This window comes from Hevea brasiliensis, chromosome 6 (genome assembly GCF_030052815.1).
Source record: "Hevea brasiliensis isolate MT/VB/25A 57/8 chromosome 6, ASM3005281v1, whole genome shotgun sequence".
Taxonomy (NCBI): domain Eukaryota; kingdom Viridiplantae; phylum Streptophyta; class Magnoliopsida; order Malpighiales; family Euphorbiaceae; genus Hevea; species Hevea brasiliensis.
In genome coordinates this window covers 65,141,803-65,213,891 of record NC_079498.1, presented here as the reverse complement: position 1 = coordinate 65,213,891, position 72,089 = coordinate 65,141,803, and the positions used below count along the sequence as shown (strand labels likewise).

Sequence of the window (72,089 nt, the reverse complement as noted above, 5' to 3'; positions counted from 1 at the left end):
GCACTTAGGGAAGAAAGAGAGCTTTTTTTTTTCTTTTCTTTTCTTTTATCTATTTTAGCTTATGGAAGACCCCAAAAAATCAATTTAATTAATTTATTAATTATAACATTTATGGCATCATGCATGATGTCATCTCCCTACACCTTTTTCATTTTCTTTCTTTTTTTTTCTATTTGTTCTTTAATTTAATTTCCGACTCTGAAATTTTCTTTTCTCAAATTTTATTTTACAGTTAGGTCAGGAGTCAGCTCTCGGGGTCAATTGACCAAATTGTCCCTCGCCGGTTCATCCCGGTTTGTAAATAATTTAATATTTCTTCCGGCTCCTTGACATAATTATTTGACTGGCTTATAAGTTCTTTTTCATGATTTTCTCTTTTCCACTGTGTTTATAAGGGTCCTAAGGACCGCAGCATCACATTTTACAGTTCGAAATTTGAGTTTAAAATGACTTCGCAGTCCTTCCCGAAAAGGTCACCCATCGCTGTAACTCTCGGCTCGTTGAACTTCTTATATTCTGTTTTTCTTATTTATACTTAACTAATTGGCAATTACTAATTATTTGTATTTATGGCTTCTCTAGTTGTCTTAAGTGTGGTTCTAATCCCCTTAATTGTCCGGACCAACACCGGTCACCAGAATAGTGAAATATACCAGGCTATACAAATAGGGGTGTTACAGTTCCAAAGTTCAATTCGTCCCAAAAGCCGATGGCTAGTGAGGAATAACATAGCTAGCTAGCAATAATATGAGTACTCATTCTATTCGTCCTCAACAGGCACACACCTCAACACTTCATGTAACACCCCTAAGTTCGACAGTGCGTTCTACTGTTCCAGTAACCAGTGTTATCCGGACAGCTAGGATGCCTAGAACTACACTTTGATATGAGTGAGGAGACATAAAATAATGAAATACAAGAAAAGAAAATACAAGAACAACAAAGGAAAAATAATAGCAAAGAAATGTAACCAAGTTAAGCGAGCCGAGAACCCTAGCGATGGGTGACCGCACCGGAAAGTCGCGGCGTGGACTGTTGACTAGCCCTGGACCGCAGGGAACCCTGAAAAATATTTTTAGGACTTAGATAAATGTCTATTGAAGTATAAATGCCATTAGAAATATCAAAGAAAAATTAATTAATTAGTACAAAGAAAAGTGAGAAATCGAAAAACGGACAAAATCCGGTGTTACCGAAAAATCGGGAATGCAACCCGAACATGGGCATTGTGGTCATTTGACACCCCGAGTTGTCTTTTGACCTAAATTTCCATTAAAAATACATGATATTATACTTGAAAAATATAATGAAAAATTAAATTAGTGGTACATAATGTAAATAGCAAAAATGGAGAGTTAAATGTGGGAAAATGAAAGTTAAGATTAAACTAATATTAGATTAAGCTTAATGCTCCACTCACCCATCAAAGTGGACCACTAACTCACCATTTGGACAGCAGATTCAACCTCATCTTCAAGCTCCCAAACTTAGCCGAAAATGGTGAAAAGAAGTCCACCATTGCCGTCTACCTTGAATGCTCCATGCATGTGAGATTCAAGCTTCTTTCCTTCCACTTTCCTTCATTAAAAGTTGTCCATACACCTTGGGCAGTAGATAGGCAACAAGAAGATCAAGTTTTGGTGAGATTTTGAAGAGTTTCCAAAGTGGTAAGTTTGTGTTTTTGATTATTGCTTCATTAAAGTTTGTAAGGATGTTATGGGTACTTGAATTATGGAGAGATTTTTGAGGTTTGATGTTTAAAGGGAGATGTGTACTTTTGGCAGCCATGGAAACTCCTTGAGGACAGTTTATTCTTGCTTGTAAATGGTAGATTAAAGGGTTGATTAAATTTTATGTGTGTAGAAATTAATTTGGGTGATGTATACTTAGTATATGTGAATGTGTACTTAAATTTGGAAGCTTGGAAATTAATGGACTTTAATGTATGAATCGGCAGCTTGGTTTGGTGAACCATAAAGATGTTATTTCATGTTTGGTTTATGGAATATTAATGTTGAATTGTGATAGTTGTTATGGCAGCTTGGGTATATGTATGATGGTGTGAGGTTGGACATGTAAATGAGCTAGGTTAGGTGATTGAATTATTGTAATTTGAGCTTGAAAAATTCTGTACTATATGGTGCATATTGAGTGTGATTGAAAGCTGCCAAAATGACCAACAATATGTTGTGAATTGTGTTTAGGTTATGGTACAAACCAGAATGGGCATGAATGTGTAATTTGGTAGGTGTTAAATGTATCCTTGATGAGTGATGGATAATCTGCAATAGGGCAGTGTGCATTTTGGTCTAGAACTTTAAGTGTGTGGCTCCAATTGGTATGAAACCAATTGGAGGTGAAACTAGGCACAAAAAGTGCCAACTTTCATGAAGGAAGCTTATCAAAATTCTGCTTGTAAGGTAACTTGAAAAGTGACCAAATCCGGATTAGTGCAATTAAGGCCTGAAAATTTACCATTTAGGCAGCAGTTAGTGTTTAGGCCATAACTCACTCAAAACAGGTCCAATTGACCTGAAATTTTGACCAAGAATAGTTAAGACCTATATCTACAAGTCTTCATACCAAAGCCCAGAAATGACCATAAGCAAGTCAAAAAGCTTGCACAAGTTCGGGTTCAAAAACTGGCCGAACCAAAATTGACCTAAAATAACTTAAAGTGACCAATTTTGGTACATTCTGACCAGCAATAGTAAAATGACCATAACTTGGTCTAGTAAACTCAGAATGACCTGAAATTTTGCCCCACATGCAATAAGACATAGATCTACAAGTTTGTAGTTTTGACCGAAACCCGAAAGCCGAGGAAACTAGGTCATCCGGCTAGGTCAAATTAGTATACTGAGATCCGATAAATTGCAATAAAACGCAATATACATGGAAATAAATTCGGTAACATGTACCAATACTAAAAGGCTACAAATGTGACATATTGGTAACTTTAAAACCTAATTCACCTAGACTGCATCGAGGGTTGACATCTTAGGTTGACCAAGGAAATAACATAATTCAATAAGTTAATTATTAAGTTTTATTCTTAGAGACAGTTTAAATGAGTACTAAAACACTTCAAATTGTGTGTTTCAATCAGCAAAGACTCAAGGAAGGGGAAGGAAACACTAAGTCAGAGCCAAGAGACAGTTATCAGAGGTTTGTGCGCAACTAGTTTTTAACTGATTTTGTTTTGATTATTTCATATGATTAAATGACATATTTTTCTTATGTATTATGTTTAACAAGCATTGAATTTAATTCAATAATTATTGAAATTATTATAGTATGTATGAATTTAGCTTTGTGAAATGGTATTTTCACAAGTATTAAGCATTGTTCTGGATTGAATAAATTATGTTTTGAAAAATTGTGATAGAACATGTTTTGAATTGTGATGGTAATTTTCATGGAAAAATGCAAATTTATGATTTGAATTGTGATAAGCATAAAAATTATTGGATATTGGAATTGAATTTGAATCGAATTATATTGTAATTTATGCTCACTAAAAGGATTGTGATATTGTTTCATATCTCACTATAGATGCTTGACTAGGTTATTAGCCGTCTCTCTCATTTGTTGAGAAGACAATGGAGTTAGTTGTGTTTTGATTACCATGGTACGTGCACAGTCTTAGATTTTCCTCTGATTTGAGGTTAGATCTAAGTTTTTTATCGTTATGGCCCTTGCAGAAGATTCATTATTGTGATGTGTACTGTGCACGATGATTCGACCTCCCCGACCATAGGCAGTTAGATATCATAGGTATACCCATGTACATAAGTTTTGATGTATGCATGTAATAATATGTATGTAAATTATTTGAGCAGTTGTATAAAAACTCTTGTAAAATATTTTGGTATGTAATTAAATGTAAATTATTGTAAATGTAAATTTGGGATTTCATTTATCTGAAGAGTTTTGTAATATTAATTTTGAGTCTTGTAACCAATGAAATGTTTCTTTTATGAGGAGATTGATTTGATTATTGAGATTTGAATTATGGGTTCAATTGAAGTTATTGAAGTTGTATTTGAGAAAACATATTGGGAGTGTGTTCTTCGCAGGCTTTGAAGAACTGTTTTCTCAAAATACAACTGGCACTTTGCCGAAATTTTGAAAAAAAAAAAATTTATAACACCAGATTTTAATCGATGATTTAAATTTCATGAAAATTGTTTTAAAATCCCTTGTAGTATATTTAATGGATTATCGGTAGGTGAAGTACGGTAATTCATTAGGTGTACTATGGGATCATGTTACATCTTACAGGGGAGTAGGGTGTGACACTTCAACCAGAGAGGGAATTCAAAGTCAATTCATCCCACTAGACAAGCTAGCGAGAAATTCAATCAATATACATGATAGTTGTGGTTTCAAACCATTTACAATATTTTTCAATCAATAAGTATCCATCAAATATCATTCAAACAATTTTTCACAATTTAAACAATAATAGACAAATTGTCATAATTCATTTCAATTGAAAATTCAAAAGAAATAACTGTTGTGCACAAACCTCTGAAGTGTAACCTCTTGGCCCTGACTCAGTGTTTCCTTCCCTTTTCCTGAGTCTTTGCTAACTAAAACACACAATTTGAATTGTTTCAGTACTCATTTAAACTGTCTCTAACAATAAGGTTCAATAATTAATTTATTGAATTCTATTATTTTCCTTAGTCAACCTAAAATGTTGACCCTCGTTGCACTCTAGGTGAATTAGGTTTAATGTTACCAATATGTCACATTTTATAGCCCTTTAGTGTTGGTACATGTTACCAAATTCATTTTCAAGTATATTGCATTTTATTGCAATTTGTCGGATTTCGGTATACTAATTTGACCTAGCTGGATGACCTAGTTTCCTCAGTTTTCGAGTTTTGGTCCAAACTAAAAACTTGTAGGTCTATGTCTTATTGCACGCAGGGCAAAATTTCAGATCATTCTGAGTTGTGTAGACCAAGTTATGGTCAATTTACCAATGCTGGACAGAATGCACCAAAATGGTAACTTTAGGTCATTTTTAGGTTACTTTTGGTTCGGCCAATTTTGGTACTTGAACTTTTACAAGCTATTTGGCTTAGTTCTGGCCATTTTTGGGCTTTGGTGTCTTCATAAGAATTGTAGATATATGTCTAAACTATCCATGGTAAAAATTTCAAGTTAATTGGATCTGTTTGGAGTAAGTTATGGTCAAAACACTAACTACTGCCCAAATGGTCAATTTTCAGGCTTTTAAGTCACTAATCCAGATTTGGTCATTTTTCAAGTCACCTTCTAGGTAGAATTTAGGTAAGCTTCCTTCATGAAAGTTGGCACATTTTGTGCCTAGTTTCACCTCCAATTGGTCTCATACCAATTGGAGTCACACACTTAAGGTTCTAAGCCAAAACATACACTGCCCTACTACACACTCCTCATCACTTACCAATTACATATACAATACTTACCAAATTTCTTCCTTCATGTCAATTCTTGTTTGTACCTTACCATTAACACATTTAACAACACATTTTGGTCATTTTGGATAGCTTGTAACCATTCTCAATATGTACACTATAATACAAAATTTTCCAAGTCCATTTACACCATTTAACCACATGAACATACCCCATTTACATACCCAATTCCAAACCATTATACACATATACATGCTGCCATCAATAACAACATAATTCAATAACCCAAACAATGAAACAACACATTTTAAACTACACTTTAAAGTTGCCGATTTGCACATCTCCCTCAAATAGCTTCCGAACTCACACATACACTTAGTATACATTATCCAAATTATTTCTATAAACATAAACACTTATACCAACATCTTAAACAACTATAAACAAGTAAAAACAAGCTACAAATAGTGAGTTTCCATGGCTACCAAAATGGTGTATCACCATTCAGTCATCAAACATCAAAAATTCTTCCATAAATCAACTACCCAAAACAGCCACTCAAAGTTTAATGAAGCAATATTGAAAAATACACACTTACCACTTTTGAACTTCTTCAAAACTCCACTAAAACTTATTTTTCTTGCTCCTAGTATGCTGCCCAAGGTATGATGGTCAAGTTTAATGAAGGGAGCTAGTGTAAAGGATGTCTAAATCATGGTGAACTTGAGCTTGGAGTGTGGACGGCCATGGAGGTTTTCTCCCAAGGTGTTTCGGCTGGATTTCCCAAGGTTGAAGAAGATAGAATCTTCTGCGCATATGCTGATTAAAGGTACACTTTGAAGATGTTAGTGGAGCACTAAAATCAATTATAAGGTTTGTTTAATCAAATTTTCCAATTTTTCACATTTTCCTCCTATCTTTTGCTATTTAGATTATGTACCACCATTTTAATTTTTTATGACATTTCTTAAGTGTAATATCATTTAATTTTTAATGGAAATTTAGGTCAAAAGGCAACTCGGGATGTCAATTGACCATAATGCTCCTATTCGGGTTGCATTCCCGATTTTTCGGTAACACCGAGTTTTGTCATTTTCTCGATTTCTGGTTTTTCTTTGTACTAGTTAATTAATTTTTCTTTGATATTTCTAATGAAATTTATACTTCAATAGATGTTTATTTAAGTCTTAAAAATATTTTCCAGGGTTTCCCGCAGTCCAGGGCTAGTCAACGGTCCACGCCGTAACTTCCCGGTGCGGTCACCCATCGCTATAATTTTTGGCTCGTTTAACTTTGTTATATTTCATTGCTATTATTTTTTTTCCTTTGTTTTTCTTGTATTTTATTTTTTTGTATTTCATTATTTTATGTCTCCTCACTAATATTTAAGTGTAGTTTTAGGCATCCTAGCTATCTGGACAGACACTGTCACCAGAACAGTAGAACGCACTACCAAACATAGGGGTGTTACAATTATCTCCCCCTTAAAATAATTTCGTCTCAATTTTTACCTGGCATCAGTGTCTGAACAGTTGTGGGTGCTGTCTCCTGATGTCCTCTTCACGTTCCTAAGTAGCTTCCTGGCCTGAATGATGATTCCACAACACTTTAACCAGATGTATATGTTTGTTCCTCAGCTGCTTCACCTCATATGCCAGAATTTCTATGGGTTCTTCATCATATGAGAGGTCTGGACTTACCTCAATCTCTTTAACTGATAGAATATGAGATGGGTCAGATTTGTACCTCCTTAACATGGACACATGGAAAACACTGTGTGTCCTTTCTAGCTCTAGAGGTAATGCTAACCGATATGCTAAAGGACACACTCTTTCCAGAATCTCATATGGTCCAATGAAACGAGGACTCAGTTTCCCCTTTCTGCCAAATCTCATAATCCTCTTCCAAGGAAAAACTTTAAGGAATAACTTATCACCCACTGTATATTCAATGTCTCTTCTCTTCAGATCAACATAGGACTTCTGACGGTCTGATGCAGCTTTGAGTCTATCTCTGATCAATCTGATCTTTTCCTCTGTCTGCTGAACAATTTCTGGCCCAATCATCTTCCTTTCACCTACTTCATCCCAACATAGGGGAGTTTTGCACTTCCTGCCATACAAAGCTTCATATGGAGGCATCCCAATGCTTGATTGGTAGCTGTTGTTATAAGCAAACTCAATCAAAGTCAAGTGTATATCCCAACTACCTTCAAACTCAATCACACAAGCCCGTAGCATATCCTCCAATATCTAAATTACCCTCTCAGACTAGCCATCTGTCTGTGGATGGAATGCCGTGCTAAAGTTCAATCTAGTTCCTAGGGCTCTCTGAAGACTACCCTAGAATTTAGAAGTGAACCTAGGATTTCTGTCAGATAAAATCAATACTGGCACTCCATGCAGTCTTACAATCTCATTTATGTACAATCTGGCCAATCTCTCCAGGCTATAGTCCATCCGGACTGGCAAAAAGTGAGCAGACTTGGTTAGTCTATCAACTATAACCCATACTGCATCATGACTATTCTGTGTCCTCGGAAGTTCCATCACAAAATCTATAGTTATCCGTTCCCATTTCCACTCTGGTACTAGCAATGGATGTAACAAACCTGCTGGTACTTGGTGTTCTGCCTTCACTTGTTGACAAGTTAGGCATTTGGAGACAAAATTAGCTCATCCCTCTTCATACCCATCCACCAGTAATGGTCTTTCAGCCCTCTGTACATTTTAGTTCCATCAGGATGCATAGCAAAAGGAGACTCATGTACTTCCTTCATAATGATCTGTCTCAATTCTGCATCATTAGGAACACATATTCTACCCTGATGTAGTAGTAAACCATCATCCCTCACAGAAAATTTAGGTTTCTTGCCCTGCTGGACTTCTTTCAGCAGCTTCTGATATTTATCATCACTCTGAGCAGCCATTCTGATCTGATCAATCAACACTGGCTGTACATGCCATGCAACTACTATCTGTCCCTCATCATCAATCTTTAAACTGGCATGTTGTGCTTTCAACTCATGTACCATGGACAAAGGAGAAACTCTGAGACTTGCCATAGTCTTGTGACTTAAGGCATTAGCCACCACATTTGCTTTCCCTGACTGATAGTCTATTAAGCAATCATAGTCTTTAATCAGTTCTAACCATCTCCTCTGCCTCAAATTCAATTCCTTCTGGGTGCCTAAATACTTCAAGCTCTTGTGATCTATGTAAATGTAGCATTTCTCCCCATATAAATAGTGTCTCTAGATCTTCAGAGCAAAAATAATAGCTGCAAGCTCCAAATCATGTGTTGGTTAGTTCCTCTCATGCGGTTTCAGCTGGCATGATGCATAAGCAATGACATTCCGATCTTGCATCAGTACACAGCCTAACCCATTGTGAGAAGCATCACTATAAACTGTGTATTCTTTACCTGGGGTAGGTAAAGTAAGGACTAGAGCTTCAGTCAAACACCTCTTCAACTCATCAAAACTCTGCTGACATTTATCTATCCACTGAAATTTTACATCTTTCCGAAGCAGCTTGGTCAGTGGAGAAGCTAATATAGAAAACCCTTTCACAAACCGGCAGTAATATCCAGCTAAACCCAGAAAACTGTGAATTTCAGTGATATTCTTGGGTGGCTTCCAATTAAGGATAGCTTCTACCTCGCTGGAATCTACCTTGATCCCTTCAGCTGACACAACATGTCCCAAGAAGGAGATTTCTTTCAGTCAAAATTCACATTTTGACAATTTGGCATTTAGCTGTTTCTCCCTTAAAGTCTGTAGTACAATCTGCAGATGTCTGTCATGCTCCTCTGCATTCCTTGAATATATCAAAATATTATCATCAATAAACACCACCATAAACTGGTCGAGATATGGTCTGAAGATAGTGTTCATCAGATCCATAAAAGCAGCTGGAGCATTTGTTAACCCGAATGGCATTCTAGAAACTCATAGTGGCCATGTCGAGTTCTGAAAGCAGTCTTTGGAATACTCTGCTCTTGCACTTTCAATTGATAATAACCAGATCGCAAATCAATTTTGGAGAATACAGCTGCACCCTTCAAGTGATCAAACAGATCATCAATTTGAGGCAATGGATATCTGTTCTTTATTGTCACCTTATTCAACTGCCGGTAGTCAATACATAAGCAGCTGCCATCTTTCTTCTTAACAAACAATACTGGTGCTCCCCAAGGTGACACACTAGGGTGAATGAAGCCCTTTTCAAGTAGTTCTTGCAACTGTACCTTCAACTCCTTCAACTCTGTTGGTGCCATTCTGTATGGTGTTATAGAGATTGGATCCACTCCAGGCATAACATTAATTTCAAACTGCACTTCTCTTTCCAGAGGTAATCCTAGCAATTTATCAAGAAACACATCTGGAAAGTCATATACTGTAGGGATGTCCCTCAATGCTGGACTCCCCACTTGGGTGTCTACCACATGTGCCAAGTATGCTTCACACCCCTTTTTGATCATTTTACTGGCTAGTGCAGCCGAAATGATGTTTGATGGCAATAGCTGTCTCTCCCCATGTATTACCACATCACTGTACTGAGGGAGACCAAAAGTGACTGTTTTCAGTCTATAGTCAATCATGGCGTGATGCCTGGCTAACCAATCCATGCCCAAGATGATATCATAATCTCTGAAGTGCATTTCAATGAGATCAGATAAAAAAGTATGTCCTTGGATCACCAAAGGACAATCCGTATACATTCTATTAACCCTGACCTCCTGTCCTAGCAGACTTGTTACTAGCACCTCAAAGTCCATTTTCACACTTGGAACAGCAATGCAATCAATAATGCTAGTACTCACATAGGAATGGGTAGAACCCGGATCAAATAACACAAACACATCTTGATTAAAAGTTGAGAAGGTACCAGCCACAATATCAGATGTCTCAGCCTCTTCTCTCTGTCTCATTGCGTAGACTCTGACTGATGCACTTCCTTGCTCTGACTGATTCACTGTGCCTTGGCTGCCTGCTGGACTACCTCTACCCCTGCCTCTACCTCTGCTAGGTGGTTGTGAACCTCTGGTGGCAGGATTCTGAACTAACCCTTCAGTAGTAGCAGGAGGTGGTCCAACTCTACGAGTACTGGTGTAGTCTTTGGCAAGGTGCGCTGTGCCTCCACAGTTATAACAGGCTCCTATGGCCTTGTAGCATACCCCCACCATGATTTCTTCCACAAGTTTTAAATTGGAGAGGAGGGTAGGAACTTCTGGTACTCTGCTGACCAGATAGAGGAGGTTTCTGTTCCGAAAACCTTCCCCTACTGGACTTCTTGCCACCCCTGCTGTGTCCCCCATGGTTCTTTCTCTTTCCAGTAGGACCACTGGAACTGTGATCTACCGACTTCCCCTCTTTCTCTTTCTCTGTCTTCTCTGATTTCTTTTTCTCTGGGGCCGCTTCTGATTCAATTCTCTCTAATTCCAGTGCTTGAGAAATAAGCTCAGAGAAGTTGTTATGTTTGAATCCGACCATTTGTAATCTGATACTAGGCTTCAAGCTAGTTTCAAACCTCTTACATCTTTCCCTGCTGGTAGCAAGTAGACTTACTGCAAAATGGCTCAGGCAGGAAAATTCCCTTTCATATTCAGCCACCGATCTACTCCCTTGTTTTAGACTTAGGAACTCTTGCAGCTTCTGGTCCACATAAGCATCAGGGATATATTTTTGTCTGAACTCCCATAGAAAATCATTCCATGTTAGCGCTGAAGGTTCTACCAGACTATAGGGAATGGTTTTCCACCAGTCATATGCATCCTCTTATAGCAGAGACACTGAATATTCAAATCTGAGCTCCTCTGTACAATGTAGCCTCTTGAGCACCCTATCCATTCTCTCTAACCACTGTTCTGCCTCTAGAGGATCTACTGTCCCCTTGAACTCAGTAGCCCCATATTTCATCAATTTGTCATACTACCTAGCAGAAGACTGTGGTTGTATCACTGGTGTCTGTAGTGGGACTTGAGTAGGCATGTTACCAGCCATCTGTTGGAACATTGCAGCTATCTGCTGAGCGAACTGAGTAGGAAATCGCAGATCGAGGGGTCAGTGCCGATCCACTGACATTGTGTAGGGCTGGGGCATCCCCTTGTACCTCAGCCTCTATTGATTGATCGACTGAATGATCCCCCTCTTCCATAGTCAATTTGAGGATCTTAGACATCCTGAACAAATAACACAAGGAGATTTCCTCCTGTTAGTGCATATTTATAATGTAATGTACTGTATGTATCAAACAATGACATTGAGCAGTTGTACTATGAACAAAAAAAAATTCAAATTACAGGTGAAAACAGAATTTAAAAACTAGCTCTGATACCACTTAAACATGTCACACCCTACCCCTCCGTAAGGCATAATATGATCCCGTAGTATACCTAATGAATTACCAACTTCGTCTACTGATAACCCATTAAATACACTACAAGGGATTTTAAACCTTTTCTTACTTCTTTTTACAGTGGTGAGCACTATTTACAAGTGTTAAAAAAAATTTAACTGAAGTGAAATCAGATAACACATTTGAAGTATTAATAATTTCTGTAAAAATTGTGGCAGAGTGCCATCTTTATTTTGAATAAAAAAGTTCTTCAAAAACCTGTAAAAAGCACTTTCAATATTTTGTTCAATCCCCAAACTCCAATATCCAATCAACACAATAAGTTTCTCAACATTTGCTAACTCAAATCCACAATAATTTTCCAGTGTTTTCAAAAGCTGAAATAAAAGAAATATATCACAATATTTGCAAGCCAAAATAATTTACAAATTTAGTTTACAACTTTAATGTACAATTTTAATTTACAACTGCTCAAAACCAAGAACAATATATACATACAGTGAACATACATTACAATACAAAATACAAAATATGGTATACTCAATATACCCGATGAACTCTCAATGTAGCACTAGCAGCCTAGTCTGCTGCCCTGTCAGTCTGTCTACCTGCAACAGCAATGAAAAGCTATCGCTGAGCCAATGTCTCAGTGGTGCACAACATTAACAATATGCAACTTTAAATCATAAATCACAAGTTGTATAAATAGTGGATACTTAAAACCATAGTTAAATTCAAAGAAAGTGAATGTCATAAAGAATTTAAACTCTATTTCACAATATCACAATAAATATCAATAAATCACACACACAGCTTAATCATGTTCTAAAGTTCAATTCGTCCCAAAAGCCGATGGCTAGTGAGGAAAAACATAGCTAGCTAGTAATAATATGAGTACTCATTCTATTTGTCCTTAACAGGCACACACCTCAACACTTCAGCCAGAGAGGGAATTCAAGGTCAATTCGTCCCACTAGACAAGCTAGCGAGGAATTCAATCAATATACATGATAGCTGTGGTTTCAAACCATTTACATTGTTTTTCAAGCAATAAGTATCCATCAAATATCATTCAAATAATTTTTCATAATTTAAACAATAACAGACAAATTGTCATAATTCATTTCAATTGAAAATTCAAAAGAAATAACTGTTGTGCACAAACCTCTGAAGTGTAGCCTCTTGGCCCTGATTCAGTGTTTCCTTCCCTTTTCCTGAGTCTTTGCTAACTGAAATACACAATTTAAATTGTTTCAGTACTCATTTAAACTGTCTCTAATAATAAGGTTCAATAATTAATTTATTGAATTCTATTATTTTCCTTAGTCAACCTAAAATGTTGACCCTCGATGCACTCTAGGTGAATTAGGTTTAATGTTATCAATATGTCACATTTTATAGCCCTTTAGTGTTGGTACATGTTACCAAATTCATTTTCAAGTATATTACATTTTATTGCAATTTGTCGGATTTCGGTATACTAATTTGACCTAGCCGGATGACCTAGTTTCCTCAGTTTTCGGGTTTCGATCCAAACTAAAAACTTGTAGGTCTATGTCTTATTGCACGCGGGGCAAAATTTCATGCCATTCTGAGTTGTGTAGACCAAGTTATGGTCAATTTACCAATGCTGGACAGAATACACCAAAATGGTAACTTTAGGTCATTTTTAGGTCACTTTTAGTTCGGGTAATTTTGGTACCTGAACTTATACAAGCTATTTGGCTTGGTTCTGGCCATTTCTAGGCTTTGGTGTCTTCATAAAAATTGTAGATATATGTCTAAACTATTCATGGTAAAAATTTCAGGTCAATTGGACCTGTTTTGAGTAAGTTATGGTCAAAACACTAACTACTGCCCAAATTGTCAATTTTCAGGCTTTCAAGTCACTAATCCGGATTTGGTCATTTTTTAAGTCACCTTCTAGGCAGAATTTAGGTAAGCTTCCTTCATGAAAGTTGGCACATTTTGTGCCTAGTTTCACCTCCAATTGGTCTCATACCAATTGGAGTCACACACTTAAGGTTCTAAGCCAAAACATACACTGCCCTACTACACACTCCTCATCACTTACCAATTACATATTCAACACTTACCAAATTACTTCCTTCATGCCAATTCTGGTTTGTACCTTACCATTAACACATTTAACAATACATTTTGGTCATTTTGGATAGCTTGTAACCATTCTCAATATGTACACTATAACACAAAATTTTTCAAAGTCCATTTACACCATTTAACCACATGAACATACCCCATTTACATACCCAATTCCAAACCATTATACACATATACATGCTGCCATCAATAACAACATAATTCAATAATCCAAACCATGAAACAACACATTTTAAACTACACTTTAAAGTTGCCGATTTGCACATCTCCCTCAAATAGCTTCCAAACTTCCAAAACCAAGTGCACTATCACACATATACTTAGTATACATTATCACACATACACTTAATATACATTATCCAAATTATTTCTATATACATAAACACTTATACCAACATCTTAAACAACCATAAACAAGTAAAAACAAGCTACAAATAGTGAGTTTCCATGGCTGCCAAAATGGTGTATCACCATTCAATCATCAAACATAAAAAATTCTTCCATAAATCAACTACCCACAACATCCACTCAAAGTTTAATGAAGCAAGATTGAAAAATACACACTTACCACTTTTGAACTTCTACAAAACTCCACCAAAACTTATCTTTCTTGCTTCTAGTATGCTGCCCAAGGTATGGTGGTCAAGTTTAATGAAGGGAGCTAGTGTAAAGGATGGCTAAATCATGGTGAACTTGAGCTTGGAGTGTGGACGGCCATGGAGGTTTTCTCCCAAGGTGTTTCGGCTGGATTTCCCAAGGTTGAAGAAGATAGAATCTTATGCCCATATGCTGATTAAAGGTCCACTTTGAAGATGTTAGTGGAGCACTAAAATCAATTATAAGATTTGTTTAATCAAATTTTCCAATTTCTCACATTTTCCTCCTATCTTTTGCTATTTAGATTATGTACCACCATTTTAATTTTTCATGACATTTCTAAACTGTAATATCATTTATTTTTAATGGACATTTAGGTCAAAAGGCAACTCGGGATGTCAATTGACCACAATGCCCCTATTCGGGTTGCATTCCCAATTTTTCGGTAACACCGAATTTTGTCATTTTCTCGATTTCTCGTTTTTCTTTGTTCTAATTAATTATTATTTTTTTTTTTGATATTTCTAATTACATTTATACTTCAATAGATGTTTATTTAAGTCTTAAAAATATTTTCCAGGGTTCCCCTGGGTCCAGGGTTAGTCAACGGTCCACACCGTAACTTCCCGATGCGGTCACCCATAGCTATGGTTTTCGGCTCGTTTAACTTGGTTACATTTCATTGCTATTATTTTTTTCCTTTATTTTTCTTGTATTTTATTTTCTTGTATTTCATTATTTTATGTCTTTTCACTAATATTTAAGTGTAGTTCTAGGCATCCTAGCTGTCCGGACAGACACTATCACCAGAACAGTAGAACACACTACCGAACATAGGGGTGTTACAGTGAGCCTAGAGAGTGGTTCGGCCACTTTATGAAGAGGAAGAAGGTGAATGAAATTTTTATCTCTTTTAATCTTTTTTATATCCATTAATTGTGTTTGTCAAATTTTGATTGGTTGGGAAATTTTAATTACATCATCATTACACAAAGCATATGTCATAATTAGATTTTTAAATTTCATTTTGTTTTATCTTCTTTCCCTCTCTTCCCTACTCATTTCTAATTAAATTTTCATCAATATTTCTTCATATTTTATCACATAATTCTCACTTAATTAAATGGACATGTTGGTCAAAATTCAACTCTGAGGGTGAAATGACCAAAATGCCCTTCGTTGTGTTCACTGAGTTATAATTATCTGTATCGATTGACATAAATTTTCTTATAATTTCTTGGCATTTTATTGTCATCTAAACCTCAGTAATCCTTCACTTAAGTCCCAAATAATTATTTCATAGGTTTTTCCATGGGTCTACGGTTGGCAACTGTTTTCACAGTCACTTCCCGTTAGGGTTACCCATCACTGGAGCTTCGGCTCATTTAACCTCTTTGCATTTCATTTCTTTAATTTCTCCGTAATTTTTCTTAGTCATTATTTAGGTTATTTATGACTCCTCACTCTAGTTTAAATATAGTTTCAGACATTCTGGCTATCCAGACAGACATTGGTCACCAGAACAGTAGAATGTACGGACTACCTGAAGTGATAGCATTACATACAACAAAGCATGTGCTGCGATCTTGCGACTCCAATTAGATCAACAATGACCACATCAGGTGATACAAATATTTCATTATCTATAGCTTTGGTAATTAATTTTTCTACTCACTCATTATAAACTTTAATTACTATTATGTTATTTATAGATGTGTTGGGAACCATATGAAGAGGTTGAGAACATTTTGCCACCATTTTGTTTAAATGGGAGGTGTGTATGGAGGTCCATAGTGCCACTGATATGCTTCCATATAGTTGAATGACATCAGCCAGATCACTACCTTAGCTAGTTTGATATGGACCAACCAATTCTGTTGCCCCCATATCAGGATGATAAATTGCATTCCATTAATTTAAGGGGGCAATCATATTATAATTAGCCAATTAGACATGCAACTTACATCGATGCTTGGAATATCCGGATTAATCATGTTGTTTCTTATGGCACCGGTTGCAACGACCATTGAAACCGCGCCAAGAATATACACAATGATTTGTGTAATGAACAAGACGCTGGATTTCCCTTGAGGGTGCTCAAATTGGAATCACGGTAAACATTGGCCTTTTTTTTTATAAATTTTATCTAAGTATATGATATTAAATAAATAATTTTTTTCTCATATAGGCGAATAGACTCCACCATTTATATAATTTACCAAAATCATCTTCTCGACCTTGTAAATTCATCAGTCAAGGGTTTTAGTCTATTAGGGGCAATAAATGAAGAACACCACAAGACTACAACTTATTCATTTCAACCCTCCCCTCTACCAATGGAAATACCTCGTGTAACGCCCACATCGTAGGTAGTCCATACATTTTTCTGTTTCGACAACTAATGTCTGTTCGAACAGTTAAAATTTCTGGAACTATACTTAAACTATAGTGATGAGGCATAAATTAATGAAATAAATATTAAAAAAATATAGGAAAAATTTTGAGAAATAAAATAAAATTTAGAGAATTTATTAATTGGTATAAAAAAAAAAATAAAAATAATCCGATGGGCACCATGAAAGGCATTTTGATCATTTCACCCCTAGATGTGAATTTTGACTTAAATGTCAAATTAAAATTTGGAAATAGAATAATTAACATAAATTAATTATATGAATTTGAATTTGGAAAATGGGAAGAGAAAGAAAAGAAAAGGAAAGAAAAGAAAAGAAAGGAAAATAAAAAGACTTATGGCATTTAAAGAAAAGAAAAATAAGCTTATGAAAATTTAAAACAAAATTAAGTACAATAAAAATATAAATATATAAAGCACAAGAGACAAAACCCACCTATTTTTCTTTCCATCTTCTTCCCCACTCTCCCTCTCTCTTGCCGTCTCCCTTGCTCTCTCCCTCCCCGCCATTGTTATCAAGCTTAAAGCTTGATTTCCCAAGCTTTCACTCACCAAAACCCATAGCCCCCTTCACAAAAAATTTAGCCCACACCATAAGGAAGCTTTAGATACCCATAAGAAGAAGAAAGATTAAAGTTTGAAGTGGGTCACAAGAGGTTAGTGCACTAATCCCTATTCTTCTCTTTATTAAACATGAAAAGCATGTTTAGCTAAGCATAAATACCATTAAAATAAAAAGAAAATCTAGAGGAAAGAACCCTTGAATTTTTGGCAGCCATGGAACTTGAAGTTTATTGCTTTTAAGTGATGAAAAATGGTTCCATGAGAATGTGTAATTAGTTGAAATGTTTGGGTGTTTGATTGTGTAGTGTTTGTGTAAATTTGAAACTTTTGAAAATTAGGGTTTGTGTAAATGTTGAGGACTTTGTGTAAAATGTTGAAATTGACCTATTGGGATGAGATTGTTGCTTATAGAAGTGTATTGCATGCAAATTGAAGTAAGGAAGTTGGAGGAGATTGAGTTTTGAAAGTGTTAATTTTCTGCAGGTTGTGTTTTTTGAGGGCAGTGTACATTTTAGGCCATAAATAAAATTGTGTGACCCCAATTGGTATGAGGCCAATTTGAGGTGAAACTAGACTCAAAATAGCCCATTTTCCATGAAGAAACCATGCCCAAATTCTGTCCAAAACTTGAGCTAAATACTGCCCAAATTCAGATTTCCCTGCACTCAACCCAGAAAATGACTAAATGAACAGTACGTGTTCATTTGGTCATAACTCTCTCTATAATGGTCCAAATGACCTAAAATTTTACCTATGGAAATTTTAGACATAGGGCTACACTTTTCATGAAGACCACTTAACCCAGTTTTGCCTTTAACAAATTCAAATTGTTAGCACAAGTTGGGTCACTGAAACTGCCAACCCAGAAAATGATCAAATGAACAGTACGTGTTCATTTGGTCATAACTCTCTCTATAATGGTCCAAATGACCTAAAATTTTACCCATGGAAAGTTTAGACATAGGGCTACACTTTTCATGAAGACCACTTAACCCAGTTTTGCCTTTAACAAATTCAAATTGTTAGCACAAGTTGGGTCACTGAAACTGCCAACCCAGAAAATGACCAAATGAACAGTACGTGTTCATTTGGTCATAACTCTCTCTATAATGGTTCAAATGACCTAAAATTTTACCCATAGAAAGTTTAGACATAGGACTACACTTTTCATGAAGACCACTTAACCGAGTTTTGCCTTTAACAAATTCAAATTGTTAGCACAAATTGGGTCACTGAAACTGCCAACCCAGAAAATGACCAAATTAACAGTACGTGTTCATTTGGTCATAACTCTCTCTATACTGGTCCAAATGACCTAAACTTTTACCCATGGAAAGTTTAGACATAGGGCTACACTTTTAATGAAGACCACTTAACCCAGTTTTGCCTTTAACTAATTCAAATGGTTAGCACAAGTTGGGTCACTGAAACTGCCAACCCAGAAAATGTCCCAAAATACTATTCCTTTGGTATTTTGACCATAACTTGAGTTCTATAACCCCAAACTCAGTGATTCAAAAACTGAAATTCAAGTTTAAACATAGAGGAGCAATTGTTATGAAGGAATTGTGACTAAATAGACATCCCAACCTAGTCAAATTCCTAGATAAAGATAATACATCAACATGAACCTAATGAAAGGTTCATGGGAAAAATGCTATATAGGATAATTAAAATACTCATAAGGAAAATTTAATATTAAAAATGATATGAATATGTAAATTAGGACTAATGTCCTATTAATATGAAATTTATGGTACCAATGAACAGTACAAAAAAATAGTAATAGTGAATAGTGCTAAATTAATTAAAAATATTTAATTGCCCATAGTATACCTAGACTTATTTATTTAGTTGGATAAATTGGTATACCAATTAGGGACTACAGATAGCAGTACTGCCTACCGAGAAAATCATGAACTGACAATATATGTCTGGTATGATTGTTCTACAGGCTATATGCCTACTTTATTTCTGGCTTTACAAGCCTGACAGCGGGTCTCGTGCCCGACAGCTGGCCTCGTGCCTGACAGACGTATACTGGATAGACATATGGCTGTCTAACCAGTATACACCCGTACATCCAGCTTTTATAATTTGTTATTGTGACGCCCCTTACCCGTCTATTGTATAGCCGAGCAAGAAGTGCCACATTCGGTGCCGGAGCACCCTATCTTGTCTTGTCATGTCTATTGTAAATTTTAATGTCATTTAAATCAGGTAATTTATGTGTAGAATTTTTTTTTTATATATATATATCTTATTTCTGTGGAGACCCGAACAGATCCTCCTCTGTTTTATTAGCATCTGGCGGGTTCCACTATCACGTGTTAACATATTCATAGTCATCTCACATATTGCCCACTAGTGATATTGTCCGCTCTAAGCCGAAGCTCTCACGGTTTTAAAACGCGTCACTAGGAGTTACGAACCACCAACTTATAAACCCAGCATCTCTCCCGTGTTTTGTCGATGTGGGATTTGCCTAGGGTGTTACAGTTATAGGTTTTCTTGGGCACTGAAAAAAAAAATTTATTAAGACTTAAAATACAATAAGTAATCATAAAAGATCCCAATAATGTTAATTATTTCCAAAGAGCAATAAAAATGTAAAAGACCCAGAAATTATGAGTTGCATATATTGTTTCAAATTATTAAATTATTGTTATTATAAATTATGCACCACTAAGCGTTATGCTTAACGCGTTGGTTTTCCATCACGTAGGTACTGGATATCAGTCTCAGCAGCCGCACCAGCAGCACCAGTAGTGCACTGACAGAGCTTTGATCAGATCTGCCATTGTCCAGAGTCACCTCCCCGGTCTGTTGTATTTTGGTAGGGCCCATGTATAGACTAGTATTTTGGTTCATTATGTTTAGTCATGATGTAATTACTAGTTTATGATGTATTTCATTTTGGACTTGTAACTAAACTTTGAGATTGAAATGAAAACTTGTAATTTATTATCTATGAATTTCTATATGAATGCAATAGATAATACTTCATTTTTAGATCTCATAAATAATTGTAAATGATATGATACATAATAATATGATATGGAAATGTGTGAAATGAATATGGACATATTAACAGGTGATTAGTGGAACCCGCCAGATGCTAATAAAATAAGGGAGGCTCTGTCCGGGTCTCCACAGAAATAAGATATAAAAAAAAAAAAAAAATTCTACACATAGAATACATGTTTTAGATGACATCAAAAGTTTACAATAGATATAATAAAACAAGATAGGGTGCTCCGGCACCGAATGTGGCACTTCTTGCTCGGCTATACGGTAGACGGGTAAGGGGCGTCACATTTAGTGGTATCAGAGCAGAGGTTTAGGCGGTCCTAGACCTAGATAGATTGAAAGAAATAGTTGCATCACATGCATGGGCCTTTAAATAGAGTCGAGGTGACACTAATGCAGATCTGTTCTTTGTCTGTTTTATAGGATCAATGGCATCTGATCCTTCAGAGCAGGGACCTCCAAGACCGATAGAGGAGGAAGTAGAGAGTCACGCACCTGCTCCTAGTCGGGGGAGAAGTGGTAGTAGAGCAGAGTCATCTCGAGGTACTGTGAGTAGGGCACAGCAAGCCTTCTATGAAGAGATGACACAGAGGAAGCATGATACTATATGGGTGATTGTGGATAGATTGACCAAGTTAGCTCATTTCCTACCAGTTAGAACCAGCTACTCATTAGAGAGATTAGCAGAAATTTACATAGATGAGATAGTCCGGCTACATGGAGTGCCAACATCGATCATATCTGACCGAGACTCGAGATTTACTTCGAGGTTTTGGAAGAGGCTATAGGAGTCTTTAGGCACTCGAGTACACTTCAGTACGGCTTTTCATCCACAGACGGATGGACAGTCAAAACGGGTTATTCAGGTATTGGAGGATATGTTGAGAAGCTGCATCATTGATTTTGAAGGAAGTTGGGAGAAGTATCTTCCTTTGGTAGAGTTTGCTTACAACAACAGCTACCAAGCCAGTATAAAAATGGCTCCATATGAAGCGTTGTATGAGAGGAGATGTAGAACTCCCTTATGCTGGACAGAAATGGGTGAGGAGAAAATAGTGGGCCAGATTTAGTGAGACAGACGGAGGAAAAAGTGAAACTCATCAGAGACAATTTGAAAGTCGCCTCGAACAGACAGAAGTCATATGCCGACCTGAGGAGAAAGGATATAGAGTATGAGGTTGGCGAGAAGGTGTTTGTTAAGGTATCACCTTGGAAGAAAGTGCTAAGATTTGGTAAAAAGGGTAAGTTGAGCCCTAGGTTTATTGGTCCATATGATGTCATTGAGCGTGTGGGTCCAGTAGCCTACAGGCTAGCTTTACCACCTGAGCTGGACAAGATCCACAGTGTATTCCATGTGTCGATGCTCAGGAGATATAGATCAGATCCTTCACATGTCATTTCAGCAGAGGAGATAATTGTGCAACCTGATTTGACATAAGAAGAAGAACCAGTCAGAATCTTGGCACGGGAAGTGAAAGAACTCAGAAACAAGAGGATCCCACTAGTGAAAGTCTTATGGAGACACCACAACACGGAAGAAGCGACATGGGAGAGCGAGGAGACGATGAGGTAGCAGTTCCCTCAGCTCTTCACATTAGGTAAATTTCGAGGACGAAATTTCTATTAGAGGGGAAGAATTGTAACGCCCACATCATAGGTAGTCCATACATTTTTCTATTTCGACAACTAATGTCTGTTCGAACAGTTAAAATTTCTGGAACTATACTTAAACTATAGTGATGAGGCATAAATTAATGAAATAAATATTAAAAAAATATAGGAAAAATTTTGAGAAATAAAATAAAATTTAGAGAATTTATTAATTGGTATAAAAAAAATAAAAATAATCCGATGGGCACCATGAAAGGCATTTTGATCATTTCACCCCTAGATGTGAATTTTGACTTAAATGTCAAATTAAAATTTGGAAATAGAATAATTAACATAAATTAATTATATGAATTTGAATTTGGAAAATGGGAAGAGAAAGAAAAGAAAAGGAAAGAAAAGAAAAGAAAGGAAAATAAAAAGACTTATGGCATTTAAAGAAAAGAAAAATAAGCTTATAAAAATTTAAAACAAAATTAAGTACAATAAAAATATAAATATATAAAGCACAAGAGACAAAACCCACCTATTTTTCTTTCCATCTTCCCCACTCTCCCTCTCTCTTGCCGTCTCCCTTGCTCTCTCCCTCCCCGCCATTGTTATCAAGCTTAAAGCTTGATTTCCCAAGCTTTCACTCACCAAAACCCATAGCCCCCTTCACAAAAAATTTAGCCCACACCATAAGGAAGCTTTAGATACCCATAAGAAGAAGAAAGATTAAAGTTTGAAGTGGGTCACAAGAGGTTAGTGCACTAATCCCTATTCTTCTCTTTATTAAACATGAAAAGCATGTTTAGCTAAGCATAAATACCATTAAAATAAAAAGAAAATCTAGAAGAAAGAACCCTTGAATTTTTGGCAGCCATGGAACTTGAAGTTTATTGCTTTTAAGTGATGAAAAATGGTTCCATGAGAATGTGTAATTAGTTGAAATGTTTGGGTGTTTGATTGTGTAGTGTTTGTGTAAATTTGAAACTTTTGAAAATTAGGGTTTGTGTAAATGTTGAGGACTTTGTGTAAAATGTTGAAATTGACCTATTGGGATGAGATTGTTGCTTATAGAAGTGTATTGCATGCAAATTGAAGTAAGGAAGTTGGAGGAGATTGAGTTTTGAAAGTGTTAATTTTCTGCAGGTTGTGTTTGTTGAGGGCAGTGTACATTTTAGGCCATAAATAAAATTATGTGACCCCAATTGGTATGAGGCCAATTTGAGGTGAAACTAGACCCAAAATAGCCCATTTTCCATGAAGAAACCATGCCCAAATTCTGTCCAAAACTTGAGCTAAATACTGCCCAAATTCAGATTTCCCTGCACTCAACCCAGAAAATGACTAAATGAACAGTACGTGTTCATTTGGTCATAACTCTCTCTATAATGGTCCAAATGACCTAAAATTTTACCTATGGAAATTTTAGACATAGGGCTACACTTTTCATGAAGACCACTTAACCCAGTTTTGCCTTTAACAAATTCAAATTGTTAGCACAAGTTGGGTCACTGAAACTGCCAACCCAGAAAATGACCAAATGAACACTACGTGTTCATTTGGTCATAACTCTCTCTATAATGGTTCAAATGACCTAAAATTTTACCCATAGAAAGTTTAGACATAGGACTACACTTTTCATGAAGACCACTTAACCCAGTTTTGCCTTTAACAAATTCAAATTGTTAGCACAAATTGGGTCACTGAAACTGCCAACCTAGAAAATGACCAAATTAACAGTACGTGTTCATTTGGTCATAACTCTCTCTATACTGGTCCAAATGACCTAAAATTTTACCCATGGAAAGTTTAGACATAGGGCTACACTTTTCATGAAGACCACTTAACCCAGTTTTGCCTTTAACTAATTCAAATGGTTAGCACAAGTTGGGTCACTGAAACTGCCAACCCAGAAAATGTCCCAAAATACTATTCCTTTGGTATTTTGACCATAACTTGAGTTCTATAACCCCAAACTCAGTGATTCAAAAACTGAAATTCAAGTTTAAACATAGAGGAGCAATTGTTATGAAAGAATTGTGACTAAATAGACATCCCAACCTAGTCAAATTCCTAGATAAAGATAACACATCAACATGAACCTAATGAAAGGTTCACGGGAAAAATGCTATATAGGATAATTAAAATACTCATAAGGAAAATTTAATATTAAAAATGATATGAATATGTAAATTAGGACTAATGTCCTATTAATATGAAATTTATGGTACCAATGAACAGTACAAAAAAATAGTAATAGTGAATAGTGCTAAATTAATTAAAAATATTTAATTGCCCATAGTATACCTAGACTTATTTATTTAGTTGGATAAATTGGTATACCAATTAGGGACTACAGATAGCAAGATCGCCACCGAGAAAATCATGAACCGACAATATATGTTTGGTATGATTGTTCTACAGGCTATATGCCTACTTTATTTACGGCTTTACAAGCTGGCGTGTAGTCTCGTGCGACGGTGGCCTCGTGCACGACAGACGATATCTTTGGATAGACATATGGCTGTCTAACCAGTATACACCCGTACATTCAGTTTTTATAATTTGTTATAGGTTTTCTTGGACACTGAAAAAAAAAATTTATTAAGACTTAAAATATAATAAGTAATCATAAAATATCCCAATAATGTTAATTATTTCCAAAGAGCAATAAAAATGTAAAAGACCAAAAAATTATGAGTTGCATATATTGTTTCAAATTATTAAATTATTGTTATTATAAATTATACACCACTAAGCGTTATGCTTAGCGCGTTGGTTTTCCATCGCGTGAGTCGGAGATCGATCCCAAGCGCACTGCAAAGACTGTGAGTGCAATTGTGAGCTTTGATCAGATCTGCCATTGTCCAGAGTCACCTCCCCGTTCTGTTGTATTTTGGTAGGGCCCATGTATAGACTAGTATTTGGTTCATTATGTTTAGTCATGATGTAATTACTAGTTTATGATGTATTTCATTTTGGACTTGTAACTAAACTTTGAGATTGAAATGAAAACTTGTAATTTATTATCTATGAATTTCTATACGAATGCAATAGATAATACTTCATTTTTAGATCTCATAAATAATTATAAATGATATGATACATGATAATATGATATGGAAATGTGTGAAATGAATATGGACATATTAACAGGTGATTAGTGGAACCCGCCAGATGCTAATAAAATAAGGGAGGCTCTGTCCGGGTCTCCACGGAAATAAGATATAAAAAAAAAAAAAATTCTACACATAGAATACATGTTTTAGATGACATCAAAAGTTTACAATAGATATAATAAAACAAGATAGGGTGCTCCGGCACCGAATGTGGCACTTCTTGCTCGGCTATACGGTAGACGGGTAAGGGGCGTCACACCTCGTGTGCAATTGTCGTAGGAACAACAATAGAGAAGGAGATGTGGCATGTCACAAAAGCGTGTTCCCGTTGATGTGTCCCCAAGGAAAAATGTATTCCAAGTCCCTCCACCAGTCACCTATGGGTATCCTATGGAACCTACCATGGCCGGTTCATTAACGCCCACCAAGTGGAATTTGCACTCTTTTTTTGAAATTTTGTACAATTTTACTCCTGAAGAACATCAACTTTCCATTCATTTCACTCCTATGATGGTACCAGTAAAGACTCGCCCACCTGTCTCTCCATATACTAACGCAACACTAGCTTTTCAACCGTTTTCTTCTACACATAACGATACACTACAAGCTTCAACAAACTATACTAAGCATTCTTTCAATGACGTTTATCAGTCATTATTTGGTCTAGAACAACATCAACAATTCAGTTATGATTATGATCAAGACTGTCAAAGAAGTGTTGAAAAAAATGCACAATTGGAAGAAGAGGCAGAAGCAAGCAGATCTAACAGTCCAACAAGTCAATATCTGCCGTACAAGGAGGCTTCCACGATGTGACACATGAAGACACTTGGCTAGGCATTTGTTTTTTTTTTTTTTAATTTAATTTACATTTAAATCATTATCAATTTATTATATGCATTATAATATATATGTTTAATTTCAACGGTTTAGACATTTACAACTTTTTATTATTCATTTTACTATAACTTCAATTTATTTTACATATTTATCTAAAATGACTTCTAATAAATTATTTAATTTAAATCATTATTAAAATTAAACTTATAAATATTTTATAATGACATTAAAATTTATTATGAAAAAATGTTAAAATATAAATCTGAATATCAGTATTCTTCGATCGATAGAGAACTAAATAACCTGAAGATAATAAAATTTTTGAGAACATTACTATATAATATTAAAAAAAATAAGAAAATTAATAAAAAAAATAAATAAATATAATAAAAAATAAAATAAAATCCGGCCAGTCTTTTATAAATGAAAAAAACCCCAATATAGCCATAAGTCATTCTTTCTCTAATCACTTTCCCTAATAAAAACGTCTCATTAAAATGGCTTCTTTTTTTTTTTAGAACACTTCGGTGAATAGTTTTTATTTATACTATAACTGTAAATTTTTTTTTTTTTTTGCATTTTTTAATAATTAATATGAGATTTTGAGTTGGAGCATTCTTCAAATATAAGTGAAAATCAAAAAGAAAAATCCAATAAGATCGATTAAAATAAAAAGAAAAAAAAAATTCAGTAAGAACAGGGAGAAATGATGAATAATATTTGTCTTTCCCGGAAAAACAGGGAAAGAAACACCCACCCCTCTCTCATCTCACAACAAGAAGAAATTCTCCAAGTTCCAATTTTTTTCTTATCAGATTTTTTATTATTATTATTATTATGATATGCAGATGGAGATGCAGATGCAAAAGGAATGGGTGAATGGCAATTGTAACTACTGCAACAATTTTCATCATAGAGAAGGCGAGGAGCCGCAATATCCACCCACCATAAGCTGCAATGGTGATGGTGATCCTCACAATAATAATTCTTTTCTAATCTCATCCACAAATGTTTACCCTTTTCCCTTTTCATCTTTATCAACCACAACCACAACCACAACCATGGCTTCTCCTGGTTGTCTTGGCTTCATTCAATCCCCTGTTTCTAGGTTGGATACTCTTGCCGGTGTCGCCATCAAGTATGGTGTTGAGGTAAAACTCTCTTTCATATTGGATTCTGGGTTCTTTTTTTTTTTTTTTTTCTCTACAATCTTTATCTGGGTATTTGTATTACTTGATGCATTTTCAATTTGGGAATTTTTGATAGCCATGTATTGCGTGTGTGAACCTTTTGGTAAGGGAATTCTGATGGCATAGATTTGATGCTTAACATCAACTCAAAAGAACTGTTCAATGAAAGCAAGATGCATTGTCTTGTACAATGTTGAACTATGGTTTTCTATTGCTCTGGATTCTGGTATTGTTTTACATTTTGGGAATGATTACTTAGCTTATGGGTGTTTGAGCTGGCCATCTTTTGTCATGTTGCTTCTCAATGCTACTTGGTTTTGCATTTTTATTTCTTTCTTGTTACTGCATTTAAAAAAAAAATAGATAGGATGGTGGTTAATGTTCTTTTCTGGTTCCCGTGGATGACATTTAGGTCACTGACATTAAAAAAATGAATGGCCTGGTCACGGATCTTCAAATGTTTGCTCTCAAGTCCCTCCACATTCCACTACCTGGAAGGCATCCAGCCTCTCCTTGTTTATCGTATAACTTGAGACCTCATGGTATTTATTTAATCCTTTCATACATGAAATCTCGTAATCTGAATTTGATCTTTAGGACATTCATTGAGAAAAGGAAAATTCTTTGGATTTGAGCAATTAAGATATCTAGAAAGAATTTTCCTCCTTCAGTGTAGAACTGATGCTTGGGTGACCTTAGATCATATAGAATCAATAAATGAGGCAAGTTTCTTAAAAATTCAGAGACAAAAAATGAGGAAAAAACATTTATTCCATTCTATATCTTATATCTATAATTTTTTTTGCTAGTTTTAATTTATTAGAAGTTGACAAACTGGATGGGATGTTCTCTCTTTTCCATCACTCCAACACGTATAGAAAAATATTAAGATGTTTCTTTTCTTACAACATTCTCAAACTAATCTTTTTATATATGGAAATGGTTGATTCCAATGTTTGGAGTTGAGAAGAATAATTAAAGAGGTTTTTCAAACCAGATTTTATTTTAATATTCATTATTTTGAAATATCTTGATTTATTTTCAGATAAAAAGTTTCATAAAGTGGTCTATTTTTATAGTAGAAATTGTCAACTTGTGAATTTGCTTTGATGATGTCTGTTAAAAATGTAGATTTTAGGTATAACTTGTCATCGTATGAACTTATGGTGTACTTGTTTCAATGCTAGAACCATGTTGTATCCTCATTTCTTTAGGCTATATTTTTTCTGGGAAAACAGCTGAGATTAGCAGTTGTTTAAACATCAAATAAAAGTAATAATTATGCTATTATATGCATTGTTACTGCATTTCTATAATAATGTTTGTTTGACAGAAGATCCTAACCACTTGTCCTTTTTATATGCTACTGAGGATATTATGTGAGTTGGTATCCTTGTATGTGAATTAATGAAGACCAGCTTTCTTGTAATATCTGTGGTTTAATAAATAAATTTACCTAAACGCAAAACCATGATTATCTGCTCAATAAATGTTTTACAAATTGGTTACATAGTTAGGGGCAGTCCTATGTGGTACTCGTTTGTTCTGCATCTGAATATATTAATCTGAGGTGAGGGGCCTCATTAGCCTGCAAAGGGCTTGGGTGATCTTCTTATAGTTCATGATGGGAAAAAATCTTGGACGGAATTTGATAACCCACCATCAAGAATTTAAAATTAAAACTTCCATGACTGCTGTTAGAATCTTACAATTCATTTTGATTTCCTCCCTAGTGATTCAAATCTATAAGATGAAAATCAAATGCACCTGAATCTTAATCAAATTTTACCGATTCTAGTGAATCGATGCAAATCTACCGATTCAGTCTATTCTTTTTTTTTTTCAGAGGGTTATTAGGCCCTATAATTTCAAAATTTAATATTTCACTTCATTTTATTATTGTGAAAAGTGCATTTAAAACCTTAGCTATTTTTTTTCCACTATCCATTTTTTTCCCTATCCCTCCTCTTCTTCTTCTTCTTCTTTTTTAATATACTTATCTAATTATAGTTGTTAAATTATGACATTTCATAGTTATGTATTCTGACACCACCATCCCTTTTTATTATTTAACTATTTGTTTAAATTTAAATGGACTTTTAGTACATGCATAATGATAATCATTGTCTATAATTCAAGAGTTCATAATTTATAATATAAAATCACATAACATAATAAAAATGTTTTATTCTATTATAAAGCATCTTTCTCATCAGCAAAATGATAGTTTTATGTTTATAAAAAATGTCATTGTAATATATTTTTTTTTACTTATTTTGTAGAACATATATCTTTTTTAATTAATTTTCAGAATTTTTATCAAACTCAATTCCTAATTCACAAAATGAAGATTTTGATTCTCAATTTGACAACTATGCTTCCATTCCTTGAATTTTAAGTGTGAAGTGGTTCATGACCTTTACTTTTCATCTCTTATTTTCATAATTTTTTAAAGCACTTAATCTAAAAGTTCATTTAAGACTTTTAGCATATATATATATATATATATATATATATATATATATATATATATATATATATATATATATATATATATATATATATATATATATGCTAAAAGTCTTAAATGAACTTTTAGATTAAGTGCTTTATATATAAGAATTGTTTGCTATGCTGATGAGATGATCATTCTCAAATATTTTCCCAATCCTTTTTCTTTGTCCTTATGTTTTCCCTCTAGTTCATCATCTAAATTTTGACGCCATTTCCCTTTCAATCTCCATTTCTCAAAATTGTTTAGAGTAGAGAAAGATAATCCATATAGCCGACCCCAATAAATTTTTGAGATAAAACTTAGTTTAGTTGAGTTTTCCCTTTCAATCTCGCAATCTTTTCCTGCTCTAGTGGAGAGAACTGTCTTGGATTTCTGTTGCTATTTCTCAAATGCATGTCTTGATTAAAGCTTTTCTTATGGCAGTAGCTTGTAGGGGTGCACATAGTTCTCATAGTTCTTAGGAGCTTAGTCAATGGTTTTCTAGATGAGAATAATGGGCTGGCTTATAACCAGCTTACTTCTGAGGCGAGGGAAGGCTTATAACCAGCTTACTTCTGAGGTGAGGGAATCTAAATGGAAGAAATGGAATAAGAATGTGGTTAGATGGCATTCGAGCGTACCCAAAATGCTGATGGGGGAGGACAGCAGTGTGGGTGTAAGCTCAGCAATCACAGGAAAGAGATTAGCTCTGAGATCCAAAGCAGCAAGTCGAACTGTATCTCCATTTGATCTGAAACAGGTGGTTTGACCACTGTACCTATGGATTCTCTTGCTGTAGGTGGATATTCTAGTGTAAGAAAGTCATCAAGCACATCAAACTTGCAAAATCAGGACAGTAGCAGTTCTTCCATCTGGCCGACATCCAAGTGGAGTTTGAAGCCAGATTTACAATCTCTTTCAGCTGCTGCAGTTTGAAGACCAATCTTTGACGGACTGCCAAAACCAATAACTGGTCGAAGAAACAAAAGCAGCACTTGATTAGCTTCACTCAATTATATTCGATTCTACACAATGATTATGATCCACATTTCATCAGGTAATTTATAGCTAGTTCTCAAGGGTAGATAGAAAAACAGACTAGGAAAAAATGTCAACATGATAGGTGACCATAGTTTAAACTGTAGGAGAAATATTCAATTTGTATGATTTATTGTTCTGTTCTGCAGTCAGAACTGTCCAAGGGAATGGAAAAAAGGATGCAATAACGCTGCATAATTATTGCTTCTATTAGATGTAAATTTGTTTACATCAAAAGCAACACATCCAGCCAATAGACGAAATTTTTATTTAGTGAAACCGATATACATGCAATGATTTTATTATAACCGTTGATTATAGTGCAACTTATGTTGATTATAGTGCAACTTATGTAAGACTCGTCACAATTAACAATTATACATTCATCCCTTTCATAGTATAATTTTTCCAATAGATTATACATTCATCCCTTTCATAGTATAATTTTTCCAATAGATGATAGTCAGGTATCTTTTAAGTGCTTTAAACTTGTTCAATGAATGATTGACACGAATTATAATCGTCATATATTTCATGTATACTCTGCACTCATCTATTGCTTTGATATATATTTAGTATAGGCCAGATTTTCCATCTTCTATCATATGGGGCATTGCTTTTGCCCTAGTCAATTTTATCATGAGCAGAAAGAACAGCGTAGATGCCCAAACGGTTACTAAAGCCCAAATTTGCAAATTTGTCTAAGTACTGAAATTATAGATTTAATTTTCATCCATCTCAATAAACTTATCATTAAATGTTACTTCCAAATTTCACAACTGACTTTATCTTAATGGTCACTGAAATCTGTAATAGAAATAATATTGGCCAAAATTTTTATGTACTAAATTATTAAATTATAACTTATTTTAATTGCATAAGCTATATTACAAGCTAAATCTAACAAAAATTTTAGTAAAATTCCGAGAATCTCTATCACAAATCTTTTATCTTCGACAATGTTAATATTTCTAATAATCATAAAATCTAGGAATAAACTTTTCTATTTCATAAAAACAAGTCAAAATGAATCTTGATCATCTCTACAATAGCATAATGATGCCGCCACCACCACCAGCTCTGCTACTGCAGCTATCATCTGCTGTAACATTCAAAATATCCACCAGCGACAGCAGCACCTACAACCGTTTTGGTAATTTCCTCTCTAGTTTTAGAGGTCCACAGATTTTCTTTCTCACTCTTATTGGTTGGAAGGGAAGAAAGAAGATCATCCATTCCATCAATTAGGGCCCACAATTTTGTTTTTCATTGGTGTAGGAAAGTGGAACATAAATTATATTTTAATAGTAAATTTTAAAATTCCATTCTTTAGTTTGAATAAAATATGGACAAAGAAAATATGTAATCAATAAGGGTATATTAGTAATTACACATTGGACCATTGATAAAATTCCATCCATTCTATCCTCCTTCCCTCCTTACCAATCCTTCCTATTTTCTTTCCTCTCAACCAAACAGAGCATTAACAAAAGAACCTATAAACAGCTTTTAGAGGCCAACAGTTTTTCCTTTAAGCTCTTAAACACACCCCAAATAAGCATTTCACTTGCACCTATTTTATTTTATTTTATTTTTCAAATCCAGCAAACCCATTTTCATGCACATATTAACAATTGACACCATGCATCCCTTCAAACCAATTAATTGCTGGGAAAGTATAATTTTGTAAACTAATCTAAGCAACAAACACCTTTTTGAGAAAACATTTCAAAGATAACTACAATCAATGATAAAATTTACACTCTGGAAAATCGGAACCTGTGAAAATGTTATACAAGAAATGTTGACCATAATCATACTCTCAATGTTATAAATTGTATGTGCAGAATGTAATAATAGTAATGAAGACATTAACAAGGACATGATAATTGATAAAAACTCATTGTTATAACCCTTTTTTTTATCCAGAAAAAAATTGAAGCATTTTGTAGAACCTTTTCCTTTAGATCTTCTAGCAAATAAGCTAATTTCTATCTTATAAAAAATAAAAAAATAAAAAAAAGGGGAAAATAATGAATGTTGTCTGGCTTGCAAATCCATGACAAATATTTACCTCAACATTTTGCAGAACTTGTCTGACTGAGAATCGTATTCTTAAGTGTTTACCATGATGAACACCACAAATAACAGCAATTTTTGACTTATGTTTTCCCCCAACCTGCAACAATAAAGGTTGCAGTTATCATCTGACTAAAAAGTTTGACTGCCCTAGCAATAAAATCTATAATTCATGCAGCATCATATAAATTTAGAGCTTTCACATCAGGTAGCTGTCTGCTCCCCTCCAATGCATGCGCACACAAAAAGGGGCTACAGAAAAGCATTGGGGAGAACCAACCATCTCAGGTGGGTTAATGGCTGCCAGGGAGCTTTCAGAACATTCATTCATGTCCTGCTGATTATTATGACCAAGGAACTTTCAAGTAATCAAGTTACTCTCAAATAAACTGACTCAAGAAAGTTTCAAGCAAAAATTGATGCTTTCATTAAACTTCACAATTTCAAGAAAGTAGATGAACAACTGCTTCATCTTCAGAGTTTTAACTGAATTATGCATGCTTTCTAACATCAAATTCTCCCTAAAAATCATCATCCAGGTTATGAATTCAGCTCAAGAGATGCAAGAATGTCAGAATTTCAATTTTGAATGTAATTGAAATTGTTCCCAAAAGCTATTAATCCTATCCAATAACATTTAAAATTTGCACTTTCTTAAAATGAAGCTATGCATGAGTCTACAACTTCCCAGGATTAGGAGTTTAAAAGATGTTGTACTACAACCCCTTGCTATGGGCATTGGACAACACAACCCAACACACAGGCTACACCTGGACATACAGAAACCAAAAAAAAAAAATATGTAGTAAAAGAGTACATGAATAAAATATAAATAAACCAGAAAATTCAAGTATCAAGTAGTCCAAAAAAATATAAAAGAGAGTACATTGGCACTTTATTCATACACACTAAACATAAATGAGAAATGGAAAATCACAAGTTGGTAGCGAAGAGTATAGACATTTACAGTTTCAGCTCAATCATATCCAAGTAAGTTCTACATTTGTATTACCATAAAAATGTACACAAACAAAGCTTTGTCTTGGTATTGTAACTTCAAAACAACCTTAAAGTTATGCTGAATTTAACCACATAATTCACTAGGACACCAAAATAAACAAGATAATACATGTGATTCATCTCTGTTGCGGAAGGACATCTTGTGAGAAATATGCACAGTGCTTTCTCCCCCACCCCCAACTTTTATTACCTTTGAGGAAAGATATGCGATCTATGCTTCAGTGTCTTGGTTTTTGTTTTTCAGTGTATTGACACTAGCTATATAGAGAGGATTTTAATTGATTTGAAAAATTAGACTTCCCTACTTACATACAGAATGAAGACAGGGTGAAGCTGCTTGATATGCTTGACATGGTGAACTTGGCAGACTTCCCCACAAATATGCAATTGACACTCATCATCTCTCTTTTCCTAACAGACTATGTAGCACCAGATAAAATTCCATTTAAACCTATTTGAAAAATTCATACCCCAAATTTTTGTTTTGGAATAAATTTCAGTGATAAGAGTCAAAATTTATTTTCAATGGAAATATCTAGGGTTTTCAATAGAGGACACCTTCAAAATCATACCTCTTTAAGGCTGATTTCTATTTCTTTCAAAATTACTTGTTTTCAACTTGAAAGAATTGAATTTTAGCAATCATAAGTTTTCCAAACATGAGAATTCCCAAAAAGAATTCAATTCAATTGAATTCTTGAATTATTAGGGTTTTCAAACACAATCTTAAGGAACAATTGAACCAGTACTTAGATTTCACATACGGAACAAAGTAAAATCTCCTCAGCTGCAATTGAATAAGCAGTCATTCTGAATTTGAAATACCAACTGTAAGGTTAATAGTGTGCCAAAAAAAAAATTACCAATAACAGCTGCTGTGACCAGCTACAAATAGACAAATCATCCACTGGCAATTAAACTCTGTATTGTTTCTCCTAAAAGGATTAGCAACAGCATAATTTTGTCCAAAGCTGCTTGCCAAAATTGAAGGTTGAGCAATTTATAAACTTTTCATCGAGAGTAGGCAAATGTGTATTTAAATAAAGTCATCCCCAACAGGAAGTCAGGAATAAAAAGGAGAGGGAAAAATAGATGAAATATTAAGATAAAAGCTTTCATGATATGCACTTTCTTACTTCAGTGTTTTTTATGATAATATTAAATCTGTATTGAAAAACATGATGAATGCAAACATGTGAACATGATATAGCAGTTAAACATGTAAAAAAACTTTCATTTTCCTCCATGAAAAAGAAAAAAAAAAAAAAAAATGAAACATAAAACTAAAACACTTTCTGAAACAAAAAACTAAGAATTACTCTGGAATGAACTATGTATAACATGAGAGAATCAAATAACATTTAACTAAATCATTGCAAAAAAGAACATTCTTTTCACATAGTTATAAATTCACATTGGACTGGCTCTAAATTACATGAACAAGCAGTATCTTGTTTACCAGCAAAAACAGAATAATAATTGGTGTGGTGAAAGTTTGGTAAAAGACTGGAAGGCGATATACAATAAACTTCTTGGACTGAATTCTTTTCCAACATAAAATATCAGAACTCACACTATTTTTCAAAAAAAAAAAAAAAAAGAAGACTAGTGCATAACAGTGTTTGGGCACATATACAACACTAATTAATTATTTCAAAACTCAAACACAAATATGGAAAACAAATAAATGAACAAAACCTGTTTAATCTGTTACCTGATCAATAGCTCAACTCAACTCAACTAAGCCTTTATCCCAAAAATTTGGGGTCGGCTATTACCTGATCAATAGCACTTCTGAAAAAATATATCCAACCTAACATGAACAACATGGTTACATATTTAATTGCCTTTCTTTTTGAACTTTTTCAATTGAAAAAAGAGTCACTTTGAAATAACCCTTTACATATTCTAAAATAAATATAATAAAATAATTAAATTTTTATAAAGGATTAAAAATGGTATTTTGCTTTATAGTTAATTACCAAAGTAAAAAATATGCAAATTCCATATTGGCAGGTCAACTCATGACATGATCATTACAAGTAAAAATCATGGCAGTATGATCATCTCAAAAACATACTTATGGCAAAACCAACCGTTCAAATTTCATGTTGTGTTCATATTTCATATCCAATAACCCTAGAGGAGGATTTCCTACTAAGAAACCCAAAACAGGAAACTATAAAACTATAAAATCTGTCAAATACCATAGGAGATACGAAATGCTAATCTGATTTGCATATTTGCCAAAGAAATACCTTCAAAAACTCCGAATAAATAACCCCACAAGAAATCAGAGAACTTTCCTGCCCAGAGTAGCTGCAACATTAAAATGTATTGGTGTAATTTCTTGCATCTGCTACAACCACAAAAACGAGAAGAACTCCAAAAATCATGCACCTACAAAAGAACTTTTCCCACTTTTTTCATTCAAAAACTCTAGAATGAATCAGCAGAAAAATCTCCAACTTTGATGGCCAAAAACACTATTAACACTATTAACAACTTTGAGCATTTGTGTAAAAGCACTTTGGGAATCAGAGTCACCTATGAAGGATCACTACAATTCAAACGATCATGGGAACGATAGGCCAACCTAGACGCTAAATATGCTCAGTTCCAAAGAAGTTTTCCGTGTATCTTCCTCTCAAAACCTATAGAATGAATGAACTATCCTCCTCATTTTGATGGCTCGCAAAATAAATTATTCACAGAATACCCAAAAAATAATAATAATAAAAATGCATTCCTAGTATTCCCTGAAAAGAAGAATGCTTTTCTCACTTCCACCATTGTAATGTCAAAGAAATCGAGCCCTAGCGTACAAGCAAAACCTTGAGTCAAATTCGCCCATGAAGGATCACTAAAATTGAAAAGATCAGGGTAACAATGGGCCAACCTATACTATACATTAAATAGACTCACCCTCAGTTTCTTCACGACACTAAACTTTTAAATAACAGGTTTAATTCACCTTTCCCAGTTGACCTTCAACTTAAGATCAGGACAAAGGAATCCAAATAGCAGTACACAAACGAATCCAAGACAGATGTTACATGGTGGCAGTAGTAATATTAATTACCAATCAACTGATTAGTTAAAAATACATGCACACTCAAAAATAATTTTCCAGCAGACCAGAGACTAGTTTAAAACAATAGAGCCATTGCCCTTCTCATACCACAAAATTTTAACCTGAAAAGCATTTATAAACAGAACTTAACCAAAGTAACATCAGAGTACCTGGTATGCCAGTAATATAAATCAAATGCAGAAGCAAAAGTACTGATCAAAGCAAACAATGAGGTTGATGTCCACTTTATAATCTTGATTAGAAGAGGCGAGGTTACTATATCTAAATGAACAAAAAAATGCAGGTGAGATGCTCAGAATTCCTCATTGTCAATGGTTTTTTTTTTTTTTAAATAAAAAAAAAGTGACACCCAATGCATGAAACATCCCATACTTGTGGCTCTGGGAGGGTTGATGTACATAGCCTTACCCTTACTTTCAGAGAGGCTGTTTTCATGGCTCAAACCCGTGACCATTTTAGTCTCTGAAATGGTTTCAGTTAGAAAATTTGGTAAAGCAATTTGAGCATTCCATTCCCTTGGCCATTTTATGGATAATAAGACAAATGAAGTTTGTAATTCTTCTCCAAAGAAAGATAAAGAGGAATGGATCCACAGTCTTCATTTTTGGTAGACACAAGATTCCAATATTGGACGTAATACCTAAAATTTTACAATTCCAGGAATACTTTTTGATGCCTTGGTTAATACAGTATACTTGTGCATAAGTTAGAAAGGAAAGAAGAAAGAAGAAGGAACAAGAAGAAGAAAGGATTTCACAAAGTTATGAAAAATAAAAATAAATAAATAAATAATAAAAAAAATTATGGAAGATATATTCAATGGCTTTCACAGGGAAACAGCAGCTCTAATTTTGTTGCCAAAAAAACATTGTAAAAAAATTTTGTCCTCTCAAATGAAGATTAAAAGAATAATACCAATTTGAAGAAAAGAGAAAATAAGTATCATTGTTACCAGGAGGACCACTTGAGCAGCAAACCAGATTGTGTGAACCTACTAATGGTAAATTTGCGCATTGGTTGTCTGAAAAATTGATGACCTTAGTCTTCTTTCACTAGTTACAAAATGCTTATAACCACAGTATTCTAGCTCAAAACTCTTGGAGAAAAGAACCATAATTATAAAACAAAGAAGACATTGTCTCCTTAACTGGGCAAAAACTAGAATGAATATAAATTTTCCAATTAGCCAACAGCTAGTTATCTTGTAAACCAAAATGCATATCAGAACATATTACCCATGCAAAGGATATGCTATCAATACAAGGAATACCAACCAGGCTAAATTACAAATATCTCAATTCCACTAGTCACCCCAAAAATAAGTCAGCTGCACATGTATGAAACTATGAATCTCAAAGTTTCAGTTGACTAGTGCTGTTACTTTATCTAGGCCAAATTGCCTTAAAAATAAATAAATAATATAATATAAAATAAAATAAAAACCTTAGCACACCTTTTCAATTTAAACCAATTCTTTTAAATTATTAATTTGTACTTGAAACTCTCGATTGGAAATAATTGAGTTGGCCAATTGACAAAAATAATTCAAATTCTTTTGCACATTATCAATATTACCCAAATTTTTTAAGTTCATCAGTTCACACCTCAATCTTTCACATTCCTATCAACTTTAGCAACCAATTAGACTTAAATCAGTAAAAAATATTATCTATTATTAAATCAAACCAAACATTATTAAATCTCTCTCTCTCTTCCTTCATAATTCCAAAATCCCATCTCTCCCTCTTTTTCCAACCTATCTCAGATTTTAGACCTAATTTATGGAAGAATCCAAAAATTCAAATAGCCAAGATTTGTATAACTGAAACAATTTAACTGTGACCTCCAAAAAGATGCGTTTGTAGAATAAGCATGGGGGAGAGAGAGAGAAAGAGAGAGAGAGAGAACAATTAATAATATTTTGATTCTGTAACAAAATAATATTTGTATCAATTTAATAGTAATTGCTAAATTGATATAATTGTAAAAAGATTGGCTAAGATTGATAAAACATGCAAAAGTTTTTGATATAATTGTAAAAAGATTGGGTAAGATTGGTAAAACATGCAAAAGTTGGATATTTTAGTCAATTAGCCACCCAACTAAGATGATTTCCAAAAATAAAACCAAATTGAAAAACCAAAGGTATAGATTTTAGCCATTTGCACTAATATATTTACATCCATACACAGAAAATATATACAATCAAATGCACTGCATTCAACCCATTGCCAATGCTTGCTCCATGAAACAAAACATCTCATTCCAAAAAACAAATAAATAAATAAATGCCGAGGAATAAGTATGCCAAAATCCTATTGTAACATCATAACTCTAATATGTACACGCTATAGCAAACAAATACAATATTAGTCCATGTCTCTGCCATGTGTATATCAAACAGCCACCATTTCTTTTATTTATTTATTTATGCACAAGTCTTGTAGGTACAATTTTGTTTCACCACATCACTCATATTTTGGTTTCAATATGGCAAACCATAGAAGGGACCTGAGTCTAAAATAAAAGCAAATATAGACATAAAAACCTGAACTCATAGCAAAATTTAATGCCATACATCAACCCATAAAACATATTGAACATGCAAATGTCATTAATGCAAAGAAACTAATTTTACACGTAAATAAAACTCACGTGAAACAATTTAAAGTTTCCACATCTGTATTTTTTTGCAGTTCAAAATTAAATATTTAAATTTTAAATGACATTAAACTTCTTTTATGTTTAAGATATATATTCAAATATGGAAAATGTGTAAATGAAAACGAAATAAATAACAAGAAAATAACTTAATATATAAACAAAAATATGTTTGAAATCCAAATCAGACATTATTAGCTAATATAGCATCAAACTAATTAGCTTCTAATATTTAAGAAGTTTACATATTAGGTTCAGAATTTATTATTTAATAATGTTATTAGATTTATAATTTCCTAGTTAGGATTGAATTTTTATTCCTAGTTTATTTTGTTTAGAATTCCTGATTAGTAATTAATTAGGGTTCCTTAATACTAATAGCAGTAGGACTATTGGTCTATAAATACCTACACAATTTGGGTATTTTACTTAGAGACTTTTATTATGATTATTATTTACAATTAAATAAAGTTTTGAGAATTTGTTCCAATTGATCCCTTTGTTCTTGTTCTACATCACTTACCCAATGACATTTCCTTATTTTCAGAGGCTGAAGGCCTGGAGTGCAAGCTAGAAATGGGAACACCCACAAGCACAAGCAATTGTGTTTGAGACATATTGTCAAACACAAGCAATTGCAAATATATTATTACAGCCTCCTAACAATAAATTTGTTTGAAGTTTGTTTCTCAAACAGTCAATTCATTGACCCTTTCAAATTATAATTTTTAGGTTTTCATGTATTCAATCTGAAATAATTCTCAATTGTGCAGGGAAATTACTGAACTTCTACTCTGTTCTATAATTCTTCAGAATTTGAGAATTTCTATTGCTTTCCTGTGACTTTATGATGCAAAACTTAGTTTCTTGCCCTAACAAATGCAGTTCTTTCTATTGACTAATCTTTCTTTGCCAATTAATACATACCACTGTCCTGTTTTCAAAATGTTTTCTGGATTTTCAACTGTACAATGCTAAAACCAACCTTTTTTTTTCCTTCGAATTTCATTGTCAGCCACTTATTGAAATCAAATAGAATACTAGTGACATATTGTGACATGTTATCCAGAAATTTAGCAAGAATGAGAGGTTAGACAGATACCCATAAGAGAACAAAAACAGAGGCAACTAAGGCCAAATGTCCAATCCCACTTTCAAATAAATGAGAGAGAGAGAACCCTCTAGATTAAACATTCCATATCATGTCCATTGACACCTTTTGCACAAAGACGAGCAAAACAACATAAAGAAAATATGTGAAAACCAATCAAGTGTACAAAATTTGTTCATCAGCAAATACTAGCCCATCATCCTTGTGCGATGGACATGATAAATGATTTGACATTAACAATCTTGCACCTAATCTAATCTGAAATTAAAGGGGAAAGTTAAGAAAAAAAGAAGAAGAAGAAGAAGAAGAAGAGGCACAAGAAAAAATTGGTTCACTCTTCTGATACACGGACAGGAAAAGTTATATTTATTGTCACTTTAGTAATTCGTATCATCACTAAACTTGTGATCAATTAGTATCACCTCCATTAAGTGATTAATTATATAAAATAATTTCTTTATTAGTAATATTTGTAATCTGCCTAGGGAAAAAAATGTGCCTTCTTCTCAATAACAAAATTCATTTTAAAAGGAAAAAATTGTTAACATGAAATTAGTGTGATGCCATATATGGTTATCGATGCAGCTATTGTAACAACAATGCCCAAACATAACTTTCATTTTATGAACAAATGGACGATGTAACAAAATGGGATTGAAATGACTGCATAGCATTAATATGATGCAAAAAAATTTTCTTCTATCAAGTGTCAGAGTGCTAAACCACATAAAAACTTTTCCCTAAACCATCTTGCCTTAAAACCAATATAAATGCATAGAAATTTTTGTTAATCATTTACTATTAAGAACTTAGGATACAAATTTGAGTTTAGGCTTAAGGGCAAAAGTGTTGGACTTCTTATCAAACTAAGCCATTTTGCATGGGATTACAGGGCAAATGACTGCCAAAATAGGGGTCAACAATATATAGGGTTGAATTAGATTTTGCTATTGTAGGGCTATGATCATAACTAATGCTGAAATCTGCAATTCCATTAAATGAATAGCATGCCCAAAGTGAATAATCAGTCCAGACACTGTTACCAAATGAGAATGAAAGAGATGCAGTTCCTTAAATTCCATAAGTGAGTTGTGAATATGCAATATTGATTCAAAAACCTAAACATTGTACAACTCAAAGGCTCAACAAGATTAGATGGGCAACTGATTTACACAAACATATGCAGGTAAGTGCAATCAACGACAACTTGAACATAAAAAGACATGAATGCAATTTTAGAAGGGACTTGACACAATTTAGGTCAAGCTCTAGGTTATTAAACAAACTCATAAAGAAAAAAGAAGAAAATTAAACACGGAAAATATCCATAAAGTCTTAAAGGAAACAGGCTTAAAGCATTTGAGGAGTGAGAAACTGAAAATAAAAATCATTAACTTATGAGCCACTCATTACTCTTGCTCAACAGAGACCAAAACTGAACCTTGAAAATAAAAATCATTAACTTATGAGCCACTTACTGTTATTGCTCAACAGAGACCAAAACTGAACCTTAAATTCAAAAGCCAAACTGAAGCATTTGAGAAACAAGAAGCCAAACGAGGCTATTGCTAAACCATTATCAGCATTAACTAGAGTTCCATAAACTGGAATTGACAAATTTCAAGGCAATCCACTGGTCTGCAGAACAGAGACAGTAAAAAAGGAGAGAATATCAAGGAAAGGCATGATATGGACGATTTAATAGAAGAAAAAGGCCTAAACAAGAAAAGATAGAGATCTTGGATTTGATGAGAGCAATCTGCCTCTTGGATAAATTTGTTTCAGTCAAAATTGCACTAACACTGATTTGAGCAGTATTGACTTGTTTTCAAGTTTTAACCATAGATATTGAAAAGAACCTCTATTTATTGCCATCCAAAACTATACTTGATGTGGGCTCCATTACATTGACACATAAGCCAAGGAATAGTAAAATCCAAAAATTTTTCCTCACTTTCCAGGTAACAATAAAAATTACTAAATTATCCACCCTCATATTTTGTGATTGAACTATGTAAATGCACCAACAAAGAATATTAACTTCAAATAAAAGCATGCTGATGCGTCCCACGTCGGTTCTGCAGGGAGGTCTTGGGTGTTATATATATATATATGGGTTTGCAAACCTCCCCTTGCGAGCTAGCTTTTGATGTGGAGTTAGGCAGGTTTATATCATTTGATATCAGAGCCTCACTCAGTATGTGTTGATGGGCCATGTACAAAGGTTCCCTAACATTCTTCGGGAGAGGTTGGGGTAAACAAGTCATGACACCACTTGCTTCATGAGGACGTTAAGTCTAAAGGGGTCAGGAATGGAATGATGCGTCCCACATCGGTTCTGCAAGGAGGTCTTGGGTGTTATATATATAGGTTTGCAAACCTCCTTTTTATGAGCTAGCTTTTGAGGTGGTGTTAGGCAGGTTTATATCACATTCCATAATGGTAAGTGCCATATTTTTATCAACCAAATTCCCGACACTGCAAACTGTAGAAAAAAAAATCCCCAACACCCCCATTAAATTTCTTGCCAACTGAACCCAGCTGGTCACTTGGTTCAGTCCTCAAGTCTAGCACTTGAGTGCAAAGAATTACTAGGATCAAATCCTCGTCAACTACACGCTGTGGGGAGGGTTTAGGGATGAGGAGGGCTAACTCCTATCATGTAGCCAAGAACAATGGGTTCTCAATGGACCGAAAAAAAAAAAAACCTTTTGCCAACTTCAGAAGGTACTTAAAAAAAAAAAAAAAAAAAAACTCTGCCTTGGAAGAATTTGAATGCAAAATTGACCACAACAGTTAAAGGTAATCATTCTGCTTAAGCTAATCTCTAGAAAAAAGCACATAAGCCTGACGAATCAAATTCATAAGCAAATTGCTCTATAAGAAATATGAGCCATAATGCTGCATTTCATGCCCCCACAAACTAAAAATAGGGAACACTATATCAGGAAAAATCATGATAGGCTAATATAATCTTGAAAGGATCCATAAATTAACCAATGCTCAAATCTGCCACTTGAAACAATTTTTCCTCTTATATAATAAAAACTTGAGTGTAATTACAGGAGTTGAGAAACAGATGTACTAACCAAGTCAGAAACATGGGCCTACACTCGGAAGAAAGTGTTCCCGGGATACATTTGTCAGGAAATATTACAATATACACAGTCCTGCCAAGAGCTTCCACAAGGTCTAAACACAGCCTTCAAATGCCAGTTGTATCTTGTCCAGAAGTGGAACCTTCATTTTAAGGTGTAATACAACGTGAATTCACAAAATGTTTTCCCATCCGCAGCACTGAGAAAATCCAAATACAGATTGATCATCCATCGGACAGATAACACACACAGAGCCAGAGAGGTGGAGACTTGTGCTTAGAATTTTTTTTTATTATTATTTAAAAAAAAACTATATGAAGGGGAAGTGATTCTGGTTTTGCTTGATCATCCGGAAGGAGGAGGGAAGAGAGAGAGATTCGTACTTAGCTTTGCAAAACTATCCAAGGCATTTAACTTCTTCAGTAATACCATAGAAAAAGAATTTGCACTAAATTATAAATCTAAAACATTTTGAATATCAGTTAAATGACGTTTTGAAGAGAAAAATTCAGAAAAATACTCTAGTAAAATTTGACACTCAACAGACCTTGTGTCATTTTAGTAGCATGAAGTTTAATTAATTGTTACTTTAGTATCATTTGCTGCTGATATCATTAAAATCACACTTTGATGGTGCCCACATATTATGGCAATTGTTGAGTATAATCCATATGGTAACTATAAAATTAGCCACAACAATGCATAGCATTTAATTGTCACATTAAATTATCTAACTAATAAGTATTAAAGCATATAATTTTATATAATGAGTTATTTTGTGCTATAGCTATAGGGATACTACTTACGTATCATTTTAATGAGATCAGTAACCTCATCGTACAAAAATGACAAAAAATTCTTGCCCCTCAAGTGCCAATGCACTATAGGGTACTTTTCCTCTATCCAAAAATTTTACACATATAAGGTCCATTTCATCAAAAAATATTAAAAACTAACGCCATCCAATCTTGATGTCATAGTCTTGAAAAGAAGATGGAATATGCATCTTAAAAGGGTCAATATTTTTGGAGAAGTACATGGACCACAAAAGGAATGATAAGTCACGAAAAGCATACTTAAGTAAGCTTCTGACTTGTTCTTATGCTGGTCTCCAGCAATTAAGGGCAGACATGTCCGGTCTACATGGCAACATGTGTGAAACACCATGACCTGAAGAAATAAAGAAATGAAATTGACTCTTTCAGTCTTATTGAGGCTCAATTAGTTCGTACATAAGTTACAGCTTAGCCAAAAGAGTGAAATTTTTTTACTGCACAAGTTCACCTGGTATTGGAGCTCCAGCTGGTAAATTGTTGGGCTGAAAGCCCATATTATTACCAGGTGGCCTTTCAAGGGGCGGCCGAAAGTAACCTGCCATGGAAATTTTGGATAGCATCATTCAACTGTATAGCATAGAAGAAAAAAAAATGATAAGAAAAGAAATTATATTAAGGAAGGCAAAGATTTTAACTTGGAGATTAAGATACCCTCCTAAAGAAAACAACAAATGGAATATAAACAATTAAAGCACAGAAGAAAAAATACGTTTCAACCAGATACATTATTGCCCAAATAAACATTCCAGTATTCACATTGCAAGATGTGAATAAACATGATCAAATACAAATAAACAAGAACATACAGTTAACATTTGCACATAAAACACGTGCCAATGCACAGACATGAAACTGGAAAAATCATTTATTATTTCAGACTTTATGATTCCCTGAAATTTCGGTCTCAAGCATCATTTTTCACCCTCATAAATTTCTAGAAAACCTCATTTTTAGAAAAGTCATAAATTTCTAGAATTAGTCAACAAAAACCTCATTTTCACCGTTTTTACGCTTTCAAACTCATCCATAAAATGAAACTTCAAGCATGATATTAAAGGCCTTGATAAGCATCATAGATTCATAATAAATGTTTCATTAAAGTAATCGGTAACACGGGAAGCAGTTCCACCATGTGACCTGCATATGTAACATATGTAAAGAAAACTTAAAGGAACCTAGTACAACATTCTTCTAATTATTAAATAACTATTAAGATCAATATCATTAATGCAATGCAGGTCAAACCATGATACAACAACCAAATAAGTTAAAAACAAATAAACAGCACGGTATGAGAGTCCATCTTGGTATTATTAGACCATTAGCAACTACACCAAAATCTGGTACATCCGTAATATATAAGAATTAAATAACAATACAGAATTACAGATCCATATCATTAATGTGAAACAAGTCGAACCATGATACAACAACCAAATAAAGACTTGAAAACAAATAAAGTACATGGAGTCCATCTTGGCATTACACCATACATCTTTTTGGGTTACATTAAAAATAATTATAAAAACAAAATCAGTGCTCATCATTTTAGGCACTTGCATTGACCACTTCTCCAAGTAAGCATATGAACTGATCAGACAGCAGTTCAAGAATAATAGCATCACGCAAAAAAAACTGATATATTGCTCTCAGTGTCTATCCGACATCAGAAAAAAAAAAAAAAAAAAAAAAAAACATTTAATTAGTAGAAATTACGTACAAACAGTAAACATATTTTCATGCTCAGTTTGTACCAGGAACAATATTATTTTCCAGGTCCAGGTCAATGTTTACAAAGATCAACACAGACTAGCAGGTGCATACCTTCCTGCCCAAAAGAAGGGGCTGCATGTGAAGGATTTCTTCCACTCATCCATGTGCCTTGCTGATTATCTGTGTTAAATTCACTTGTCGGCATCCTCCAAAGTTCATCACCAACAAATCGCCTTCGTCCATCAGGATAAGAATGGATAGTGTATGGACGAGGAAATGAATGCTGAGGATGTTGCTGAATAGCAGGCTTTGCAAAAGAAAATTGACCAGACGGAGTTTGTGGCAAGGTTGGATGTAAAGGTCTTTGTGCAAAAGGAGCATTTCCTGTTTGAAAATGTTGAGATGCTTGGGAATTTAAATACAGGTCATTATGTCCATAATCCAATTGCCTTGAAGGATTATATCCTGAAGGTTCTCTAGAACTGCAGACTGCCGTAGGTGTGAAGCAAGGTGACTGCTGTGGAAACAATTCACTTTTTATGCCAGCATCCATATGATTCACATGAATATTTCCAGCCATTTTAGCAAGTTGATTACCCTGCAAATACAAGAGATGTCATAATAAGAACAGTAGTATGATTCTAGAAAAGGGACGGGGAGAAAAAAGAATTAAAAACAGAAAACGAGAGCAAGAAGCCATACACCAGATGTACTGCAATATTCATGAGTTACAGCTGGTGGATATGCCAACTGTGGTGAGGACTGTAATGATGACACAGAAGGTAGAATTGGTTGAGTCGCCAAGGAAGGTTGATTTGGTGCTAACTGTTGAGGTACCAATGACTGTGGATGGCCTGAAGCTGGTACAGGAGGAGGAGGTGGCTGTGATGGAACAGGTGGTGGAGGTGGAGGTGGTGGAGGTGGAGGTGGAGGTTGTGAAGGAGATGTAGGGGGTGGTGGTGGTGGTGGTGGTGGTGGTGGTGGTGGTGGTGAGGGAGGTAAAGGTGGGGGTGAGGGAGGAGAATCAGGAGGCAATGGAGGAGAACTTTCCGGCAGAGGAGGCAGCTCAACAGATTTGGCGACTACTGGCTCCAGAACTCCATCTGAGCAATGCTGCGGGGCATCCACTTCTAAAGAATTTGTGAACAACGGTCTTTCATCCTTTTGGTGTCCAGACACATCTTCCATTTCAAGTTCACCATCCACTTCCTCTAAGATGCAATGACGCCTGTCATTTGGAGTCATAGTACATGTTTCTGACTCTCCTAAAGTACGGGTGGGTTCTGCTAGTGATGACACATCGCCACCTTCCTTCAATGAACTGCCAGGAAGATCATCTTCCTCATCTTCATCTTCAAATGCATTAGAACATACAAAGCCAGGCAACTGAAATGTAGCATTGCTGGTACAACAGCCAAAAGGGGAAGAAAGAAAAAAAAGGAACAAGAATCAGAAAGTCAAACCACTACAGCTATGGCACAATAAACATCAAGAGAAAAAATGCTGTAAAATGCATTGGATATTTCAAATATCATCTAAAACTGTAAGTTACAATAAATGCACAAGTAAATGAAAGCAGGAAAACCACCTTTTACGGTTTTTATGTTTTAGAACATATATATTTATATATATATATATATATATATATATATATATATATATATATATATATATATATACACTTTGATAATTGGACAACAAAAATCAAAAGCAAAATGGAAACCCAACAGGCCCTATGTGTTCTGAACATAAGTGCACCATGTCTTGTACAACGTCATCTGTGATGAACTCCAAGACAAGGGTGCATGGATTCAAAATTACAAGAGGACACACAATTAGAAATTATAATCAGAAGGACACTCATATCATGCAGCCTAAAACATGTCCTAACAATTTTTAAACCAGGGAAGCACCCATGACAAAATAGTCTCATGTCATCTTCTTTCTTTTCTTTTTTTTTTTTTTTTTTTCTGGCTTACAAAGGAGGGTAAGGGGCATCAGGACCTTGCGCAAGTGACCACCAGTCTAAGCCTGTAGTTTTCTTTCATTTTTCAATAATGGCCATTTCATCTTCTAAAAATATGTGTAATTAACTATGGACACAGGCATTATAGGATTTTGATTACTTCTGTCCGCATGCTCCCAAAATCATGAACAGTTATAATTTTGCTGATTTAATTGCTTTCTTAATCACCGTGCAAAAACCTTAAACGATAGATAAAAGTGAACGGAAGTAGTACATAAAAATGCATATTTATAATGGAAGATACATAATATATATGAAATGCTATCAATAAATCATAAATCACTTCTAAGATTTTGGTAATCAATCTCATGATTTTCCGATAATCATGGGCTTCTTCAATGAGACATATCCCATGCATGAAGGAAAAATCTTCAGTTCCAACAATAACATTCAGGATAATGCCTAAAAGTTTATTAAGGGACAAGACACAATCTAAGGTCAACAAAGGCCATTACAAGATCATAATGACTTAATATTAAATAAAATAAAAAATAAAAAGAAACAGACCTGCCATATTCATCTACAAGCATGCCTTCCATTTCTCTGATGGGATCATCTACAGCTCGTTCAGCTCGAGATGGGCGTCTAAGGGAAAATCCAGCAGAGGAATCATCATTTGAAACTCCAATATCATCCATATAATGCCTCAAAACGGAATCAGGAAAAATTTTCCTCTCAAGCCACAAACGTAAAACCTGGTGAAAATAATGAATCTTATTCTACCATAAAGAAAAAAAAACAGTTGATGGGTTCCTATAAATACAAAAAGGGAAAAAAAAAATTGCCTTGAGACACTGACGACGGTTTTCACGAGCACCAGGTCCCGGAGGAGCAGCAGCACCCAGAAGTCGTGGTAATGCTGCTTGAACTGTTGGAACATATGAAGCTCCAGCAATCCCTGTACACATATTACAACAAAAAGTATAGCAACAATCATTGAGGAACAAGTGTCAAATCAAATACTGATGACCCTCTTCCATCAACTTTATATCATAAGCTAAGGATTAATCATGAGATGCAAAATTTGAAAGAATCATCACTAGGCAGGAGAAAGAAACCTTTTTGATTATGTGAACACTGGGTGATTGAATCAACAAGAAAAAAGAGATCCACTTTACGATGGAAACTGGGCTCAGTTTCTAATTTCCGGATTAGAAGTTCCACAACCTGCACAACCATTTTCAATAAATTCAAGTCTATCTGAAAGACGCATCTCTTGCAAAAGAAAATGAATATGACAATCAAATACTGGTAAATTCCTGCATATTTCCTTCTGTATATTTATTTTTTTATAGATTACCATGCTAAACTAGAACATTGGTTAAGGTAGGATTCCTTCCAGACACTCTATTCTTAAAATGTACACAATTAATGCTATAAACAAATCAATTTCACAATTTAAAATCCACAGAAACTGAATTATTGTAATCAGCCCAAACAAATTACTGCACCAAAATGTACACAGATCTGATCTGCAATGAATCAATTATCCACCAGGGACTATAATAGCAAAGATTGCAGTATTTTTCAGAAATACAGGATTTAATAACATCATAAGCCCTAGAAAATGGGAGGTGGAATTTCACGCACTTACTTTTACTTCCATAAACAAAATAAAATAAGAAAGAAAGAAAGAAAAGGCTTAAGCTTCTATTCATCTAAAACTAGAGACATTCAAGAGCTCTAAACATTCAAGAGCTCTAAACCATAACTGTGAAGTGTACACCAACCAACTACCATATTATCCAAATATATCTAACAAAAAAAAAAGGAAGAAAAAGAAGAAAAAGAAGAAGACTGCTGGTCCTAAATCCCCTAGCATTAGGGCATCATTTTTTCAAGCAACATTGCAAACAACAAGAATACTTGCCAGCTTGGAGTAGATAACTACAAAAAACAAGAAGCACAATTACAAACACCAGCATAGGTCATCCAGCAAGGATGTCAAATACATTTTCTATATCTGTACTTGAAGGGAATAGGATCCATCACAAGAAACAATTAAAAGAATAATTAAAATGTTCAAAGTACATGTTACTGTCTGAAAGCACCCAAGAGAGAGAGAGAGAGAGAGAGAGAGAGAGAAGGAATGACCTGCCAACCAGTTTACTGGAGGTTGGGACCCAAAAATGCTCCTTTAACCAAATTGCTGATAAATTGAGTAATGTTTTTATTTTGGCTCTCAATAAAAGCACAATCAACTTCCTATGCAAATTATGCAATAATTATCCATTAAAAATAACACAAAGGTTACCCAACCAGGTTTTAAATAACAGAGTGAGTTCAGGAGTTGGATTTTTTTGCAGTTTCACAATATCAGATTGAATGGAATCAACTGCTGCAACCATGAATCTTATTCATAAGTATCAAAATAACTTCAATTGACATCAAATCAATAATTTTAACTAAATATGCAATATATCACTTGCTTAAAAGAGTTGGTGATCAAATAACATACTAATTTTGTAGAGCTAACAATTTATAGTTGGAAAAAAAATATATCTAAGTTGAGTCTTCTTCCAACACTGCATCAATATTCGACTGAGAACAGTAAGATCAAAGCAAAATGCCTCATTTACCATTTTTTTTTTTTGTTGAAATTGGAAATTGAGCTCAAATATCAAGAACTTTGGTGTCAAAATGTTGTTTAAGCTTTGGAAAGAAAGAATGATGGAGAAGAGTTTGTTCATTAGGTCACAGTTCCTGGGTGGTGACAAAAAGTACAATTGAATATAGAGATAGAGAGAGAGAAATGCCAACAGCCTTAAATGGTGTAATGGTTGTTACAATTGTTGTACTACCTGCAATGCACCCAGTAACAGCCATTATGGGCACTTCAAGCAATAGTTCATTGTAATTCCAAAATCACAGTAATGTCAGTGTGAATCAAATCAACAGGCCAAAATCCAGTCACATAACACAGTCGATACATTATTTAATGAAACAATAGTTGAAATCCAAGCGAATACAACCACCAAAAAGATACAAATTCAAGTATTTGCACAGGTGTCCAACAAGAAGATGGGAAAATAAAAAAAATACGCCACACTAAGCTCATAGTTTCCGCCACAACACTTCTCCAAGAAGGCAAGAGTTTTATTAATTTATCCAACAGAATATTATCAATCAAATTAGTTATGGCAAAAAGAGTGCTGCATGAAAAATAGCTAACCACAGAACAGAAATATAACCTAAAAAGAAAGGGAGAAAAAAAAAAAAAAAAAAAAAAAAAAAAAAAACTCATGCTGATTTACCTCACAAATGAGGACAGAAAAAAAAATCGAACAAAAAAAAATTACATAGTTATTAAAGGCGCAAGGCACACTAAGGCACAAAGGATTCTTGGCCTAGGTGCAACATGCAACTGCACCCCTAAATGGGGATAAGCACAAAAAGATAAAATTTAAAAAAAACATTTAAAAGTAAAAATCAAATAATCCTATATATAGCGCTATTTAACCATACTTATCAAAACTACTCATGTACAAAGAACTAAAAAAATATAGACTTAACTGTTAATGAATTTTCACCATTAATATCATTTTTTCCCTTTTAAGAGAACAATATAAGGTTTTGTTCGAAAATAAAATAAACCCAAATACTGGGCATCCAAAACAAACCTCACATTTAGGACATCAACAAACAAACCCAAATAGCATTCCTAGTGTTGTTAAAAAAGAATAATAAAGGAGGAGGAGGAGGAGGAGGGGTAAAAAGAAAGCAATTTTAGATAACCTAAATAGCATGGTAGTGGTTTTTAAGAAACCAAGGACAAATAATCTAGAAACAAACAAACTAAATAGCACATTAGTGTGGTGTCCTTGAAAAAAAAAAAAAAAAAAAAAAGCAATCTCAGAAAAATCCGAAAATAAATGACCCCCGCACACAGATTGTTAGCAATGTCAAAAGAAAAATGAAAAATAAAGAAGGGAATTTCTTATAAACTAGAAACAGAGGAGTCCAGCAAGAAGTGAAGGTGAGAGATAACAAGAGAAGATTGAAAACAAGGTATGAGGAGAGTGAGGAAAGGAACTAAAGGAGCATGAGTATTGAAAATGGAACTATGGATGTTTTGCAATATTGGTGTGGTAGTTTGATGAGATTCCAATGACTTTTCATCACCAATGACACTAATTCTGGAGACTTCCCGGCACCTCAACATCAAATTTTAATAGATACTAGATCGGCAAACTCCAAGTTTAGTGATGCCAATGGAAGTGCTTGATGGAAGTTAAAATTAAGAAAGCACACAGCTAGGCCCATAAGGCAAGCACTGATTAAAGTTTCCTGCCATTCACTAGTAGAGGCCATAGTTATCTAGAACATTGTAGGTCTTGGATAGCAGTACGAGTAAGGGTACACGATATGCAACCTAGCTAGGTATTACGCACACAGGCTATAGGCTTAATTGGTAAGCCAATTCAGAAAATAATAAGTGAATTATATCAATTAGGTTCGGGGTACGTGAATCACACTTAATTAGTAAAATCCCTAATTCTAAGGACACCAAATCAAATAACAATTTACTTTTTATATTTTTTAGATATTTTATAATGTGTACATTTTACAAGACTAACGTTAGTAAAAGAAATAATATGCCAAGCCCTTAGTTGTAGGTCTTGTAATAATGATGGGCTTCTAGTTGTAGCTTAAGGCTTCACATTAAGATGAGCCCTAAACCCTAAACATAATACCATTTCCAATGATGAGCTTTTAGTTGTAGGTCTATAATTTAGGCCTTGAAACAATCAGCCTTCTATTAAGCAGCTCATCTTCTTCTTATATTAACTCCTCATCTTCTTCCTTCGGCCATGCATGCAGAGATTCGGACGCCTCTTCTTCGTCTTATATCAACTTCTCATCTTCTTCCTATTGCTAACAAATTAAGAAAATGCACCACATGCATAATCCAGTAGTTCCCATCATAATGACAAAATTCTTGTCTGTTTTCTTTATTGGTATTGACACAACACACCTAAATTCATCAAATATCAAAGAAGGTGGATTTTATTTAAAAAAACTAGAACTGAGGGAAAAGGAAAACAAAATACACGTTACTAAAAAGAATCAAACCTTAATTTCAGTCAGTCTAAGGTTCAACATAAATGATAAATTAAAATTGGGAACAGCTTTTTATTTGTTCAATAACAGAAGAAGCAAAGAAAGTCTCTGTGCCACTAAATTAAAAGTTACAAAAACAACAATGGCACCTTATCAAAGCAAAGGCTCACTCAACTGTACTGTCATTCTCTTCAGTAACCTAATTGAGTTCATTTGTCAGTACTAAAAAAGATATGGAAGTCCAGAGAATGAAAAAATCACGTATGCTGAGTTCAACTACCTAGGCTGGATAAAGATGAATAACTTCAAAATTCCATCTCATTTCAGTATCAAGTAAACAGTAAACACTGCCAACCATGATAATCCCCGGAGCCCACCATAATAATCTGAAAAACAACCAAGCATTTCACTGTTTCTTAGCAAAATTCAAGATGTAAGGCCAACACGTTGAGTTTACGTTAAAAAGGGAAGTCCATTGCAATGAACCTCAGCAGCCAGCCGCTTTCTTTTTCCAGATTAACATATAGTCTAGCTCTAAAATGTATTGGGAAAAAATGCTAAAAAAATTATGAATGATCTTCAAAAAGAACCAAAATTTTGTTGAAAAAATACTCATAACTATATGCTTTATAACATACCATAATGTTACAACCCCCTCAGCCTTGCTATTCTCACTCTTGACTTTATCTTAAAGTATTCATCTCACACAGGTGGAAAAATTAAAGAAAATCCCTACCCAGACACACCCAATCCCCATATCCGAGATAGATCAGCAGAAAACAGATTACCAGCAATGCATTAAAGTTCTTGATTATTGAAAACCTTGTAACGTATATTGATAAAACCAGTTAACAATTTATTTTGAATAGATTAGCACAATAGGAGTTAAGCACACAAGCTCCTCACCAAAGGATAGTTGAGCGACCAGTTTGGCTATGTCTCAGCTATGGAAGCATGTTCAGAACAAAAATTTTTTCTTTTGCAAGTCATTCAATGAATGGCAAAATATAAATTGTTAGCATATATTTAAAATACCTCATTGGCAATGCCATACTTGGCACAGTCAATGGCAAGCCGAGTAGCACGCCCAATACTTTCTTTTGTCCTTGATAAAGTCTCTATCATCCCCTCAAAAGCATCACGAGCTACAGCAGCCTCAGTTCCACCACTTAGAGAGCCTCCAACAATCTTGTGTCCAGAACTAACTCTTTGCTCGTCAATTTCTTCAGCTTCTACTTGGTTGTGTGATGCTGATTGATGACCATGAGTTGATGGAGAAAGTACATTTGTGCGATGTTGAAAGCTCTGTAGATCATTCTGTAACACAGTGCTGGAGCCAGATAAAAATGGTTGGAGTGATGAGGGACTGGGACTTCTTCCCTGAGGATCATTGATGGACATAAAAGAATTAGGGTTTCCAAGAGAGAAATGTTGCGAGTGAGCTTGTGAGTGAGCTTCTTTCCTTTTAGCTTGAGCAGCTGCAATAAGGTGTTTCATGGACATAACAGAATCTGGAGTCTTGGAATCAACCAATGAAATGTCTCTATCTTCTGTAACCCATGCTTGTCTGTAATTAGGCAAGTGCATGAAATATAGTCATTTGACAACAAACAAGAAGCAAATGATAGAATCACAACAATACAATTCAAGCATTTCACCAGGCAAAGGATTATACTCTGTTGATGGTTCCATTAAAACAGCATGGTCACCCATCCGTGCTTTTGGAGTATTTTTGGGTCTTTCTCCAGATACACCTGATCTATTTCTTTGGCTCAGTAAATGATTCTGAGAAGTATTCAAACTATCAGAAACCAGACCCATAACCTTAGCAGACCCAGACTGGGCTTTTTTCGGAGTACTGCCATTGGAAGATTTAACTAAAGGTTTTGAGGCTTTATGTTGTTCCACAGCTGGTCTGGTGACGGGAAGCGAATGAGGAGACCTCTTGGGGGAACTCAACATTAATTTGGCATCCTTGGACAATAAGTGCTCTCCTGCTAATTTACCAGGACTAACAAAGTCACGACTATCAGGCCTCTTCACACTTTTTGGTCGGCTAGGTGAAAGAGATTCATCATGCAACTGTGAGGATAATTCCCTTGAACTGCTATGCTTCAATCTGGAAGAATCTTCAACACTTGGCTGAACATTAATAGACCTTCCCAGCTGATTATTAACAGAACCCCCAAAATGTGAGTCCGTTCCTGTAGAAGTATCAAAAACAGCTAGAGGTGCTCTAACACTTCTGGTGGATCCTCCATAAATTGGAGTTTTAGGCCCTTCCCCTTCATCATCATCATCGTAGAGGCAAACAGCTCTCCGTCTTTTGGGCAGTTGATTAACTGGAACTCTAGTATTATTAGAAGCAGAGTCATTCTTCAGCTCCACAGGACCTTTTTCAGTCTTATCATTGGAATTAAGGGACACAGAGTCAGACATTGCCTCCATTGCCCGCCTGCGACGTTTTGATACAGGCAGCACAGCTTCATCACTGGAAACATCAGATCTAACTTTTCCTGTTTGAGCAGAAATATCAGATTTAGCATTACCCATTTGGGCAGATGCATTAGATTTAACTTTTCCAGCTGGTGCTGGAGCATCAGATTTAGCTTCACACATTTTTATGGAGACATAAGATTTAACTTTGCCCGTTTGGGAAGAAATATCAGATTTATTTTTTGCCGTTTGAGCAGAACCAACAAATTTCCCTTTTCCTGTTTGGGCTCTTAATGCCAAAAGGATTTCTCTTTTTTCATGTGATGTGGACTGTTTGACTGCATTAGAACTTGAAGAATCACTCTTCATGTTTTCTGTGATAGATTCCTTAGCAGTATCATCCCCCACATCTACACGCTTTGGCTTTGTTGCAGGATGTAAAGCTTCACTTGCTTTTCCAAGCCCAGATTGGGCCCTCTTTTTCTTGTCAGAGATCTCACCAATGGAATTCAATACGTTTTCATGCATACTATCAGGTACCATTAAACCCTTTTTGTCTTTTTGAAGTTCTTTTGCCTTTTTCCCAGTTCTGATTTCAGAATCTGATTTAACAGCTTCAGAATCTGATTTAAGAGCATCAGGGGAAAACCCCCTCATGGTGCCACCAGTTGCAATTTTATCTTTCACTTTTTTACCATTTTCAGGGAGGATATGCCCCTCAACAGCAACATCAGGTTTCCTCTTTGTTTCAGCAGCCATACTCTTGGACTTATGACCATTGGCCCATGCTCTATCACCATTTTCAGGGTTCTTTGTGCAACTAACATCCTCATTTACATCACCGGACTCTCCATCCTTTACATATGAAGGATCATCCAAACAAGATTTAGATAATACGACCTGCATCTGTTCACCATGTGATATTTTAACTTTCTTCTCCGAAGACATAGCCAGGGATGAATTATCATTCACATCAGCTGAAATAGTAGGCTTTACATCTTCATATTCAGTCTGGCCTAGTCTATGTGAACAATGCTTCAACTTAGAACTAAAATCACCTTCCTGATCCCATGTTTCTCTTTTGAAGACACTTGTACCCATGCCATCATTTAATTCAAGCTCCATCTCATCTTCTATCCCATCAGTAGACGCAGCATCAAAGCCTAGTGTTGATCTATCAGTACCTAATAAACCACTTGACTTTCCCTTCTGTAACTCTTGAAATGCTGCAGAGATTTCCTTCACAGCTTGGGCAAAATACTTAGTCTTACCTTGACATCGAGCTGACAATTTATTCATTAATTCACTTGTAAATACCTGAATATCACCAGGAGCAACAAAGGCTCTGCAGGAAGACAAAAAAAAAATGGAGTGAAATAAGGTCCAACACAAGTGCTAATAGACCTAATCAATGAGGAATGGGGCCTCTACCCCTTGATCAAATACTATATGAAGGCAGATCAAACTAATGCATTTATTCTTCATCCTGGCCAGTAAGTATCTTGACTTCTTTTTTTTTCCCCCTCTTACAAGTGCAAAAGTAAATTACAAGAACACCCTTAATCTAGGTGCAATTTACTTAATTTATCATTTTTTTTTTTTTGTCTATCACTATTTGATTAATTATTTGACAAAAATATTAAAGAAAAATATTACAATTTAGAGAGGTAATGTTATCCACTGTTTTTCTAAAATGAACCATGCAGTCTGTTTTCACAGGAGATAGGGGCTGGTAGACTACCCTGGGTTTGATCCAAACAATGACAATTTGTTATATTCCAACAGAAGATAACCGAGTTCCATAGTTAAAAGCAAAATATAACATGGAAAAGAAAAATCATTTAGAGAAAATAGAGCTGAACTAATTTCTTAAATAATTGGGAAAAAAAAACTTATTCATCCAACTGTAAACAAAATTTATTTGTGGGCTTCATAAACTTCAAAATGGTTGTGTCTTGTTATGGACGCATTGCGGAACCCCTCGGCAAAGTTGGTTGAATTTTAGGAATTTACTTCCTATTATTATTAGATATTACTTCTTTTTTTAATTAAGAGTTATTTCCTTTTCAGAAATATAATCCCTCTTATACAGGGATTACTATTATTATTAGAACTTTTAATTCTAGTAGAATTCTAATAAATCTTGTGTAAACCTCTCTTACAAAAGGGTTAACTTGAATTAATAAAATCAAGCAGAACTATTTTCAATTAAATTGAGATCTAGACTCTCCCTTCTCCAATGAGTCTAAGGTTAGGACTCCCTTTTAACGAGCTCACGTTTTCAAAAACAATAGGTCAAGGAAAGAATCGAGGTAAAACAAAATCCTTAGCCTTTGAATCTGATTGCACTATTAATAGGCCCGTGACTAGATCTTAGGCAAGAGATTATAACAAATTGGTATCAGAGCTAGCTGCCATGGACAATACAAACCCGAGAGAAAAATTGAGCACACTATTCCAAGAAGCACAAGCATTGACTGAAGCAAGGGTAGTACAGGCTGAATCAAGGATGGAAGATCAGATTAAGCATCGAAGTCGAAATTGGAATCCCAATTGTAAAACTTGTCCTGTCAATTACAAAAGTTCATTTAAGGAACTTACAAGAGCCAAGGCAAGAAAACAGAGGGCGGCTCGACTAGCAGTAACAACTATAGAGGCAGACCCCGTACAAGGGTAGTACCAAGATATACGAAGTTGAATTTTCCAACATTTGATGGATCCGAAGATCAGTTGATTTGGTTACACCAATAAAAACAATTTTTTTTTAAACCAACAGACGCAAGAAATAGATAAGGTGAACCTTGCAGCATTCCATGTGACAAGAGAGGCACAACTCTAGTTCTACAGATTAGAACAAGAAGAACTCCGACTCATAGTTTTAAATAATGACCGTTACTTATTTAAAAGTTTTTTGGCTTACCGTTACCATTACCGTTACCACCGTTATTTAACAGATATTTTAAATTTGTAACTATAAAAGCTGTAACAGCCGTTATTTAAAGGTAACAGCCGTTATTTAAAGGTAACAGCCGTTACCGACCATTACGTAACAGTCGCAAGGGCCGTTACTTTTCCAACTAAGAATTATTAGCTTTTTTTTTTACCTCTTTCATATGAAATGCAATAGAGGAAACTTTTTTAGGGCAAAAAACTATCTTCGTTCATTCATTTTAGCACCTTTTCATTTTCTCTCAAGGCAACTAAGCCATTTTCTTTCAATTTTCTCCACAACCAACTCAAATGAAATAATTCATTTCTCTCCAAATTTTTGAGCTCAAGAGCATGGATCATCAAATAGACAAGGTAATTTTGAAGTAAAGAAGATTGAAGGGTAAATTATTTTCTTTCCTAATTTTTAGCTATTTTTGAATATTTTTAGGTAAATACATAAACAATTAGAAAATAATATCAAAGAAAGTTTAGGCATTAATAATGTTTGCTAAGTATAAATTTAGGCTTTGGTAAGAAAAAATTTGAGGAAAGTAATTAATCTTGAAATTAACTCTTGAAATTGATTTTCTAAATTAAATAGTAAGTTTACAACCTAATCACATAGTAATTTAATAACCTAATTATATAGTGAGCAAGTCTACAACCTAAGCTAATGACTAGAACTCCCAATCCCAGTCCTAGAATCAAAATCAAGATAATCAAGAATCTCCTAGACACTTATTTTGATGGTAATAAGGTTGGTTGTTTACTATCTTCTTAGTTATTTTGGTTTTAAATTGATTAATACTAATGGCATAGCAGAATAGCGAAATTAATGTCTTTATTTAGCATATTGGTGCTTATTATTTAATTATATATCTTAGTTTTAATTATATCTTTGAATATTTATTTATTTCATGAGCTTTACAAATTTTTCAAAAAAATTTACATAACGACAAGTCGTTACCGTTACATTCTAGCCGTTACAGGCCCATTTCTGTCACTCGTGATCATAACTGCAAACGCGGCTACAACTGCAATTTAAAACCATGCCCCGACTATCGTGGAACACGTTTAAAGAGTATAGCAATTTGGGATTCGAGTCTCCACTCAGTAACAATCCTTTAGGCGAATTGGCTAATTTGAAGTAGGGACGGATGAAGAATACCAACGTCAGTTCCAGAGCCTTCTAGCTCGTGTAAAAACAGTTCAACTAGATCAACAGATTGATTAGTTTACTGCAGGCCTGATAAATTTAATCCAGATTGATGTAGAGATGCAAAATCCCTTAAGCTTGGTGGCAATTATGAACTTGGTAAGAGCCTTTGAAAGAAAATAGTAACTAAAAGAAAATTGAACGAATTCGTGGTCCAATACAAGAACAATACCTACTTCATCAATTCTGCTTGTAACCAAGGCTACTGCCAACCAAGCCATTAGCACATTACACAATTCCAGTTTATGAAGTGTTTTGTCTCCCTTTATTAAAGCTTGAGCCGTCCAGAGATGGCTAAGCGAAGTGCAAAGGGGCTTTACTATAATTGCGGCAAACCATATTCCTCCAGGCAATAATGTAAGAAGTTGTTTTAGTTGTAGATGGATGATTCAGAGGAAGCAACGGAGCAAAGGGACTATGGGTGATTCATAGTCTTATCCTACTATTGAGCTTGAGGAGAAGCTCCTTCTTCAGGGGGGAGTGATGTTATGGACGCATTGTGGAACCCCTTAGCAAAACTGGTTGAATTTTAGGGATTTACTTCCTATTAATATTAGATATTAATTCTTGTTTTAATTAAGAGTTATTTCTTTTCCAAAATTGTATTCCCTCTTATACAGGGATTGGTATTATTATTAAGATAAGAGAGGTTTACACAAGATTTATTAGAATTCTACTAGAATTAGAAGTCCTAATAATAATAGCAATCCTTGAATAAGAGGGATCACAATTCTAAAAAGGAAATTCATAATTAAAACAAGAATTAATATCTAGTAATAATATGAAGTAAATTCCTAAAATTCAACCAGCTTTGCCTAGGGGTCCCACAATGCGTTCTTAACATGTCCCCTACAACCCCCCCCCCCAAAAAAAAAAAAAAGCCCCATCCAGGGAAGAGGAAAAATAAAAGACAAAAAAAATAGAGCAATCCCGAATCCAACCTACTAAATTAATGCTACTAACTATTATCAATGAAGATTATCATCAAAGCACATTTTGCCATCATTCATACATATATATAGCGATAGAGAGAGAGAGAGAGAGAGAGAGAGAGAGAGAGAGAGATTAAAGCCATCAGAAATAATGAGTCAAGTGCACATATACAATCTAGTGCAAACTTTTGAAACAAAACATTGGCAACAACCAACTACGTATAAGAACTCAATTATATGGCTCTAACTTCAATAAAAACATATAAACTGAAAACAAACAAACCAATGTTACTAAACCAACTAAAAGTCAGCAAGATAGTCCTATTCCAAGCATTCACTATGCAAAAAAATAATAATAATAATAATTTAAATTATGTAAAAAATGACACTTACATTTCTTCAGTTCCAAAAAACTGGACAAAGTATTTCTTAGGGTCAGGGGCTCGCTCCCAATCTTCAGGGCGGCTTATCTGAAAATAGCAAATAAATAAATAAACAACATCAGGCTCAAAACTAGCCAAGTTAACATACAACTCAACTAAACTTTTATTCCAAAAATTTGGGGTCGGCTATATGGATTCGCTTTCTTCCCTATAAACGATTTTGGATTAAATCCTCAGAAATGTGTAATGCTTCTAGGTCATGTTGTACTAGTCTCCTCCAAGTCAATTTAGGTTTATCCCTTTTTTTTCTTTCTATCCTCTACCCTCATGTGCTCTATTTGTCGAACTGAAGCCTCCGTATGTCCACGCTTCACATGACCAAACCATCTCAATCTCCCTTCTCTCAACTTATCCTCAATTGGCACCACTCCTACCTTTTCTCTAATACTCTCATTACGGACTTTATCTAATCTAGTATGGCCACTCATCCACCTTAACATTCTCATCTCCGCAACTCTTATCTTAGATGCATACAACTCATTCAGTGCCCAACACTCACTCCAATATAACATAGCCGGTCGTATGGCTGTACAGTAAAATTTTCCTTTCAACTTATTGAGAATCTTGCGATCACATAAAACTCCCGTGGCACGTCTCCACTTCAACCATCCGGCTTTAATCCTATGACTAACATCCTCCTCACATCCCCCATCTACTTGAAGGACTGAGCAGAGATATTTAAAGTGATTACTTTGAGACAGTACCACTCCATCCAAACTAACTCCTTCCCTATCACCAGTTTGGCCTTCACTGAACTTGCAATGCATGTATTCTGTCTTCGTTCTACTTAACTTAAAATCCTTTGACTCTAGAATACTTCTCCAAAGTTCTAGCTTTCTATTGACTCCTTCTCGCATCTCATCTATCAGAACAATATCATCCGCAAACATCATGTACCAAGGAATACTCTTTTGTATATGTTTCGTCAATTCATCTAAAACTAATGTAAAAAGGTAAGGACTTATAGCTGATCCTTGGTGTAATCCAATTGAGATCGGAAAATCTCGTTTTCCCCTCCCACTGTGCACACAATAGTAATTGCTCCTTCATACATGTCTTTCAACACTTGTATGGACCTAATAGATACCCTCTTTTATTCTAATACACTCCATAAAACATCTCTTGGAACACTATCATAAGCCTTCTCCAAATCAATAAAAACCATGTGTAGATCTTTCTTCACATCTTTATATTTCTCCATCAATCTTCTAATGAGATAGATCGCTTCCATAGTTGAACGACCGGGCATGAAGCCAAATTGATTAAGAGAGATAGAAGTATCATGACGTAGTCGATGCTCCACAACTCTCTCCCACAACTTCATAGTATAGCTCATGAGTTTAATTTCCCTATAGTTTGAGCAACTCTGTATGTCTCCCTTATTTTTAAAAATAGGTACTAAAATACTCCTCCTCCATTCATCAAGCATTTTCTTTGAGTTTAGAATCTTATTAAATAATTTAGTTAACCATGCCACTCTCATATCTCCCAAACACTTCCACACTTCAATTAGTATTGCATCGGGTCCACAAGCTTTACCCACTTCATTCTCTTAAGTGCTTCCTTTACTTCTAAAGATCTAATCCTTCTAATATAATTCACATTCTTTTCTATTGTTCTCTAGTCTATATTCATGCTATTATCATTTTGACTATTATTAAAGAGATTATTAAAATAATTTCTCCATCTTTCTTTAATGTTCTCATCTTTCACCAACATTTTTCTTTTTTTATCCTTAATGCACCTAACTTGATTGAGATCTTGACATTTCCTTTCTCTTCTCTTTGCTAATCTATAAATATCTTTCTCCCATTCTTTAGTTCCAAGTTTCTCATATAACAGCCAAGTTAACATACAACCTCAAAATTTCATCAACATAAGCCAAATGAACAACTAAAGAGAGTTTTTTATTGAACTAACCCACTAACGTAATGATAACTAATTATTATTAGACCAACCTATAATGGAGAAAGTTAAGTACTCAGAAGAATAAAAAGTAAAAAAAGGAACAGAAAGAGAGATAGAGAGGCCTCACTATCTAACTTATCCAAGATAGTCACCACATATAAACTCACCGTGTAACCACAAAACGAAAGTTAATTTGTGCCCAAATCTTATACAAACATTTGCACTAAATGGCCTATTTTAATCAAAACAAAAACTGAAATCATTTAAAATTTACCATCAAATCCAAGGATACAAGTAAATGGCAAAGTTCAAATGCATATTGCACCAACTTTAAATCAACAAAAATACTTGTCATTCCCAAAAACTAATCAAGTTACCAAGAAATGATAAAGCTAAGAAAACCCTAACAGGAAAAATTAAATCAAATGAAACCAAACAGGTAAAAGGAAGAAAGGCCAATAAAATAACTTCAGTTACAGGAATGTGACAGTTATTACCCGGTACCCAGAAGATGACAACAAAAATAAAATCCAAACAAATAGAATTGCAGATTACATAAATTATCTCACAAATAGCAACAGAAACTATCAATGTATTACTGTACTCAACAGAGTGCATCTTAAAAGCGATAATTCCCACATAATCAGTACTTTTATATGCAAAAAAAATGCATAGAACTAAAATCTAAACAAAAATGAATCAAAATCCTTCGGACAAGTCCACAGCACACTACAGAAGTCGGTAATAAAACATTTGCAAACGAACTATTGAACCGCAGTCTCAAAATTGATTCATGATTTGACAAGCAAAAAGATAATCAAAAAGCTGTTACACAGATAAGCATGCAACCATTTAATCGAGATATCATCAAAAAACCAATTAATCGAGATTGAAACGGACAAGGAAAACAAAATACCTTGGCAGGCCAAGGAGGGAAGCCCTTTACTTTGGCAAGAACGAGATCGCCCAAACTCAATTGACTCTTCGTCTTTGCCTTGTTCGCTCCTTTTTTACGCCCAGGTGCCATATGCTTTACTGCTGTTGATTACACAAGCACGCAAAAAGGGAGAGAGGGGAATACAAATAGAGAGACCCTAAAATTCAAGAAGAAGAATCAGAATCAATCGAATTGTAGAATCGAATCCAATAGATAAACCCTAAAAGAAACAGCTCAAATGAGACTCGCCGGAGAATTCGCCGGCAGCGAATAGCCGGTTAGGGTTCCGGCGATTGAAACGCTAGCACATCGAAGGAGGAGAGAAAGCGGGAGAGTTGTGCATTGAGAATTGTATGTTGGTAAGGGGGCGTTGAGAGACTGCAGGTTTTAGGGAGGAAAATATTAAGGCGGTAGAGCCAGGCAAAGAGAGGAGTAGATTTTTGGGAGAGATGGAGCTTTGGGGGCTTGGGTGTATAGACAAGTATTGGAATGGGTCTTTTTAGTAATTTTAATCAGATCTATCAACCGAAGTCATATTGTTTCCGTCGGCATTGTTATGAAGCTTGTGTGGTTAAACTAGCTTAATAATGGGTAAATAGGTTAATTATGAAATAACACCTAAACTTTGATATTTTTATTTACTGTTTTATTTTAAAAAATAACATTAAATTTTAGGATAATTTACAAACTAATCCTTAAAATATATTAAAAATCACGTTATATCAGCCTTTGCCGTTTAAATCAACTCCTAATTATATTAACTCCATTAGTTTTCTTTCGATTTAAAATAATTAATTCTATTAAATTTATTTTATATTTAAATTTTATATTTAAATAAATATTTATTTTATATATAAATAATTATAAATTTTATAAAAATATCAAATATTTTTGTAATAATAATTATTTAATAAAAAATGTTAAAACACAATTACTTAATAATAATATATTTTTTTCAAATAGAAAAAATAGTTAATAATAAATAATATGTTTTATTAAATTCTTAAATTTTTTATATTATGATCTATACTTTTTAAAAAAAAGAAATTTATAAATATATATGCATATGATCTAATATAATTTGTTTTGTTTTATAACTTAAAAAGAAGGGTTTGAAAGGATATTTAATTAGGGTTTAAATAAAATTGTATAAAATTGTAATTTTGCTAATAAAAACACTTCTAATTTCTGAAAAATAGGCTTTGGACTACCAATGTAACACCCCAAAATTTTAAATTTTATGAGCATTTTTGGTATTTTAATTTTATTTAAACTTTAGGAATTTTTTTGAGATTTTTCGGATTTTAAAAATCGGGTTCGATTTTCCGAAAATATAAACTTTGATGAATTTTAAAAATTAATTTAAAGACCACGTGGCAAAACTAAAAATATATTTGGAATCTACGTATTTTTCTGAGTTTTCTGGAATTTTTTCAGAATTTTTGGACCTCGTTTTCGGTCCCAAGGCAGAGTAAAAATTCAAAATTTTGTATTCCGAATCGAACCGGACCGGATCTTCCCTTTTTCTTCCCCGCGCACGTCGTCCCTTTCCCTTTTCTCTCTCTTTTCTCTCTCCTCCCCACCCCCAGCCGGCCACCACCGCCTCACCACTGACGCGCCGCCACCCTCCCAGCCGGTACGCCGCCTAAACGGCCGGAAAACGCGCAACGCCCCTGCGCGCGTCGATTCAGCTTCCCCGGCCAAATCCGGCCGATCCGGCCACCAATTAGACCGGGTCTTGTGTCTAAAATCATCTACTCGGCGAGAGCTTTCCATAGACACCAAGAACGCCGAAATCCATCGAGCGGTTTGTCCAATTTTTGCTCGGGAAGATTTTAGCCCATTTCGACTTTTGGGCTAGATTTCTCCAAAACCGTGAATTCCACGAGAAAACCGAGGCCACCAGCACGCTCCATTCGTCGAGAGTTTCGCAACGACATAAATTTCAAATTTTTCCGACACCGTTTTTCGGTGGGTCCCACGGAACTTCGCAGTGTTTTTCCGAGCATTTAATGAGCTTAGAAAATTCTGAAAAATTTATGTACTAACCCCCGTATTATGGGCTTCGTGTAGGTATCCTCGATTCGCAGAAATTCGACAGTTGACCGAGTCTGCAAATTTCGCCGCATGCACTGTACCGAAAAGTCTCCGAATTGGACCGAGGTTTTGGCTAGCCCCCCATTGTCAGACGTCCCGAGCGCGTTCCCGAAGTCGGAATCGGCAAAGGTAAACCCGAACCTTGCTTTTTCATAATTTTCTAGTGCTTAAATAGGATTAAAAATCCATAAAATATTCGTGGTAGCTTAGAAAATTATGATTCTTTTTGCAATAGCTTAGTAATATTGCTAAGGACCGCGGGGCAAAGTTTTAGAATTTTTAGAACTGATTTGGGCAGTTTTTGCAAAAATGATCAATAATAAGGAATAAATTGAAATTTTACGTATTGTGATGGATGACTGATTTGATGGGCTCAGGAGGGGCTGTGTGATATGATTGAACTGTGGATATATGGATTGTGAGTATAGAAGTGTGTTTTGAACCCTTTTGCAGGTTGGGTAGGTCCTAGGTATAGGGGAGACTCTGCCGGATTTTCGGCACGACTTAGGACGTAATTGGTCTTTTTCTTTGTTTGTATTGAGTCAGATTGTATTAAATAATTGTAATATAATTGTCAGGTGAGCCGGGACAGCCTTCTTCCTCCGCCCAGCCGCCTCAGTGACTATCGTCAAGTCTGTGAGTAAAATATTAATTTTAATTGTAATTTCGGTATTATTATATGTTCAGCATGCCCATGCATCACTTATATGCATATATTTATGTAGTTAAACTCTAGGTACGATTTATGTTGCATTGATAACTGTTAAAGTGCCATGAGTGTTGTTATGGTAATTTGGAGCAGTGTGCGTGCGTTGGCGTGCGTGTGATGTGGTGTGGACTATGGATAGGACGGGTAGTCACCGCTTGAGTTCTTCGCTGGGACCCGATCCTTCGGGGGGTAGTCACGGCTTGAGTTCTTCGCTGGGACCCCCGATTTGGTTATTAAGTGGAAGTCCGAGCTGAGTTCTTCGCTGGCACCAGGTTGGATTTAAGAGAGCTGTATAGGGGATCAGCTCCCATATATTATGATTGATGTTACAGGGTGCGTGAGTGCTCCAAATTACCTTTTTGATGTTATGATGTGAAAATGTTGTTGATGTTGCATTTCACTCTACAGGGTGCATTAGTTCTAGATAGTTATAGAGATTATGGTTAAAATTGATATTTTACTCTCTGAGTCGAACGCTCACTCCTGTTCAATATTTTTTCAGGCTACAGGAGGATTTTATTTTGGTTAACCTGCTTTTCTCCCTCGCAGGTCAATTATTACTGTTTGTATAAACTTGTTAAATCTTAGAATTTCCGCATGTGTTAGAAATGTTTATTTGATTTGGGTCTGTAAACTAAATTATTATTTTGGGACCTGTAAACTTAATATGCTATGCATGTTTGATGGATTGGATGAGGGAGCTGAGCTCCCATTTATTATTATGTTGATGAGTATGTGGAGGGTGAGCTGAGCTCCCCAAATGACTATATATTGTGTTTACAGGTCGGGTGAGTCAAAAACTCCCCGTTGAAAAGTCCATTTTTATGGCCGGACTCTGTCCGTTTGTTTTCTTGAAATTGGGCCCAAATGGGCCTTAGAATTGGGTAAATGAACAGTTAAGGCTTACTACGGGCCTCGGGGGCTTTAGGCTGGCCCAGGTCCTAGTGCCGGTCCGGCCCATAGATTGGGTCGTGACAACCAAATGTGCCATGCACTCATATGATTTGGTTGGCGAACATCTATGTTTTGACTACCAAACCTAATGTTTTTCTAGAATTCATCCATAGTCCAAAACTTAAATTTCAAACATTCAAATCCCAACTAAGTCCTGGAGTTCTTATTATAAGTTTATTTACAATTTCATGCCTTAAACAATTAAAATCATTCTTAAACAACCTAAATTTCTAAATTAAACTTAAATTTCATAATGTTTATACTAAGCCTTAAAATAATCCTAAACCAATTTATTTATAAAACACTAACCCTAAAAACTTAAATTACATGGATAAAGGAGAATGAGGCTTACCTCATTTAGCTAGGGTTTCAAAGGAGAGGAATTTTTCTCACTTCTTTTCCAAACTACCTGAGAGAGAAGAGAAATTGGTGTTTTTACCTTTTTTTAGAAATTTGTGGTTGATTCTTCTTCATTTGAGATCTAAGGTAGAGAGTTTTGGGGTATAAGACATAAGAAACTAGAGGGGGATGGAAGAAAAAGGGAGAAAGGTCGTGAAGAGGGAGGAAAGGGCTAGTGGGAGCTCTAATATTTGGGTTTTACACCCAAGCTTGAGAAACTTCAGTGACTGAAGTTGTAACTTTCTATGGCTGAAGGTCTCTGATAGGCATTTTATGGTTAATCCTCCCTTTTATTTATTCTTTCTCCCTATACCTAACTTTTTAAGGCTTTCTGTAATTCGGGAGTTTGGAAAATGTTCCATCTCCTGATACTGATTTCAGCTAGCCCTGTTGAGGGGTATTACAATATGCATATTTATTGTTATTAAAGTGAATATTTTTCGTGTATTTTGTTGAATGAGATACAAGGCATTTATATACAAAGGATCCTATAATTAAGTATTATATATCCTATAATTAAGTATTGTAATTGGGGTGATATCCCACTAATTATGCTAACTAATTAAGAAAGAATATTATTTACACAATTATAGGATTGACTTCCTATAACACTCCCCCTCAAGTTAGAGCATAGATATTATTAATCATGCTCAACTTGTTACAAATGTAGTCAACCTGAACCTTATTCAAAGCCTTTGTGAAGTTATCTCCTAACTGCTCCCCGATTTTGACATACCCTGATGAGATGATCTTCTGTTCTTTTCTCGAAGGAAGTGACAATCAATTTTAATATGCTTAGGATGCTCATGAAACACTGGATTTGAGGCGATAAGGAGAGCAACTTGATTGTCACACCATAGTTTGGCAGGAGATGAGGTCTCAAAAACCCACTTCTTTCAATAACTGACGTGTCCACGTTACTTCACACACAGCTTGGCCCATAGCTCGATATTCTGATTCAGCACTTGAATGAGAAACTACAGTCTCTTTCTTACTTCTCCAAGATACTAAGTTTCCTCCAACAAAGATACAATATCTTGTAACGGATCACCTATCAATCTTTTAACCTGCCCAATCTGCATCTGAAAAACACTCAATATTTAAGTGTTCATGATTGCTATATAAGAGATTACGATCTAGAGCACCCTTCAAGTAACATAAAATTTGCCCCAAAGCTTCCCAATGGTTAATAGTAGGAGAGGATATAAATTGACTTACAACACTAACTGAATATGCAATATCTAGATGAGTCACTATGAGATAATTAAGCTTGCCAATCAATCTCCTGTACATCTCAGGGTCCTTAAATAGTTCACCATCTCCTGCTGTGAGTTGAAGATTTCGAGTCATTAGTGCACTGCATGGTTTAGCACCTATTTTTCTTGTTTCTGCCAATAAATCAAGGACATACTTCCTCTGAGATAAGAAGATGCCTTTCTTACACCTTGAAACTTCAATGCCTAAGAAATATTTCAACAAACCCAAATCTTTCATTTGAAACTGAGTATGAAGGAATGACATAAGTGATGAAATGCCTACAGAGTTATTTTCAGTAATAACAATATTATTAACATATACTATAAGTAAGATTAGTCCAGCTTTAGAGTGTTTATAAAACACCGAATGATCAGACTTGCTCTTCTTCACACCAAACTGCTAAACTACCTCACTGAATCTACCAAACCAAGCTTGAGGACTCTGCTTCAAGCCATAAAGGGATTTTCAGAGCCTGCCAACTTTGTCTAACTTCCCCTGACCAACAAAACCTGGTGGTTGCTTCCTGGAGATCACCATGAAGGAAAGCATTTTTGATATCTAACTAATGTAAAGGCCAATCATATCCAGCTGCCAAAGAAATAAACAAGTGAACAGAAGCTAATTTAGCAACAGGAGAGAAAGTGTCAGAGTAATCAGTGCCATAAGTCTGAGCATATTCTTTAGCAACAAGGCGAGCTTTGAGACGAGCCACAGTACCATTGGGATTCACTTTGACTGTAAAAACCCATTTACATCGAATAGCTTTCTCATCCGGGGCCAGATGTACCAATTTCCAAGTACCATTAATATCTAAAGCCACTATTTCCTCTTTCATTGCAACACGCCAACTAAGATGGGACAATACCTCAGCAACAGTTTTAAAAATAAAAATAGTATTTAGAGAACTGATAAAACAATGACATGATGGAGACAAGTGATCATAACATACAAAGGAAAAGATAGGATAAGTACATTAACGTTTACCTTTAGGAAGAGCAATGGGAAGATCTAAGTCAGACTGAGGAGCAGTAGATGGAACTGGATCTTCTGACGAAGAAGCTGGTGGAGGATCTGAGTCAACAGGTGAGCGAGGGGGCTGAGCCGGTGCTGGTGCAGGAGAATTCTGAGGACTTGGGTGAGGACTTGACGCTAGATGGACAGAATAAACTAAGAGATCATCTTCCTCCCCTAGACTCTCATAAATAGGTGAGGGAGGAAAGAATGGAGTAGATTCAAAGAAGGTAACATCAACAGATACAATATAATGATTAAGGGTTGGAGAAAAACATTTGTACCCTTTTTGAAGTCGAGAATATCCAAGGAAGAGGCACCTAAGAGACTTGGGATTTAGTTTAGTAACCTGTGGATGAATTTCTCGTACAAAATAAGTACTACCAAAGATACGAGGTTCAATAGGAAACAAAGATTTAGAAGGAAACAAAATGGTATAAGAAATGTCACCATTAATGACAGATGATGGCATATGATTAATCAAGAAAAAAGCTGTAGAAATTGCATCAGCCCAAAACTGTTTAGGAACCTTCATTTGAAAAAGGAGTGCCCGTGCTACCTCAAGGAGATGTCTATTTTTTCTTTCAGCAACCCCATTTTAGGATGGAGTATCAACACAAGATGTCTGATGAAGAATGCCTTTTGTGACATATAGGTTTGAAAATTGCCAGAAAGATATTTCTTAGCATTATCACTTCTTAATAAATGCACAGACATATTAAATTGATTTTGAATCTCAACACAAAAGGCACAAAAAATAGAAAACAATTCTAAACGATTCTTAATTAAAAATAACCAAGTAATACGAGAATAATCATCAATAAATGTAACAAAATACTTGAATCCAGAGTTTGAAATAATAGGACATGGATCCTATAAATCAGAATGAACTAACTCAAAAAGGGAAGAAGCCCATTTATTGACTCGAGATACTTTAAGCAAACGATGATGTTTAGCAAACTAACAGAGTTCATAATCTAAAACTGACAAAGACTGAAACTGTGAACATAACTTCTTCAAGAAAGTAAAGAAAGATGTCCCAACTGACAATGGACTTCAATAGGAGTTAAAATATTGGAACACATAAGAGATCTTGGCACCTATTTATCAAGGACGTAGAGGCCTCCAGACTTATATCCTCTCCCAATAATTTGCTTCATTGTAAGATCCTGGAACAAATAATGATCTGGAAAAAATGAGACACCACAATTTAAGATTCGAGTAAGTTTACTGACACAGAGTAAATTAAAGGTGAATTTGGGTAGACATAAAATAGATGATAAAGAAATGGATGGTGTGAGATTTGTAATGCCAGAACTAATGACACAAGACTTGGACCCATCGGCCAAAACAACAGAGGATGAAGGATGATGAGATTGAAATGTAGA

General features: G+C 34.9%; 1 protein-coding gene and 1 pseudogene across 7 annotated transcripts; one reads left to right on the top strand and one right to left on the bottom strand.

Moving 5' to 3' along the window:
• Positions 1-26,498: 26,498 nt before the first annotated feature.
• On the top strand, positions 26,499-31,098 carry LOC110656880 (uncharacterized; annotated as a pseudogene).
• On the bottom strand, positions 30,639-64,814 carry LOC110656878 (ENHANCER OF AG-4 protein 2). 7 transcript variants are annotated; one of them, XR_002495231.2, is made up of 14 exons: positions 64,254-64,814; positions 61,380-61,456; positions 55,147-57,252; positions 54,507-55,038; positions 49,469-49,577; positions 49,196-49,308; positions 48,918-49,105; positions 47,087-47,786; positions 46,496-46,982; positions 45,120-45,206; positions 44,912-45,005; positions 43,827-44,034; positions 32,847-32,951; positions 30,639-30,704 (listed from the first exon to the last, which is right to left on the bottom strand). XR_002495231.2 is itself a non-coding variant. In XM_021813857.2 (12 exons), exons 1-11 carry the CDS (start codon positions 64,362-64,364, stop codon positions 44,935-44,937), a joined length of 4,581 nt encoding a protein of 1,526 aa, XP_021669549.2. In that variant the 5' UTR covers positions 64,365-64,814; the 3' UTR covers positions 43,748-44,034; positions 44,912-44,934. The 7 variants fall into 7 exon arrangements, 2 of the variants coding, with proteins under 2 accessions (XP_021669549.2, XP_021669551.2); XR_002495233.2 differs by lacking the exon at positions 30,639-30,704 and adding an exon at positions 31,597-31,972; XR_002495234.2 differs by lacking the exon at positions 30,639-30,704 and adding an exon at positions 31,597-31,911.
• Positions 64,815-72,089: the final 7,275 nt, after the last annotated feature.

Bases quoted from the DNA above. Each gene is read 5' to 3' on its own strand.
- LOC110656878 (XM_021813857.2), bottom strand. From the start codon at position 64,364: ATGGCACCTGGGCGTAAAAAAGGAGCGAACAAGGCAAAGACGAAGAGT. The intron at 49,106-49,195 runs GCAATTTTTTTT...TATTTTCACCAG, and splicing joins ACCGTCGTCAGTGTCTCAAG to GTTTTACGTTTGTGGCTTGA. The intron at 46,983-47,086 runs GTATGGCTTCTT...TTGTATTTGCAG, and splicing joins AATATTGCAGTACATCTGGT to GGTAATCAACTTGCTAAAAT.